Raw genomic sequence first — 65333 nt, 5'->3', positions numbered from 1 at the left:
GAACCAGAACAGTCCTAGTTTATTATGGTATGAAATAATCAGAATAATATGTGTAATAATTCATGTAGAATAACAAAATATGTTGCAGCTCTAGCAATCATTTTGCTCATAATTATTAAAAGGTCAGCCACCTTGTTAGATTTTTGTATAGTATGTGTATGTTGGCTGCACATGGCTGTAAAATGCACAAGCATTGTACATTTTACAGTCTGCGAATCTGGTAACAAGAAAGGGAAAAATCATTTTGATCTTTTGTGAAGGAAAAAGACTAGTTTGTTTTCTTCTCTCCTTGCTTCTCCCTCTTTGGGAACAGATGCAGTCTTTCAAATATTTTACTGTAGGTTTTAAGGATAGAAGTGAGATATTGCCATTACAACACAGGAAGCCAAAGCTCCTGTAGCCTCAGAGAGGGAAACAGAAAACACAGCTTTCTAGCTCACTGCAATTTCCTTGTGCTTATTTAGGGGGCCCAAACCTGGCAGTGTTTAATGTTCTGAACTAAAAATAGAAGTGCAGAGAAGAGGGGAAAAAAAAAAAAAGAATGGGCAGGGAAGCACTTTCTGAGATTACTTGCTTTCAAGGGCAAATATTTTATTTACTTCTTGTGTTCCAGCTAAGAGCTTCTTCAGCTCTCTCAGTCTTGCTCCTACAAAGGTAAGCTGTCCTGCTGCTCTGCCTGCCCATTCACTGCTATATGCAAAGAGAATGGCCCAGAGCACACAGCTGCAGCCAGGAGCTTGGGTGACAGAGCGCCATCACCTCAGTAAACCTATTTCTGGCAGCACCCCATAACTCTGGCACTTCTAGCTGTTTGCTGTTCATATAACAAGATGATTTTTTTTCCCTTGAGTTTTGCTCTGCAAAGTGTTTTGTTTGTTTGTTTTTTTAGTTGTGAAGATGTCACTCCTGGAGATTTAATGATCCAGGATCTGATTTGTGTCCAGAGGAGTCCCACATGCCCTCATCTCCTTCTGACGTGTCATTCATGTCTCCACATAGAGCACATTTCTTCCTGTCTTACCTTTGTCACAGTCAGCAATTAACTTAGACAGTATCTACGTGAGAACTTCTTCCTTCATTAACTTTGTATTAGTGTTACTACTAGCTATGTGTCAGTGGCCTTAGAAAACTCATGGATGCTGAGAGTTGTGCCAGGAAGGTGCCTGCCTGCCTGAGGGTGACAGGAAGAGGCAAAGAGAGTTGCATGGAGGTCACATTCTTACTGAGCTTGCCATTGTTAGATTACCAGCTAATACGTATAAACAGGCTGCAGTGCTGCCCGTCCTGCCTGAACAGGTGAATTCATCATACCTTCATATTGAAACTGTGACAGGGACTCTTGGCATCACTGGGACTGTGTGATGTGAGGTCCCCACCCAGGAGCCAGTGTGAGCAGCTGCTGCAGCTGTGGTTTTGACTGTGGCACAGCCTTGTGATGCTTTGCAGGCCACACCCTGTCCTGGCAGGTGCTGCCTTGCCAGACCACACATTTATTTGGTCCCTTTTTCATGTGGTCTCCTTTAGCCAAAGCAGCCAAAAGCTAATATCTAGCATGAAAACATGCAGCTTTATTGAATGCCTATACAACCTCTTAAAAACCCTTCTTCTGAAAAGACATCGCAGCTGTGTCCTACAACCTCCTCCACTTTTAGGAGGGCTGGGCCTCCAAAATCATCTGCAGAAGGAACCATACATCACCCAGGTGAGTCAGCCTGGGTCAGCATAGCATCTGAATTACTGTGTCTCCAGAGGCAGCAGCATAGCTCCAAGGAAGTCCTGTTGTGAAAGGGTGGAAGTGATGGAGATGAACCTAGTGAGTCACATGCTGTGCTGGGGTTTGGGAGCACTCCTACCACTGGCCCCGATAATAGGCAAGAAAGAAGGAAGTGATTAGTAATTATTGTAATTATGAAATAAATTAAGGTAATTAGCCTCCTCACCTGTTGGTGTTGACCTAAACTGGAACTGTGAGATTCCAGCCCCACTGGTATCATGTCAGCTTGAAACTGCTCCCCGCATTAGCTTCTCTTAGAACTGTCTTTTGTGACACTGTCCACCTGAATAGAGGCAGAGCTCCCCAAGTAGCAGGCCTTTGAAGTGAAAGTTTATTTAAACTTCCTCTACCACAGGTATCTTGCACCTGATGGTGATAGCCAGATTTGTTGTGACAGGGCAGAGATGCCAGTTTGTTACCCATTAAAAGCCTTACGTAGTGATTATCTTAGAAAAAAACCTTTTATTTCTCTCTTTGTGGCTTTTCTATTAAGATCAGTGTGATATCAAGATTGCATCTTGGAGGAGTGAAGCCATATGATTTCTATGGCCTACTGCCAGCTGGGGCTGTGTCAAGGTACCAGGGGTGGGTGATACCACTGCCAGTGGGCCTGCTCCTGGTGTGGGGTGGTTGGGAATAGGGGCCCCAGAGAGAAGTAGAGTTCTCTGCCTCACAGAGACAAGCAGAGTAGCAGAGAAAAGGATGTTAAGAGGATGGAGTAAACAAAAAAATAGGAAGGCAGAAGGAAGAGGAGGTGAGGGAAAAATAGATGATACATCCTGTGTCTGCATGAAGCAAAGTAGAGCATGCCATCTTGTAACAACACTATGTAAGGCTGTACATATGAGTAGGAAACATGAGGAAGCAGCTTCTGAACTCAGTTCGCATGTGTTACATGTTGCTTAGGCAAAGACTGCCTGTGGTGAGTGAGCTCAGCTGCCAGGTTCACCCTGATTTGGGCCCTTCAAAACTGACTGCAGCCCCAGAGAGTACACTTGGGGTAAGAAGTGAATAAAAATAGCCAAGTGCTCCAGCTCTGGTGGGAAGTTTTAGCGACAGTATTGATTGTTGCACTGAAATATTGTCCATTCTTTATCCCTGGGGGAAAAAGAAAAAATTTCCTTAGGGGAAAAAAAAAAAGAGCAGTTGGGGTGTGATGTTCTTTTACAGAGGCCTACTGGTAAGTTTTGTAACCTACGTTATTAAAGTTGCAAGTAAGCATCATGGGAAGTTGACAAGATGCTAGAGACAGTATAATGAACAGAACTGTTGTGCTGTTACTACTTCCAGTGACTCATAAAATACTGATAGCAGCCCAGAATGCCTGGTGACCAAGAGAAGGCTGCTTCGCCCACGAGGAATGTGCTAATGAAAGAACACAATTGGACTTCATACTCTGAGAAATTCACTAGAAGGGGAAGAGTTCCTCTTTCTCTATTTGCATTGAATTCATGAATAAAACAGGTAGGAGACCAGGAGGAGTCCCATCAGGAGCAAGAAGGGAGGGAGAGAGGTGTGGGTTGGGCTCAGGGCTCTGTCTGGGCTGGGAGCTGGGGTTGGTGGGCTCATGGAGCTGGGCAGGGAGGCTCCTCGGGTTGCTCTGCATCAGGCTATTATTAGTTGAGTCATTTCACATGGCCTAGGTAGGCCCCAAAAGCTCCAGATGATGACTAGGTAATCAGTGGGCATCAGGCACGCCCTGAGCTGCATTTTAATTTTACTCTTTTGTTGCATCAATAGTGCAGCCATCTCTTTTGCTGGAATAATGTGCACACTTCTGTGTTTAAGCTTGCCTGGTGCTCATAGTGAGTCCACTCAGTGCTAGTACGCTCTGGATGTGATGAAGGCTTGGGAGCCCCAGCTGTGAGCAGAGCTTTCTTGGAGCAAAAGCATCCTGAAAAGGGACCTGGAAAAGGGAGCTGGTAGTGGACATCACCTGGCTCCTGGCTGGCTGTGGAACAGATGAGCAGTCCTCCCAGAGTCATCAGGCTGCCCAACTGAGCTTGTGAGCTGGGCAGGGGGTAGCTGTGCTCACCCAGCTGCCACTGCAGCTCACTGGGAGCTACTTCCAGGCTTGGCTCCTCTTGAACAAAGCCAACAAAATACTGTAAGGATGGAAACTGAAAGATGTGGGAAGGATTTTTAAGATAATGTTTTGAGTTTTGTTCTAAGTTAATATATTTGTAGCATGTAGTTAATGGTCAGTGCACTGCAGGCATTCTGTTGTGCTCAGATTGAGCTATGTGTGTGTTACAAATGGGAAATAAAGATCTGTTTGCTTGTGAATTCAATCAACAGAAAAACTCAAATATATGAAACTTAGAATGTCATATATACAGTCATGTCAAAGCACTATTTTTTTTTTCTGCTTTCCTAATGTAGCATAATTTGTTATGGCCCAATTATATTCCTGAAGCTGCTACAAGTCAACTTAACCCAAGTTATACCCTGTGTTTCCGGCCAGTAAATGGTCTTTTCTTTATTCCTTTGGCAATTGCCAAAATTTTAACTGTCCCTGGAGCAGTTTAATACAAATCCTTGGGGTTTGCTTTGTTTTAAAAAACAGTAGCTCAAGTTAGAATGAAAGCAATGATGTCATAGATGCCATAAATAAACAAATAAACTTACCTATCTCCAGTTTAAGAGTGTTTTCTTTTTAAGTTGTTTCTCCATGATGGCAGGCAACACTGCATTTGTAGCGACATTGGTGTTTATAGATGTTACTATGGTAACTGTAGCCGTAGCCACAGTCTGGTACACTTAGTGTTCTGATACACTTACTGCTCTGGTTATCTGGCAAGAAGGTAAAATGCAAAAAGCAGAGACGTGGTGTAAGGCAAACATGCTCTTGCGGCTTCAAGGAGGAATTGTTGGAATACCGAGTTTTGTCTTTATGTTAAATAGCATGCAACTGCATGCAATGTGACAGTGCGTTTTGCAAACGACCCTCATAAACGCTCCATAAAATGTTTTCTTTCAGTGGAAGTAAAAACTTATCGGGCTTTTAAGAACTGTGAAGAGAGTAGAGGGAGAAAACTAAGGTGGTTCACCTGGGGAATGATCTTGTGAACACTTGGCTGCGCTGCTGCAGACATAAAGGCCCTAACATGTATTGGCCAGCAGTGCTAAAATAGTAAATGCGTGTTGCAAATTGAAACGGGTAATTTACTTGTATATGGGTGTGCAAATGATAGTGGGTTACATAAATACCATTAGCAGTGGAACGGCTCCAGCAGCTCCCGTCAAGCGCAGCGTCCGACAATGGCCCCCGGCCGGTGAGAGCCAGCTATTGTTTCAGAGGATCTGCTCGGTCGTCTCGTCTGCAGAGCGGTGTAAAGCTGAAAGTGAAACTCCGCGGTGACAGTTTCGTTTTCCAGTCCGGGGGCAAAGTGGAAACGTCGCCGACGGAAAGAAACGAGAGCGGAGAGGGTGAAAGAACTGCTCTTAAATGGTCGTTACCGCACAGCGGCTGTTTACCATTCTAAAACGCGACTCGACCGCTTCCCTTAACAACAAAGAATATTCAGGTTGAACAGAAGCGATTTCATTTTATTTATTTATTTATTTAATTAATTCTTAACGCTCTGGGAAGGCGGGGAGCTGCGTTTCCCGTCGCCTCCGAGGGCAGCGGCTCCTCCTCCACCTTCTCCGCCGTCTTAACGCGGCGCGGATGGCAGCAGCCATCTTACGGGTCGCTGTCACAGCTGCCGGGATGGACCGCCTACATCGGGGCAGGGGATGGAACGGTGCAGGTGCACCAGTCCGGAGATGTTTTATTTGCAAGCACACGTTACGCACTGGGATCCCCCTTCCTCTCGGTATCGCAGGCTGAGGTTGGCGCATCAAAGGGCTGCGGATCGCGCACCGGAGCCCGGCCTCAATCCCGACCTTTTAAGCCGCGGTGCCCCGCCGTGGAAGTGCCGCTTGCGGTTTCTCACGGCTCAGCCGCGATTTTTACATACGTGTGACACAGCGTAACTTCCTCGGGAACTCAGTGCGCCGAGCGCAGTTACTGTTGCGGGGTCATTCGCCTAATCGTTGCTTTCAGTTAAAAGGTAGTAAGCGTAGGACGGCCCGCTGTCAACACTTGGTCCCGGGCCGAACGGAGACGATGCAAGGAATGGAGCACAGGGTCTTCGAGTGCCGCCCCTTCCCCGGGAGCCCAAACTCAGCGCACTGCGGCCGCCGCCCAACCCCGCGCAGCCCGGCGCTTCGCGGCTGCGAGAGGCGGGCGCCGGCTCCCCCCGCCCGGCGGGACAGGAGCCGCCCGCGGAGCGCCGGGGCCCTCCTCCCGCCCCCCCTCCCCCTCAGCCCCCCCCCCCCGGGGAGCAGCCGGCGGCGGCGGCGGCGGCGGCGCAGCGAAGGGGAGGGTCTAGGGCCGGGCGCACCGCGCCGGCCGGCCGGACGGGCGGCTGCCGCCGCGCCGCGGGCATGGCGGAGGCGGGCGGCGGGGCCGCGGTGGGGCCGGCGGGAGGCGGAGGGCCGCAGCAGGGCTCCCCGGCCGCCGGAGGGGTGGCGGCCGCCGCTAGCGGGGGCTCGGCCCGTAGCTCCGCCGAGAGCCCCGGGGGGCCCGGCTCGGCGCGCACGGCGGGGAAGAAGGCGCAGCTGCGCGCGGCTCCGCGGGCCAAGAAGCTGGAGAAGCTGGGTGTCTACTCCGCCTGCAAGGTACCCGGCCGCGAGCGCCCACCCGCCCACGGAGGGTGGGGATTGACGGAGGGAGGGGAGGAGGGAAAGGCAGTGCCGGGCCGGGTCGGGCCGGGCGGGAGGCGGCGCGGCTGCAGCCCGGCTCTCCCCGCGGAAGCGGTGGGTCCCGCTGCCCCCGGAGCTTCCCGGCCGGCACCGGCCTCCGCGCCTCGGGAGCGGCGCCGGCGTGCGGCCTCCGCCCACGGGAAAGTTGCGGCCCCGCCGTCACGTAGCGCCCCGCGTCTCCGCCGCGCCCTGCCCCGGTTTCCCGCTTCTGTTCTGCTTCCTCGGTGCCTCACCGCGCCCGACCCTACACCTGCGGCACGCTTCTTGGCGGGGAGGGGCCGCCACACGCCTGCTCGCTGCCGCTGGGGGAGCGCGGCCGGCGCTGTGCTGCCCCCGGGGGTCGATGAGAGCGGTGGCGGCATCGCTGTGTGTGCGGTACGGAGCCGCGCCGGGGCTGTCAGCGCGATTTCTGGATGCGCAGCGAGCTGTCACGCCCGGGTTGGCAGCACTGATGCGAAACCTTCCCGTAACGCTCTCGGCGCTGAAAATAATTGGGCTGTTTAGTGGGAAAAAGAAATGTGTTTCTATTCTTGCTGTTCCCTTGCTTTGGGACCTCCAAGAAGGCAAGTGTGAAATGGAAACCCCAAACTGATGTGAGGGAGCATCCCTGTGCAGGTCCGCAGCCCTGTGTGGTGATGCAAAGAGCTTTGCTGTCTGCTGGAGCCATGTCGCAGTGCTGTCATGTGGGGGCAAGCTCAGGAAGCCACACTCCTCAGTGTCTCTTTGCTTTGGCCTCGTTGAGTCCGTGGCATGCTGCGAGGTTGCACCATGTCAGTCGGTTAAAACCAGCCAGCCCTGAAAACCTGCAGCCCTCATGGTAGGTGGGGACATGAACTGAAGCTTTCCTGATGCAATGAAGCAGTGTCTCTGTGTTCTTCTTCCTCAGTGCCTCAGCAGCCCCTGAGCACTGGGAGTGAGGTGGGTGCCACTGAGAGGGCAAGGCCTGCTGCCAGGCCTGCCCTGCAGGAGTGTCCGTTGTCAGCCCAGGGGTCCTGCAGGGAGGCTTGGGTGGTGCTGCCTTTGGCTGGGGTACCCTGAGCTTCATCCTCACCCCCTGCCAACAGTCAGCCACAGTACAGTACTCAGTGTGACTCCATGCGCAGATTCTAATGCAAACCTGACCTCTGCTACCTGACTTTCCTTTAGGAATGTACTGGCAGATAGCATTCCTCAAGATCTCAGAATGTCAGCAATGAGACATCCTTGTAAACTCATCCACTGCGTTCTCCTGTAGGGCAGGGAGAAGATAAAACTGGGTGGAAGGATGTGTTGTGTTTCTTTCTGAACACCTGGCTTCAAACCACTTGGGCCTACGATAGGCTGTAGCAGCATAGAGGGGAACACTGATCTTTTTCTTACTCTGGGTTGCAACTCCTGTTCCACTTGTTCTGTGTGTGTGGGAGCTCAAGCAGACCATCTCTGAATGAGGTTTCTGTGGGTAGCAGCCATGTTGATCTGCAGATCTGTGTAGTGCTGTACATGTTGGAGGGCAGAAAATGTGTGACGATTTCCTTAGTGTTGACAACCTTTTCCTATGTAAAATTCACCACACAATGCTGCTACTTCAGCACACAGAATGTATTAGAAACTTAATTAGAAACACCCCAGAGATGCAGGGAGTGGCAGAGCTGTAAGTTTGCTGGGGCTGAGCAGCAGCGTGAGAAGATGGACAGGTCAGTGGCTGTGAGAATGCCTGCAGTGAGGGAGGAAAGGTGCCATTGTGGAGAGGAGGCTGCAAGCAGAAATGGGAGGGAAGGCACTGCTGAGCAGTGAAAACTGAGCTTAGGGAGCTGCTGTCCTGTCCTAGGACTGGAGATATGTTTGCTTGTTTTTGTTTGAATGGTTTGTTTTTGTTTTCCTGCTAAGGAATAGAGGCAGGCGAGTGGTCACCATGGAGCTGCACCGCTTGACTTTTCTCCTTTGAAATAAAAAGCTCTGGGGCAGAAGGGCAGGAACAGACTCTTCTGTGTAAAACAGCCTTTTAAATGCCCAAGTTTGTGTGGGGAGAATGTGCATTCTGAACAATAAGAGATATGTAAGGAGTTGGCAGAGTTTCCCTGACTTTTAGAAGTACACAGTAGAGCTGTATTTGTGCAGCATTTGGCATTTGGCAGTCACTCTGACTGTGTCCCTATGAATGATCGCATACATCATTCTGGTTTTGCCCTGTGTGAAATTCTGTATTGGACACACGAGTTTGCAGTGCTTTTCATAAAAGCAGCACTGTGTTGCTTATGCACATAAATATACTTAATGAAGATGGAGGAGGAAGTCTTATTTTTTCCACACTACTGGTTTGTGAAAACACAATTTTCTTTCCAGACCCATAGGGAATTTTTCTTAAAAATATATTGAAATAGTACCTATTTTGGTAAAATAGATTTTCTGTAACATTGGTTATTTCTCAGTGTATGTTGCGGTAATGTCTAGATGCTTATAATGTAATTAGAGCTCCGTCACTTAAGGCGTTTGCACAAACAGTGGGGAATAACACCTTCATAAAGGCCCTGTGCTTTAAATAACTAAAACAGCATGAGTAGAGCTAGAGGAGATTTGGCCAAGGCTCTGTGAGAGGCGAGTGGCAGAGCCCAAAGTGTGATCTGGGTCTCCGTGCTGCAGAGCAGCTGCTGGCCCTTGGCATGGGCACTTCTCCCCACTTGTGATCCTGCACAGATGTCTGTGGTGTTTTCCTGCTCCCACACATTAAAAACTGCTCATAGGGTCATGGTTGCCATAACGTTGTGTATTTTTTCCTGACTTTGATAAGGCTGATCAAGATGAGGCAGGCTGGACTGAGTTATTAACTCAGCTTTGCACAGTGAGAGTACAGTTCCTTGAAGCTCCACTGAAAATGTATAAAAGTTATTTTCTGGAGAAATTAAGGAGGGTGTACAGAACACCTCAACCTTCCTTATGGAGATTAGTATGTTTTGTGACTATTACATGCTGAATTAAAGAGTTTTCATTTAAATCAAATAAGAGATCTACCAATAACCTCACAAGATGGGAAATGGATCCCGGTTTATAATAGAAGCCTTTATACAGTAGTCTTCTTCAATCCTGTAGGTGTGAGAAACCAGAACAAAATACAACATAAAATACCTGGATTGATCTACAGGGGAAGAATGCTTTGGAATGATTATTGAACTGATTGATTACTTTGTATTGTTAAAGGCAAATGTGTTGGATGCCTTCCTGATACACAGGAGTAGATCTGTGAGCAGCATCTGACTGCCTGGTTGCTGAGTATTGTACACAGGAGTAGGAAAAATAGGCATTTAAATTTCCTCCAGGTTTTTGTTGTGGTTTGTGTGGTGTTCTTTGTTACAGCAACAATTTGAGATAATTGTTATAGGAGGCAGCTTGTTACAGTAGGTTATTCTGCTCAGCTTTTGTACTGGGAGGAAAAGTAATTTTTCTGGAGCAGTTGTATATGCTGGAAACAAGAGCCACGGTGCTGTGTATCTGCAGCGTGCTGAGTGAGCTCAGCTTTTCTGTTACTGGGCAGGGCAGGCTGTGTGGTTTGGAGCTGAAGAGAGCCCCGAGCAACAGCTGCTGTGAAACTCAGTTTTAAGGCTGTTGAAATCTTCCATTCTGTAGTTAAATTAGCTCGAAACTTGCCTTCCTATGCCCATTTCACCTCTCAAAAAAGGGAGGAATGTTTTAGGCAATAAGATACTGTAACAGGGCTCACTTAGTCATGATAATTATTTAGTAACACCTTCTTAACAGGGTCTGGGGAGTGCAACACTAACTTCCAAAGGAAGCTGCTTCTTTAAATCATGTTACCACTGTACCTTTCAAGACCCATTTTTGACCCAACACGGGTGTATTTGGTATTTTTAAGGAAATGATAGCTTCAGTTTGTCCAGAGCTGCTGTTTGCATGGCCTTGAGCTATTGGACCATTCAGTTTTCCCCAGTGTAGCACTGTATCTAATATGGAAGGTGTCCAAAAATTATTGAAACTATACCACTGTTCAGTGCAAAATGTACATGACTTCTGCACTGGTTTTGTGGGGAGCAGGAGCGTGTGGTAGTTGTGTTTGGTTACACTGAACTCAGTTTTATTTAAAAATGTCAATTTAGGTGTGGTGGTGATCCTAGGGCCTGGCAGGATGGCACAGCTTACTTTGCAGGCCTCAGTAAGCAGAAGTGCCCATCTTTCAGCAATGCCTTTATCAGAGCTCCACAGATGTCCCAGAAAACAAGACCCAAGGACTGGATGTGTAGCTTAAATGCTTCTTTTGCTTCCTCCCCCCAGCTCTTTTGATCTTAAATTAAGTTTTTGTGGAGGTGAAGTCATACTTTATTTTCAAATGAAAAGCAGATGAGTGATGTTAAAAAAAAAAAAAAGTAAGAAAGAAACAAAAAAGCTGAAGATAGTCAGGGAAAGGACTGAATTAACAAAATACAGTAGAAGACTTGAAACAACTCCACAATTGAAGTCACTGAGGAATGCACATCAAGTATTCAGTGCAAAATACTTGCACTGTCAACATCTACAATGAAAGCTTAGTTTTAAAGAGGACCCTTTTGGGCTGCATTCCCCCTTGGTTAGCAGAACTTTTATGCTGATTCTGGTGTTTTATAGAGAGAATGAAGACAAAAACAAAAAAAAAAAAAAAAACACCCTAAGAATTGTTAGAGAAAGATCTCTGGAATAATTCAAACAATACAAATTAACATCTGCTTCAAAATATCTGGCAAGGAAATGCTACCAAGGGCTGAAAAAGATCTGCCACCGAACACACTGTTTTTATTCTACTGTGCGTGGGTTGATACTTATTTTTGGCAGCTTAACTGAGCTGTTATCGCAATTCATACATCTGTTTGTTTGCATCTTTGCTGTTAATTATTGTGTGACACTAAAGTTTGTGTAGTTACTCACTGTTTATAGATTTGTAGGCTTTATCATAAACATTGTGTGGTGAGCTTCTGCAAAATGCTGCTTCCACTTGGAAAGGAATTTCTCAAAATGCTTGTGCCTAGGTTTGTGGGGTCTATTTGTGTGTACCGTTTTTCACTGTGGTGTGATTTAAGGCAATTAATGATGAGCATTGTGTTATGTCAGCACTTTACAGAGCTGAATATTTGTCCACACAGCTGTATGGAAAGGATCAAATCTTGCTCCCCTAAACTAACATTTGGTCTTTTTTTGTTTGTTTGTTTGAGAACTTACAATTCTCTCTCGAATTTTCTTTGGCAGTATTCTCATTTTCTGACTGTCTTCTCAGTTTCGCTCCTTGTTTTAACTGCAAAAACTCTCCTGGCAACATTATCTCGTTCATGAAGCAAATGTGGATTTGGCTTTAGTTTTGCCTCACTTGTAGTGCTAAATGAAAATGTATCTTCAGATCATCTCACGTGCATCTCCAGTCCTCACAACAGGGCAGTCCTTGGTTCTCAGATGCCACTCAATCACTGACCTCTGTTTCTAGTCATCAAACATTAATAGGTCCTGTAAGTTTGGATAACAAACAAAAATAAAACTCTCTCATTGCCTGAAAAACGGCAAGAGATGCCTTCTACCACAAAATAACAGCAGCCCATTTTCACTTCCTTGCCAATCCTATTACTCACAGAAAAATAATGTGAAATTCGCTGTAAATCATTCCAGGTTACATTTGCTGAAGCTTAAAAGTAATTTTAATTTTCCCCAGATTTCTCCTTGTTTCATGTTGAAATCTTCCTGATGCAATATTTCAAACATGTCATCTGCATACATGCAGTATGCTGGGAGAGCCTCTGGGTCCAGGCAGTGCAGCAAGTGCCCTTTCTAAGGGGAGTATGAGGAATTGGCTTTGCTGGGCACTTGCAGGTGTGCTTCTGAGTCATCCTGGTGCTGAAAGCACAGCTCTCCCTCCCCTTCTTCCATGTCTGAATGCTGTCAGTGCCTGGGGCCAGGAGTCTGGTTGGATAAACACTTATGCAGTAGGAATGGTAAAAATATCACGTGGTGCTCAGCAGAACACAGGCAGCAGTTGTCCCAGTGCTCAGGTTGCTAAATATTGAAATTGGAGTGGACGTGCATTTTACCATCGATCTACAAAGCTGTCAGTTTTAGATGCTGTCAAGCTGCGGTCTTTTCTGCTTCTTTTGGATACTCCTTAGGTGAGGTGAGATTTGGAAACATAATAGGAAAATGAAATAGGTTCCTAAAATAGACTCTATTAAATGTATTCAGAATCGTTTTGAAAAATGTCATGTTAGTGCTGAATGTATTAACACCACCATTTTTCCTTCTAAGGTTGATTCAGTCATAAATATCATGCAGCAATTGGCACGCTTTCCTCACGGAGCTCTTGGCACTGCAAATTCATGAGGAATTCATCTCATTACGGCCCAGTGCACAGATATCTCTGAACAGAAGAGAAACATTTTTTTCTTCTGATTAAATCTTCAAATGGAAATATGAATGCTGTTAGAAGAACCTTACCATCAAAATAACTTAAGAACTTTTGGATGTATGGAAAAAAAACCCCTCCTGTAAAGCTGCTCTTCAGATAACTGACACTGCTTTGGACTTAGCAGACTGATTTGAAATGTGATTACCCAAGCCCCCACCATCCCCCTTTGTGGCCATCTCTGTTAGCTGCAAGCCCTTGGTGTTGTGTCAGTCAGTGACTGGAACTACATAGGTTGCTCTGAAAGTAATGCTTCCTATTTATTTCCTTAGAAACTACAGCAGGTACAAAGCCGACAATAGCACTATTTAATAGAACAAATTCTCACCTACCAAACACTTTTTCAACATAGTCACCACCATTAGCTGTGTGGTTTTGTCAGCAATGAACAAGCGCCTGCATGCTGCGCTTGTAAAAAATCTTTATGTCCATTCAGAACGTGGCTTGTCTTTCGTGTTGATGTTGCTGCTGCTGAAATGCACCACCCACTGCCTCACTGTGTCCACATCCACTCTTTGATCTACACAAATTTTCAGCAAGCGTCAGTGAAGGTCAGTGGGTAGATTTTTTTCTGCACGGAGGAATTCAGTTCCACACCTTTGAAATTCCATTTCAGACATCATTTTGACTGCCCTAAGCTGCCGTCTGTCACATGGTAACAAAATGTAATGGAATATTAGAGGGGAAGGTTCAATCTCTACTGCCATGCCGACAACATCTGCCTCTGACATGCACCAATAAAATAAAATTGGAGGCATTACTTACAGAGCAGCCCTCAAAGATTTTCCTGATGTCAGGGTCAGGGTAGCCGTCTTTGACATTCCCTGCTGTTGATGATGTGACCAAGCCTTGCCCTGGACAGCTTTTTTTGACTAGCAGTTACTGTTTGCTTATTTCAATGTTTGGTTAACCCTGCTTGGCTTGTTATGTGCTTATTTTTAGTTGCATGATTTCTTGCTGCCAGTCTAGCTGATAAGGTAGTGATAAACATATTGCCTGCTGGATAGCCTGTATGTGTCTAAATCATTAAACTGTCATGGTGGTTCTGTATGCTGTGATATGATCTGTTTCTGTTGATATACTGGTAAATGTTTGAATGCTTCTTTTATACAGAGCCTAGAATGAGGGCTTTCTATAAAGCAGCTGGCCAGAGTTTGTGTATTTATACAGCTTGGATACCATGATAAACCATGATAATCTCTATATTTGGAGTACGATTCCATTTCTGATTATATTTAGAATATAAAACCTAGCAGTGTGTTTTATTAAAAATAAACGACTTGTAATTAATAATATTGTTTCCTATTGCTTCAGAAATAGTTTCGCCAAGTTCTCATTTTATTGTTGTTGGTTTGTTGTTGTGGTTTTTTAACTCTTGTTTATTGATATTCCCTTACTTCGATTTCAGGCTGAGGAATCATGTAAATGCAATGGCTGGAAGAACCCCAACCCGCCTCCTACTCCCCCTCGGGCAGACCTGCAGCAGGCAGTTGTGAGCCTCACTGAACCATGCCGCAGCTGCAGCCACACACTGGGTAAGATTTTGTCTTTCGCCTGGAATCCATGTGTTTATACCCAGAAGTCTGCACTCTTGCAAGATGAAATTCAAGATGTCGTGCCAAGACCTAGAAATTGTTGGACATAAGTGTCAGTTAACTTAGATTAAAACACATGAGAAGTATCCCAAATTAATTTCAAAGAAATAGGACTAAATTACAACGCCTAACAACCCAGGCACTGTAAGCTGTTAAAATGTAAAAGCACCATTAAGATACCCATAGACGTTTCAGTACTTCATATAACATACACATTAACCTCATGTTGTTGGTTGGGATTTTTTCTGTTTATATTTTGTAAGGACCTGCACTAAATCTTCTGCTAAATATTTTTTTTTCCTGCAATTGAAAATAGCTAGTTATTGCACCAACAAGCAAAGAAAGAGGAGACATTACTGTAATTTTTTTATTTAAAAATGGTGCTTGTCCCAACTAAAAGCAAATATTTAATAAAAATTAAGCTATCACAAAATTCAGAATGATTTATACAGAAGCAGTTGCTTTTACTTTTTTTTTTTTTTTTTGACCTCACCATAATTTAGGACACTGTAATGAGGAAAAGGAAAACCTTCACAGTGGGCTTTTTATTCATTTATTTTTTTAAATAGCATAGAACTCCATAGGGATCACCTTTATTTTATTTATTTATTTATTTATTTATTTAAATGAGGAGAGTGAAGGACAGGGAGGGTATGACTTATTTCTTTTCTACTTCCTTCTCACACCATCATTATGTTCAACCTGTTTCTGGGCTTTTCAGTTCCTTTCTGAGTATCACAAATCCCTGTTTTTTCTTGCCAAAAAGATTTACAAATGCATGTTTATCACAGAATGTTTGGTCACTTTACACATGTTAGTTTAAACCTTTCATCATGCTGCTTCTGTTTCTCTGTGCCGCCTCTGGTTGTGCAGCTAGGGTAGTTTGTGTTACCTGTTCCTTTCATTCCTGGCCTTTGGAGAAAGATGCTTTTCATTAAAAAAAAAATCTTATGAGATGCTGTGTCTATCAGTTCTCCACTTTTTTCTGGAATTTGTGGATGCTAATTTTTTATTTTTTTATTTTATTTTTTTAAGAAAAGCTCTGCTTTTGAAGTTGAAGCCTGATTTTGGTCTATTAGAAATCTTTTTTTTTTTCTTTTCTGTCAACTGTGACTAATGAAGATGATGTTTCATTTGAAGTAACTAAAATAAGTTGCTGTCTGTTTCCTCAGGCTACTGAAAAGGTTGTGTTTTTGTTTTTATTTTTATTTTTGCAAATATAACAGCAGCTGAGGTACAAGTAGAGCAATACAAATGAATGGGACTATTTAACTCCAGTTTGGAGTAACACAGCATTTGATGGATGTCTCTGTGTTAAAGCTTTTATTTTAATAATAAGCTCACTATTGGCTGCAGAAATTCAGGAGTGGGATATTGAGCATCCGAAGAAAGGTTTCTTCACTATGTTATCAATTTCTCATGCAGTGCTTGTCTAGGATGGAACTTTTACAGGATGAGAATAGACAGCTGGGAATATTAAACTGTCATATCTGACTTAAAATCAGAAATGAAATAGTTTTATTCTGCCTAGATTGCTGAATATTTTTCCTTAAAGAAAGCCTGTGAGGGCCACCTCACTTATTTTCTCAGAACTTAAGATGCTCTGTTATAAATGTTCATTAAAGTGGAAATGAATGCTGGCATCTTTTTAATGTTCTGAACAGAGATGTCTTTCTTACTTGAAGCTGCAAGAATTTGTTGAATTTAAATGCTTTGGCAACTGTCATACTGAACTACAGCTTTCCTTGGAGGCCACTAAATACAATCATTTTCAAGTTACGGTGAAAAATTTTTACCAGCCTTAATCACATTGTCATATGATGATAATAACTGTCTTAGTAAGAGATGTACTGATAAGTGTTGCTAAAAGACACAAGGATTTGGATACTCAACTTTTAAATGGTTTTACTTTCCTTTTAAAAGATATTTCCTCATCCTTTTGCAGAAAAGTATATGCATACAGTGTGCTTTGGCCTGGGGTCAGCTGAAATTATTGTTGTTTGTAATGCAAATGTTTCTCATTGCCTTCTCACTTCCTGAGGCCAATTGCTTAAAACAGCTCTACATCAGTATATGTCCCACTTCACACCTACCAACCTCAAGCTGTTTGAAAATTACAAATGCGGAACTTGTTACTTAGAAATTATGAGATGTTAGAAGTTGTTTGGTTTTTCTTTTTCTTTTTTGGTAAACTTCTGAGCGAATGAATGTGTACAGTCTGCAGAAGCTTTGTTTGTATAGTGTGCAGAAAACATTATTTAAATTTACATGATTGGAACGTGCGAAAATTTAGCTGATAATGTCCTGTTTAAAATAAAACCCTATTTATGGAGCCAATTTTTTAATCTTCACAAAGTCACATGCTGCTTGTATCAGCACCTGTTTTACCTAGTTTTTGTGTTTAATCAAGAAATTTTGTCTCAAAAGCATGGTTCATCTCATATATAAAAAAAAAAAAGAATACTTATTTATATATTACAACATATTAATACAGGCAGACAGGACTTATGTTGTCTGTGATTTCAGTCAGCCATATTCCTTATGCTGTGGGAATTACCTCCCAGCTCTGATGTGACTTACATTTCACTAGGCTCTGGTAAGAGGCTCTTTTTAAATAAGGTTATTGCAGGATCTTTACCTCTGCAAGTATGGCCTTGTCGGCTTAGTTTGAAATATCTTGGGAAGTTCTTTTGATATGAATTCTCTCAACTGGCTTTTTGCATGTTTGGATTTTATTTTGCTTAGCTGCTCATGTTTCCCACCTGGAGAACGTGTCTGAAGAAGAAATGAATAGGCTACTGGGGATTGTACTGGATGTGGAGTATCTGTTCACCTGTGTCCATAAAGAAGAAGATGCAGACACCAAACAAGTCTATTTCTACCTGTTCAAAGTAAGCTGAACTTGTGCAGGATCTTGTCAGTTTTTCCACTCTCACATGTAAGCTAATTTCATTGCTGAAAATGCCCCTCATGCATGTACTGACTTTATCCAGTGAGAGATTTTCTTTTCTCCGGCATCATACTTGAGCAGCTAACCCTGGGCTATAATTTCCAGTGCTTGCAATGTATCTTATCTTATTCCAAAAGTCATCCAGATGATTCAGGAGTTGACCCTGAGTCCCATCTACAAACTGCTTTCACCCACAATTCTTTTTGCCTTCACTCACACACTGGGAAAAGTCAGTTGACATAAGTGCTAACTAAGCTGCCTACACGTACTAAGAAGCCTTTTGTATGTGTTTCAAAGAAGATATGAAGCAATTCACAGTGAAGTTAAGGAGCTATAAATTTATAAGACTAAGAAAACAGATCCATAGCTATGAGATGTTCAATACTGTTTGCAGTGTGTTGTGTTCCAGTGACTTTCATTGACCATAAGTACATTTAATAATTTTCTTAAATTTTTGTATTTTAATAGCTTTTGAGGAAGTGCATTTTACAGATGGGAAAACCTGTTATTGAAGGATCTTTGGAAAGTCCTCCATTTGAGAAACCTAGCATTGAACAGGTAAACAAAAAACTTTTTTTTATTTTTTATTTTTGACATAACCACTGTTTTTCAAAATACAACATTTCAGGCAGTTTACAGCTGTTTCTGCATATTTATTAGAACAAGGGCTGAATCTGTAGGAGACTTCTGCAGCTTTTTCTACTTTATCATTGGTATAGTCACATTATTTCACTTCTCTCATCATTCATCTTATGCTTTACTGAAACTGACAGGTTTTTTGTAGGTTTAGAGAATGAAACTTAAAATACTACTTTTTTGTGTGGCAGTTCTAGTCTTTCTCTGTCTTGTGTGCTGAAGAATACTGACAAAGTTTTGAAATCCAGTATTAAAATGACTTTTGTCTTCAGTAAATCAATGTAAATGTTACAATCCAGTTCAGTGAGATCATAGCCTTCTCTTTCAAAGGGCACACAACAAAAAACAGCCCCAAACAAAGAATAGCTGAGGCTTTTATAATTCTCAATGGATAAAGAGCATATGACAAATTCAGATTTTGGTTTAGCAAGTTCCTGAGAATGCATTTTTGGCATACAAGCGGGCCTATTAACTCCAGGGACACTGTGCAGGGGCTTACATACCTCACCCAGTCCAGGAGCTAAATTTGTTCCCACTAGTGGATGAATAGCTGCTCTATTGTTAAACAAGACATTTTAAATGTGAAGGCTATTTTATATAGTAAATCTATCCTTACAACTGTTGCTTTTTATAATTTAGTATAATAAACATGCTTTATTGCTGAATTTCTGGAAAGACTTCACGTTAGGTTTTTCTTCAGTTTTAGTATAAGCAAGCAATAAGGGAATGGAATAACCATACATTCCTGGTCCTTACAATATCTAATAAAAATATGCTACTAAGAAGGCTTTGTGTAAGATAGTGTTGTTGTTTTTCTTAATACACTTCATTCTGCTTAAGAAGATAAAGCACAGAGTTGAAAGGATAATTCTTCTTACAGCTTATTTTTCCCTCAAAATTGACCAATAATTTCACAGTTTTGTTTTAGTGGTTCAGCAACTCCATCACACAAAGCAGCAGTGATATAATTGATTTTCAATATAGATGTATTTTAGCAATTACAATCATGCATTTTAACTGTTCTCAATAATTTATAGAAGCACAGAATCACCAAGGTTGGATAAGACCTCCAGGATCATCAAGTCCAACCATCCACCTTATTATTGCCAATTTTTCTGACTAAACCATATCCCTCAGTACAACATCTTCCCTTTTCTTGAACACCTGCAGGATTTCCACCACCTCCCTGGGCAGCCCGTTCCAAAGCCTGGCCACTCATTTCAGAGAAGAAATTTTTCCTAATGTCTAACCTGAATCTCCCCTGGCACAACTTAAGGCCATTCTCTCTAGTCCTATCACTAGTTACATGGGAGAAGAGGCTGACCCCCAGTTTCTTTTTTTTTTCTTTATTTAATATACACAGGCATACAAAGTGCACTAAAGTGTTGTACTTGTGAAGTACTGGTACTTCTTGAAAAAATAATATGCTGCAAAGGCAAAAAATTAAATAGAAGATCACAACACGTGTTGTACTATTTTAGACGATGAAGAATACATACTTGGTTTGCAGACAAAATGCATACATCATGCAGCATGGTTAGCAGCAAAAGTGTACAAGTATGAACGTAGAGAAGAAAGCCCTGTGTATCTTCCTCTGTTCGCTGATATTTATGTTTTTTAATTTGAAGAGTAGCAAAAATTAAAGAGTCTTCCTTCTTTCCTGCTAACTCAGGTCCTAGAGAGGAAAAGAATAGAAACACTTGAGTGCACCTGATTCTCTGAACAGGAGAGTCAGCTTGTGGCATGTGACTCAGCACCGAGTTCTTGGTCTTTGGTACTTATTCTCTTTCCCATATCTTTTTCCTTGTCCAGGGTAAATAGACATAAAGTGATAAGTGTTCAAGGACGCGCCTACAAAAATTCTGGGTAAATAATTACACATTTTTCTTCTCTTTCAAGGGTGTGAATAATTTTGTGCAGTACAAATTTAGCCACTTACCCTCAAAGGAAAGGCAGACAATAGTGGAACTGGCTAAAATGTTTCTGAACCGCATTAACTACTGGCACCTGGAGACACCTTCTCAGCGAAGACTAAGATCACCCAATGATGATATTGCAGGTTATAAAGTGAATTATACCAGGTAATGGCACTTTTGCATGTTATAGGTCTTGCTTACATATACACAGAGAACCTGTACCTCATAGGTGCACCATGAGAATCCCTGTTGTTACTGAGGTTATTAGAAACCCGATGACTTTAATGAAATCTTGTCAGAGTTGCACACACATCATCGTGTTTTGAGAGGAGTGCTTTATCAGACAAAGAAAGGGATTAGAAGTTTGCAAACAGCTAAATGTAACGACTCTTTTGCAACTCTTGTGTTTGCAAGGATGTTGTCACGCTGGTTAAGATAAGAGGCTTGTATAAGGTCCTTGTTTCATGTACTAAAAATTAAGGCATGTTCCTTAAAAATGTGTATTAAACTTTACAGAGCATCTGGTTTGAAACCAAGCCATGGAAGATTTGAAAAATTAAAATAATTTCCTAAATATTTGATTGTCAAATTGTGAAGAGGTAATCAGGTTACTTAAAATTGTAGTTCCTGTATGACCTCCATCAGAAAGCAGAAGAATGGCTTAGTCACTGGGGGAAGAAGAGCTAGTGTAAGAAGTCCCATCAAGTTTTGTCCATGCACTGCAGCATGAAGTAGCCATCCATGCTGTAGTAGGGTGTCATGGGTGGTTTGATGAGTCCGTAGTCTACCCAGATATGGCCCAGATCACATCTGTACCACTGGGAGATGTGGCCCTGTACAGACTCTGTCACCTCAAACAGCTGCCTGGCATAGAGGAAGACATAGTGATAGGGCTCTTCAGATTGTGTATGACATCTCTGTTTTTATTAAAGATATCACGGCCAGAGTTAACTGGGGTCTGTGTTTGTAGGAATCAGTAGCCAGCACTGAATCTGGTTGATTGCTTGTGTTGTTAATTTTTATAGCTTAGTTTCTCAGACCTTCCTGTCCACAGTCCCCAAGGCTTCCTCAGACATGAAGGCCTCTTTCCATCTGATTCCAACTTCACATTACCAACTTCTCCTTTCCTCTGGGCTTATGCCCTGCTCTGTCATTAGAGGCACTGCAATGGGTGAACTGAAGAACACCTGTACTCCTGGTGGTACTTCAAAGGTGCACCATGTGAATTCTCACAGTCTCCAAGTTTACTTGAAAACATAATGATTTTTTGTAACTCTATCAGAGTTCTACATGTGTTCTTGTGCTGTAAGAGGAGAGCTTTATCAGCCATGAACATGAAGTAGATGTGTGTGAGCAACTATATCAAACAACAAATTTGCAACTCTTATGTTTGCTAAGTTGCCCTGTCTGATTAAGATATGAGAGTCTGGAGAAGAGTTTTGAGGGAGGCTGTTCTTTGGATCTGAATAAGATAAGCAGCACAGAAACCAGAATTGCCTCTTTACAGCCAGATATCCAGTTCTTGACTTTTAAATTTTTGTTATTGGAGTTTTTGTGATGGCTGTAATCTAATTCTGTTAAAGCTATAGATAACCACTGGCTCTACTCACTTATACTCCAGTGTTGAAACACTGGAGCCCTGTTGGCCTACATAGTCCATATTCTCCTGATTTACCTCTTTGGTACTACAGTGCCTTTTCCAAGAACAGTGACATGACACGCTACACTTTAATATTTGCTTCTTAATACAAGACTCCTTAGGTAGTGAATTACTGGTAAATGAGAGCATTGAATCATGGCTAATGTGAAAAAGCTAACTGGGGGTAGACAAGGATTGGGGTCTAGTTGGATTGTGGTGGAACTAGTTACAAGTGTCACCTTTTTTATATGTATATGGGGAAATGCAGAAGTTAAATGGGGGAGAATAAACCAAGCTAAGGAGAATGTGTTTGGATTCACAGGCAGAAGGTGCAAGAGGCTGCATGAATGATTTGAGAGAATTCTTGATGTCAACATGAATTTTATGTGATATATGAGTGTTATCTATCACAAGAGCATTTTGTGGAAACTGTAGTACAGAGTGAAAGAATATATGGAGATTTAAGAGGGCTTGGCTGTCTGTTCTCTAAAAAGACCCCAGACAATGTAAATGCTGTTTAACTTTGTCCAGATTTAATGTGGAACTGATTTATACAGTTATATAGCTCTCAGTTGTACTATAAATGATGTAGGTAATGTTTTTATTGCTTTCAATTATTAATTTATATGTTAGGTGGTGATAATTTATCTGACTTCTTTCATCCTTACAGGTGGCTTTGTTATTGCAATGTCCCTCAGTTCTGTGATAGTCTACCTCGATATGAAACCACACAGGTTTTTGGTAGGACATTGCTTCGCTCTGTTTTTACTGTAATGAGAAGGCAACTACTGGAGCAGGCCAGGCAAGAAAAAGACAAGCTTCCTCAAGAGAAACGAACACTAATCCTCACCCATTTCCCAAAGTAAGGCATCACAATGTAATTATTAAGGCTAACCACTTGTATGTGACTTTGACATGTAAATGTCAAAGCCTGTGAAAAAGAGGACTGAAAGGTATCTGATTAATGTTTATAAATATCTAAGGGGAAGTGAGAGGCAAATGGATAAGGCCAGGCTCTTCTCAGTTGTCTGCAATAGGACAAAGAACAATGGCCTAAAATTAACATAAAAAGTCCCATACAAAGATTCAGAAGAACTTTGCTATAGTATGGGTGACAGAGCACCGGAACAGGTAGCATGGAGGGGTTTGGAGTCTCCTTCTCTGGTGATATTCAAGACCTGTCTGGATGCCTACCTGTGCAACCTATTGTAGGGAACTTGCTTTAGCAGGAGAGTTGGACTTGATGGTCTCTTGATGTCCCTTCCAACCCCTGTAATTATGTGAAATGGAAAAGTGTGATTAATTTTCTTAGCCGCATTGTAAGAATGCAGGGTTGTTGTATTTTTGGAAACCCAGCTCTCCAAAACCATATGTTTACATCTGATTTTGTGATGGAGAAGTAAAAAAAGGAAGCAGGAGGGAGCCCAGCCTCAGCACAGGACTCCTGCTCCGTGCTCTCACCTGCAGTGCCTTGGCAAATCTCACTGCATAACACCAGCAGTCAGAGACAAGTGCTTCAGACAAGGCAGCCTGTAAAAGATTTAAAGCTCAGCAAACAGTGCTTTATTTCTCTTATTTCCCCAACTGCAGTAAACAGTTAATGTTGCCCAAATTACTTTTCCAGGCTGTGGAAATGTAGGGATACCTGTAGCTTCTCCCTGTGCAAATCTTCTCAAATTGGGCACCTTCTGCTTATAATCAAAGACAAATTGTTGTAGGTATAATCTCCCTACTGAATTAAGATACTTATTGTCTACTCCAGTTTGTGATAGTGTGCATGTGAGTTTATTTAAAGGAATTGACCAAGTGTTGTATTTTACAGGATAATTAAATACTTTTTACTTAAAAAAACGCTTATTCTGAAAAAGTACTTGTTTTGAATTCTCCTTTTAAGTTAATAATTCATCTGTTTTTGTGCCTAGGTTTCTGTCAATGCTGGAAGAAGAAGTGTACAGCCCAAATTCTCCTATTTGGGATCAGGATTTCATGGTGTCTACTTCCCGAACTGGCCAACTGGGAATCCAGACAGGTAAGCTGGGTTTAGTGACTAGTTAAGGAGTACCTGGATGTAAAGTACAATACACCTCCACAAGTGATGAATTCTAAGAAATGAGAATTAGATACATAGTTTTATCAATATCTGGCTACACCAGAATCAATCTGCTTCTTGTAAGAACAGGTTTGAGTCTACCATGTTTCTTCCTACAAAGACCCCATCCTGATGATTGTATCCAGCCAGTCAAAGGTGCTTGTGGAGCAGACTGGCTGCTGGGGCATGTCTCCTGAGTATGCAAGTGATGCAAGTGAAGTCATTATAAGTGAGAACAATGGGTGGATAAATCACTGCGAGATTTTCTGGACAGTAATCCTCTCGCTTGAGGACCCATGCCAGTCCACTGGCTACCTAACAGCATTTTACCATATGTTTAGGGTGCAAACATGTGCATGATTTTTTTGGTGTTTCTATAGCTTTTCCTTACTTTGTTTCCTGTTCATATGCCTCATCATCTACTCTCCAGCTTTATTAACTTCTCTCCTAGGTAACTCAGAGGTCTTTAAGTCTCCCTTGAAATTGTAGTACAGTGGTGATAGTTTTCTTTCACTCTCCCTCTACATTCTGCTCAACAGCATTTAAAATCTGCTTTTGTAGTTTATAGGTTGACTTGATTTTTAATTATTTTAGGGAGTGAAGGCTAGAGTTATTTAACTCAGTATTTTGCAACAATTGGATTATCAGTTGATTGAACTGTTATGTCAGGACTTCATCTGGTAATTAGTTTCTGAGATTTGTAGGGAAAATTTCACTGTGACAGAAACAGACATTTTTTTTCTCAGAAATTCCTGAGATAAATATACTTTACTTTAGGCACAAATTTATTATAACTTTGAGTCAACTTGCTCTCAGACTTTATTCTTTCATGTACATTTCTGAAGTGCTTCCTTTTAATTTGCAGCTCTTAAGCACTGGATTCTTGGCACGAAAATGGCACAAAAGAGCTGTTGCTGGTGATGACACCAGGGTAAAGGAATGCAAAGAGAAAGACTGCAGGTGTCCAGTCTGTGAGCTGGCACCTCATTTCCCCTCCTCCCTCCCATTTTGGTCTTCCTGCCAAAAAGCCCAGCGCAGATGAAAGCTGGATGATTTTACATGTCGTGTTTGTTTTTTTGCTTGTTGTTAGAGAGAGCTTAGACTGTGACTTTCTGAAAGAGTAGTTTAAACCTCTTAACTGGGGTAACAAGTTCACCCTTCCTTGAGTTTGATTTGTCCAACCAGCCTCTAAGCACTGTTAAAGTGGGCAGAGGAAGCTGAACGATGTATTTTTACTTTTCAATGGACCCCTACAAAAAGTCTTTTCATGAGGCTAAATTCCAGTAACCTTGGCAGGTATACAAAGGAAGCTCATTTTCTTAATATGTGCTCAGCACTGCAGAATAACAAAGCCAGATTTTTGCAGTGAAGTGAAACTAATGCTGTCATCCAGCAGTAATACAGTTCCTCATTAAGTTTTTGCTCTATTATCTAAAGCTCTATTATCTCTGCTTGCCCACCAATTGCTCTGTTGCATATTGTTAATGTTACTTTGTAGGTGGGTGGCTGTGAAGGTGGGTCCATGGTCATGACAGTTGTTTGATCAGCGCTGTAATGAATTTTGTATCATGTTTTTTATTTGTGTGCCTTTCATACCATTGCAGTTATCAATCCTCCTCCTGTTGCAAGATCTGTTTCATATTGTGCAAGCCCGTCATCTCTGGAGCAACCCAACAGTGGAAATATGAGTCCTGCTTGCAGAGTTTCTTCTGTCCTTGACCCAAACTTAGGTAACAAAGATGAAGACTCACTTTCTTGCTTCTGTCAGTGTTAAGAGTAGTTATAGTATACGATGACTATTACCTTCACTTTGCAATAAGATGTTTTTATTAAAAGACATGCACAGGTGTACATCTCCGCTGTGGTAATATTTAACTGGCAGATGTGGCAACTGTCTTTGGAAAAAAATGCATCAGTTTGTTTAAATTCTATTTATATAGTAAAAGCTGTGTATGTGACAGAGGAGGAAAACCACTTTACTTGGAGTGCGTGTACCATAAATGATGAAGAATGGTTTCATTTCAATAGAAAATGCAGACTAGAAGGGGCCATTGCTTTTTATTTCTTTTTAAGCATTCAAGGTACTGAAATTGCATACATATGAGCAATAAAGTAAAGAACAAACACACGCTAAGTTAAACATAACACAGAAGCAAGGTCAGATTATAAAAAGATATTTTGAGGAAAATAAAAAGATGTTGAATGAGTAAATTCTCCTCATAAACATTTTTTTCAAACACCTCAGAATATCATGAGACTGTCAATAGAGTTTGTAGGACAAGGAGACTGTCACAAGCTCATTCACCTTGAGAAAGTAAGTCCTCAGGGAAGCTGAAGAAGCTAAGTGAATTGCTAGTGTTCTCTGCAGAGGAACTTAAGGAGTGTCCTGAACCTCAGCCTTCTTTTTGAAGAAAAAGCTGGGAGGTGACCTTAAAAGCATTGAAGAGTAGAAGATTTTCTGATTGAAGATCATTAAAATGTGTAAAAAAAAAAAAGAAAAAATGATATTTTCTGAATATGTAAAAAGAAATATGGAATTGGCTAACTAATTAAGTTGTACAGCTGGGCTATCACTTGATTTGCCTTCACCACTATGGAATTGAAACATCACAGATATAAAACTGGCTTTTAAAGGGATTGTAAGTGAATTTAGAAAACTATTAAATTGTAAGATTCCCATTTCAGATGGTTAAAAGAGTCAATAATAAACTGATGAAGAATTGTAGAAATTTGGTATTTGCTTTGTAAAACACACGAATGTCCATGAGAGAATTGGTGAGCATCTGGAATGAGTTTTGAATGATCTGGTGTACCTGGATTTCCAGAGAGCTTGTGACAAATTACTTCAAAAGAAAAAGCTGATTTGAGAAAAGAAATGAATCCATTAAGAAATAAAAAGGAAAGTTCATTCACATATGAATAACTTCAAAAAGTAGGAAATAATAGGAATAAACAATTTCCACAATGATGGATGGTTTACTATAAAATTATGTTGCTAATGAAGCAATTATACAGCTTGAAAGTCTGAAAAGAGGAGTGAACAAATTTATATTCATATACTTAGAGTAACATATCTGTGGCAAAATAGTCTGTACAGTATATGTAAAATATTGGGCCTATAAATATTGAACTATAGGGTGATTTAAAACAAAATGAAGTGAAAACAAATGAACAAAAATGTACCCCACTGATAAGTGCTGTTCACAGTCAAAATTCTGTATCCTGGCTCTGAGAAGGAGAAGTAGCTGATCTTTAGGAAAAAAAAAATAATGTATGAAAAAGTTAATTATGGAGTGAAATTCCTGTCTGTATGCTTTCTTAGTATTTGGCTGTCTGCAGTTTGGATAAATCCTGAGCTAGCAGCTGGACTTATCAGTATAGTACCTACTAGTCTTTGGTAGATGCTTTCTTCATGAATTTGTTTAATTAGTTTTTGTTGCTATATTACATGTTGGTCCACAGTTAGTAGTGTGGTTAATAATTAATGCAGTGCATTATGGATTTTCTAAGTCAAATATGTATGACGTGTCAGACTGCACTTGTTTGGTATACTGCAAGAGTGAAAAAAAGTCTATAATGGATACTTAATTCCAGTGAAACACAACGTGAGATTTCATGTTATCCAAAAATATGTATTGAACACCTACCCTCCAAATCCACAGTACAGAATTTCACTGCAGATATTGCTGAGGTAAACAGAGAAGTGAGTAATTTCACTATGAGATTGTAGAGGAACAGAACAAGGAAAGGTATATTTACCCTGATACTATAGGAATAAAAAAAATATACAAAAATTCCCATACTTCGTGTACATGCTGAAGAATATGGCAGAAGTGCTAGAGTACAGGACTGCTTAACAAAAACATATTTGAGAAATAAGATGGGATAAAATACAGAAGTAGCAAATAAAAACAAAAAGAAATGTTGAGAAAGGAAGGGAGGGAGGGAGAGGAGAAGTGCTAATTGGTCTTTCTAATGTGCATCAGTCTGATCTAACGCCTGAGCTGTAAGAAGAGAAAGACCAGGTGACAGTCAAGGGACAAAGGTTCATGGGAATAACAATCATCATCATGGCTTTCCAAGACAGAAGGGAAGGAACTTTCTCAGGATCCAACACTTATTTTTTCATAGTTACATTAACTCTTTGCATCTGATCAAAGTTAAAATAATGCTATTTTTTTTTCCTGTTAGGCTATGCATGTTATACATGTGTTTAATTCTAAGTATCATCAGTAGCTTGTTATATATTGCATCTACTCTTGAGCTGGCAGTGGAAGAATAACACTTTATTAAAATAGAGCAGTCTTATGGAAAGGCAAAGATTTTTAATATTGTGTGTGTAGCAATGCGTATTAGTGAGCAAAAAGTCAGTTTTCATAGCATTTTTGTGACTGCAAGATAAATTTGCCATATAATTACATCAACTAAGGCATATTTTGCACTGTGTACTTCTGTATCAACGTAATTTCATTGACAATTTGGCTTCAGTTTAAGAACTTTGAGAAAACTGTTGGTAACGTAATTATTTTTTTAATCATTCAATTTAAATGCATTGGATAAATCATGGTTTCTTTATTTATTATACTGGTATGTGTATTTGTTGGATAGTACTGCACTTTTCAGATATAATACCACTTAATCTTGCTATTTCCTTTGATTTCTTCAACTTTTAATTTTGTACTGTTTGTGAACAGCTATGTCTGACCCTGTTGTCCTGTTGCTTTTGGAAGGGCAGCATGTCCCACAGTCTACGTGCCTTTGTCATCATGAGGGAAAAAAAAAGTGAAGGTCAAAGGGCTTAAATGCGGACTTGCAGCTATTATCTAACCTCATGCTCTGTGTTGAGGATGGATAGTATCCTGCACTGTAAGGCTGAGCTTTGTTAGCTTTGCTGTTTTCTGAGGTTAACTTCTGTTCTGAGTCCCTGAAGCTGCCTTACTCCAGCATTCATGATTAATGAAATGGAATCTGAAGTAACTTACTGTCACTGTCTCAATAATATATTCCTTATTGCAATCTTCATTCTTTACCTCATTTACAATTTTTTAACAGCTGGTGCCACTCAGGTTTTCTGTAGATTTGTACTAGCAGAGTTCTTGGTATATTAGTATTTAAGATTCAGTTTTCTATCTATAAAACAAAACAAAACAAAAAAACCCTTCAAATCCAGCTTCTTATTAGAAAGTGATTAATTAGGGGAGTGATTAACCTTCTGCTTATATCTGAGAATATCTAAACTGATTCACAGTCATGCTTTGCTTCCTCTAAGCTGGTTTAATGAGTATAGTGATTAAACTGTTTGTGACAATTTGGTCATTTCTAATTTGTCCTGGTTTTGTTTTATAGGGGAAAAGAGAAAAAATAACGAACCATATTCTCTGGAGGATTCAAAAAGACCACGGGTTGTAGGAGATATTCCTATTGAGCTGATCAATGAAGTAATGTCAACAATTACAGATCCTGCAGCAATGCTTGGGCCAGAGGTGAGGAAAGTATAGACCTGACCTGTCTGTAAATGACCAGTTTTTAATGAATGTTCCACATTAATCGAGTAAGAGAAGTGTCCACAAAACATACCATACTATCAAGTAAGAAAAGATACAGACTTTGAAAGGGTATTTTTAGGTAAGCAAACAGTACTGGTGAAATACATCATTAACTTGAAGAATAGCTCTAAAACGTTTTAATGCTTTGTGTACTGTTTGCAAAGAAATTGGGAAACTGATAGTGAAGAAGTAGCTTTGAGGTTATTTTGTATTGTACATTTTTAGCAGGATGATTCCAGACTATACTTTTTATTGTTAATCATAGATGCATCATGTCAGACAAGGCAAAATATGTTCAGATCCTGCAGAAGGATGAAAGACCCACATTTAAATCTTTTATCTAGTATGGAAGAGTTGATGTTAACACTTAGTTGCTCCTTCTTCCACAGTTGCTCTTTTTTTTTTTTTCTGCTACAGGAGAAAAACAAACAGAATTGCAGAATTGCACACATTTTTTTGGCTGGCTTTTCCTCCTTCTGTTCTCTTTGCCAGGCTATGTTTTGCAAGCTTCTCTTGCGTGCCAAGGTTTAGCTAGAGAGTGCTGAAGAATTGGAACCACCTACGTTTCTTGCTCAAGACATACTGTGGCTGATGGCTTTGCGTATTTACAGTCTGGATGTTGGGGTTGGCAGTGACTGGAAACTCAACAGCCAAACCTTTCTCTAAAAAGTAAACAGTATGTGCTTGCAGGAATCTTTTGGCATTGTAAAAGGATCTTGAAAAAAGTTAAATCATCTGAAGGAATTTCATCTCTGCGCAAATATACATACGCAGTTGCTAGATATATAATGACAAAATCAGTGGGAATTAAAGTTTTTTTTTTCTTTTATGATAGTGATCTAGGTAGTGGAAAGCACTCTAAAATGAAAAGATAGAAGTGTGCCTCCAAAGCCATTAAAATCTCTGGTTTGCAGTGTGTGTAGGCAAATCCATAGCTGTTTCTGTCCAAGCTAGAGAAAATGTGAAGACGTGGTGGGATAAACTTAAACAGGATGAGTGCTGTCCCCTGTCATGTTTTGGAACTTGCTGAGAGTAACCATCATTGTTGCTACCTAATCTTGAAAAGAAGCTTCAGTATGGCTTTGTATACCATAACATAGACTTTTTTATCTGTTTATTTGATTTTGTCATTTCTGCTAAAAAAAAAAAGAGTAATCATCAACAACTCAGTTTTTGTATAAAGGATGCCTTGGGAAAACAGCAGGGTTTGTTTGTTTCTTATGGTTGTTCCATCAGAGGATGTGCAATACACACAATGTGATCGTGTTCCTCTTTCATACAGACCAACTTCCTCTCAGCACATTCAGCCCGGGACGAGGCAGCAAGGCTGGAGGAGCGCAGGGGGGTGATTGAATTCCACGTGGTGGGGAACTCCCTGAACCAGAAGCCAAACAAGAAGATCATGATGTGGCTGGTTGGTTTGCAGAATGTGTTCTCCCATCAGCTCCCTCGAATGCCAAAGGAGTACATCACACGTTTGGTCTTTGATCCGTGAGTATGTCTGGAGAGGAGTTTCATGAGTGTGATGGTGAGAGCATGGTGCTTGTTGCAGGCAGTGATTTAAGAATGGGCCAGGCCAGGTATTGCCCCTGCTACACCTTTCGCACCTCTTCAAGGCACTGTAACTCTTGGCCAGTCCTCCTGCAACTAAATGCTATTTTGGTGGCTGAATTAATGAATGTTGAATTAATGAAGCTCCTACATATGTTATTATTATGAATGTTAGAACCAAAAATTAGAAAATAGTTATGGTGTTCACTAGTGGTCTCTGGGCCCATATCAACTTGCAGACTGCTCCATCCTCTGTTTCTGGAGTTTATAAACCAAGTAGAGATTGAAGGCTTTTCAATGAGAGGAACTTGTGGAATTTATGAAAAGCAGCATTTAAGTCAACATGAGGAGAAAGCTTTGAATCACTCCTCAAACAAGTATGTTGCTTTTGCCTTTATCACTGCAAGTTTCCTACCTTGCTTTGGATATAGATCTATACCACAGACACTTACAAAGAGGTACATTGGCTGTAGCAGCATCCACAGGTTACGTGTGGTCCTTCACCCATTCTGTTGAATTGTTCTTAAGCAGGAAAAAGGAGGTTTTTCTCTAGATTCATGGTTATTATGGGTCTGCCCATTCTTTTGCTATTGATTTCAACCTTTTACAGTTTCAGGGGTATCAGTCTTCTTTTTGATCACTACACTGAGGCTATTTGTAGCCCTGACATTTTCTTTACCTTTTACTTCTTACAGAATCGGCTTCCAACCAATGTGTTTTCCCCAGATTTCTGCCTGTGAACAATCCATGCTCAGTGAGGACCTAGGGGCCCCCTGTGCTGACTGCAGCTCTTTACAGTGTAGTGTGCCTGTAGGCTCATTGCTATGTGTTAGTAGAGACCTCAAAAGAAACTGCTTGAACAGATCTATCCAGCTGCCCAGCCTGATTAGTGGTAGAACCTACCTCCACCACTAGTGATTTTAGCCACTGTCTTTGTGCCTGATATTATGGCCGCAGCAGTTATGAAAGCATTTGTGGAACTATTTCCTCTGCTTTTAGCCTTGCTAGCACTTCCCTCCACATTACTCTCTCAGTGCCAACAAGCTCTGCTGCTGCATGCTCTGTGCAGTCTCTGAAGCTTGGGCAGCCCAGTGATGGGACTGGTGACGGGACTTCAGTCTCCAAGGATAGGAGACCAACCCTGGGACTTTTTCTTGGGCTCTTCAGAGGGTATCAACAAGGTTCATGTGAGAACCAACACCAGTGTGAACTCTTTTGCTTTTCTTGCATGAGGATGAGTGCTGCTTGATTAGGAACACTGTGATCTAAGCAGAGGCTACTGGTTGAGGAAGTTGAGGTTCCCAAGTAAATTATGACATAGTAGTCTTGGGCCAGTGGCCTCCTCCTACGTTTCTCTAGACCCTTCTTTATTAAGAAAGACTCATCTAGTATGTTGTTGGGAGCTGCTGGTTGTTAAAGTTCTTTTTGGCATAGATATAGCTGGAGAGCAAACATGCTTTAGGGAGAGATATGGATATTGCTACAGCAAGAATATTGCTCCCTTATATGCTGGTGTTGACCCAAAGGAAGCATAGCAAGTAGCCTGGGTGGCTGAGAAACCCAGTATCTGCTACGATGTCCAGGGACACTATTTGAAGACCTACACTGAGTAGTGAAATGCACACAAACCTCATCCAGTAGGAGATACTGGAGTCTAACTGTTCTCTTCCCAAGACTTTTCAGCTGTTAATATAATCTTTTCTGTTCTTCTTTCCAAAGCAGCCATCCTTACTAAATCTTGTTTCAACAACTCAAACAGAAGGAAACAAAATTAAAAACACAGGCTACTGCATTGCTGCTGTCTTTCCACAAATAAAAAGCACTAAAATAAAGATTAAAAAAAAATAGAAAAAGAATATGTACAGTATATAAATTCTACTTCAGCAGTTGCACATAAAGCACAACTCCTTTCAGATTGACCCTTCTTGGAAGAGGCTCATTTTTGGCACCAACTTTCCTTCACACCGAAGATGTCTTCTCTGAATTTACAGTATTGTTTATACAATTGATATGATACTGTGGTACTGAATAAGCTAGAGAACAGCTGCAGTGTAAATCTTTCCAGACCTTGAGGTTGACGCTAAAATTCTTGATCCTTGATGTGAAAGTTCAGATTGCACCTTGCTTTTTCTTTCCTGGCAACAGAAATGGATATTCTGGTCTTCGTTCCACTAGGAATTAGATTGGAAATATTAAATATCATTTGTTGCTTGATCAACTGTGTTGGAAACTGATAGCATAGCTATTCAGAGTACATGCAAGGAAACAGGAATCCCTTAGAAAGGACTTGCTGTCCTGTAACTCCATTACTTTCTAATTTAGTCAGGCTAAAATCATACTGAGAACTATGCAGTGGCATAACTGTCATTTATATAAATCAACAGAAGCAATATAACTGTTATTAATTGGCATTACTCAAATATGTAGGAGCACTTGGCAAGGCAAGGACGTGCTGCATAAGGATGAATTTTATGGTAAATTCAAAGCACCGTGTTAATACAGAAACTCTTCAGTAGATACAAACAGATACCTTAACAGAGACACATACAATAGCAGTGGCACCGTGGAAAGAAGTGAATCAAGTTTCTGAAAAAAGGAAAGTAATGGCACATTGTGTACTGTGTGCATGAATTAAAATGAATGTTATTTTTGTCTGCACAGGAAACACAAGACTCTAGCATTAATAAAAGATGGTCGTGTTATTGGTGGTATCTGCTTCCGAATGTTCCCTTCCCAAGGATTTACAGAGATCGTTTTCTGTGCTGTGACTTCCAATGAGCAAGTCAAGGTAAAATTAATTCTCCACTAGAGTTTTTTAAATGCATGTGGGTTCCATTTGCCACTACATATACTCCTAATTTTGTTAGTAGCATTGATTATATTGAGATACTAAACAGAAATGGAATTTGAAAGATACAGTGGTTCTGAATATATTATAGAAAACCTAAATAATTATGAAGTTTTAAAATCATCAGAATAACAGTAGGACTATCTGCTAAGAAAAAAAAAAAATCACATTCCTCAACACAGAAATAACGGTACTTTTTCTCCCATTCTTTTATTATTCACCCCTTACTTTAGCAACTGCCTCTCATTGTGCCATAACACCTCACAGTTGTCTGAAATAAGTATGGCTTGCATGCATGTATAATTTCTGTTCAATCACTTTGTGATGTTACACAACTTCAATCAAAACTAAATATATCGAATAAACCAGGTATAGCTTTACAAGTCAAAATAAGCATACACTATTTTGCATACTTAATTTTGAGTCCCTTTTACAAAATGTTCTCAGTGTTGATCTGTAATGTTAGAAGAATGTAAAGCACTATCAATATACAGGAGTTTCTGCTCCCCTTCCCTAAGATTACAGGTGAATCTAACAGTGAGTGTTTGGTTCAGGATTTTGCCTTTAGATGGTGCTGTAGCTGTATGTTTTTCAGTTGAAATTGTTAGAGCTGAGATGTGAATTAATTTAGAGTTTCTAGGAGCTGAACAAGCAGAAATTGTGTGAAAGCCTGTGACAATTTTTAGTACTTGAATTATACTTGAATTTATGAGACTCTGGTTAACGTTTCCATGGACACAGCAGTATATAAAAGTACTCAAAGTGTTTTATACGAACAGTAACAGAGCTTGCTGTAGGTATGTTTATTCTGTGCTAAATTCATAAAAAGGTGTTTTAATTAAACTCAACCATCCAAATGCACTACAGGAGTTAGGCTGCTAGCCTAAGATGTGTTGTGGTTCTCAAGGGTTAACCATTCTGAATATAATGGAGCAAAAAATCTGACACCTCAGAGTGCCTACCTAGGTTGCAAATGCACACATACAGAACAATTTCTTCTGTTACTCTTTGGGTGCCACAATGTTTGTGGAGTTCAGTTAACTTTCTTAATTTTGCAAAGATGATCCCTAACAGCAGAGAAGGGAAAAAAAGCAAATGTTCACACAGGGATGTCACTGCAAACTCTTGGGAAAATAAACACATTTTAATTCAGTTTGAGGCTGGAGTAAGAAATGTGGATACTGCTTTGTGTGTGATCTTTAAAAGTTAATTTGGATTTGAGATAGATAGATGCCATATTATAAAATTGTTTTAAATTATATTGATTATATATTATCTAATATAATATATTATATAATATAATACATATAATATAATATATTATATTATATACTTTGTTTCTCTTTAGAATTGGATTTTGCAAGCATTTGTGAGAACAGATAAATCCTGGGAAGGTTGTAGAAATAGTAAATCAACTAAAAATATTTCAGCTAATTGTCATCATAATTTCTGGAATTTCTTAGAGACAAAAAGATGATATTTACTGTTAGAGTAAATGGGATTTGGGGTCTAAATTCTGCTTTGGGATTATTGGAATGAACTGCAGTGTTTCAAATTGTAAGTAAAATGTCTCACACACTGTTTCTTGTACCCTGTTGATGAGATGGGAAGTGAAAAGCTTGGACGGCTTGTGTACTTACCCTTTGTACTTAAGGAAAACATTTTTCATTAAAAGTTTTGAGTCTTTTTTTGCAATTAGAAAGTATCTTCATTATTTTGAGCACTTCTGAGTTCTAAGAAAAGCTATGCCACTTAACATGGTATCAGTTGTAATATTGCTTTGTAATTAATGCTGCACACGATATCTGCTGCTGTAACAAGTGACTGTTCTGCTCTAAGAGCTTCCTCAAAATCAGAAGTGATTTTTTTTTACATACAAAACGTCTTCATTTTGAATATGAGGTCTAAATAACAAACGCCCCAAACAATATCAGGAAAGAAAAGGTCAATGCACTAATTTTGTGCCTAGAGTGGTACATTTTTCAAGAATGTATTTCACTACTTTTTTGCTACTTTTGCGTCCCTTTGTTTTGTTTTGAATTTCAACAATTACCTAACTTGCTTTTATCTGTCTGTTTCCATGTTTGGGGCTATTAAATTTTCAGTCATAAGTATGTAATGTCTAATGTACATTTCCTAGTTACATAAATAAAATTTTCCCCAGCTTTCAAGAACATTATTAAAAATCATTCTGCGTACATTTGTAAAAGTATCTAATTATTCTCCACGATGTTAAAATTTGAACATATGGAGGAACAACGTATTATTATGGGATTTCCTATCTTTAACATCTTTTTATCTCGTAGCAGAACTTGGAAATGTGAATAAATGGAAGAAATTTTGTTTACTTTAAGGTTGAGTGAAAACAAAAACTATCCCTTTGTGCAATCAGCAGGCAGAGCTATTTATTTTTTAATTATTATCGTGGTAATAGCTATTTCAATATTCCCTTTTATGCCCTATAATCAAAGATGAAATCTTTGAGGCAGAGGCTGTTTCTGCTGCAGGTACACAGAACTCAGTTAAAGAGGGACCAGAACAGTTTCCTCTAGAACAAGTTTGTGAGGCTGACACTCTGTCTTGGAAATTTTGAGTGATGCGACAAAGAAAGGATGCCTTATTATTACAACATATGTAATTTTGTTTATAGATGATAACTTAAGAAAAATTGTTTGCATGTTGAATTTCACCTTCAAAGACAATGCCTTTTGAGACACACTTTGGGGCTCTCCTAGATTAGAAGTGAATTAAGCATTGGAAACTGCAATATTTTGTGTTCCTTGCTGAGTCACAAAGATATCTTTACAAGGCTTTACTATTAGATCTTGAGTATGCCTCACTAAGTTACTAATGACAAAATCTTTCAAACAGGATCTAGAAGAAACATTGCATTTTGTAAACCAGTTTGTAATAACTCTTGGTCCATAGTTGCTAATATTTTCAGTCCCAAAAGGCTTCAGAAATGTCTTTTTGCTCCTACATTTCACGCAGGGTTATGGAACTCACCTAATGAACCACCTGAAGGAGTACCACATCAAACACAACATTCTCAACTTTCTCACATATGCAGATGAATATGCTATTGGCTACTTCAAAAAACAAGTAAGTCACTCTAAGAAATTACTTGGTGCAAGAAGTTTATTTCCAGAAGTGATCGAACTGAACAAACAGACATAGTAGAGTAGATAGGCATAGTGTGAAACTGCAACTAGACTTAAGGAGATTTATTTTTACTTTTTATACTGTGAGGGAAGTGAAATGGAAAATGTTGCCCAAAGAGGCTGTAGACCTTCTCTGTCCTTGGGAGTCTTCAAGAATAGACAGAGCCCTGAACAACCTGATCTGATGACCTCCACGAGTCCCTTCCACTCCCAGCTATTCTATGATTAAATGTACAACACTGGATTTGTTCTTTGCACATTCAGAATTAATAAAAGGTAAGATTATGATACTATCAGATCTATGCAGGCAAACTTTTTTTCACCTCTGAAATGTCCTTTCCCAAATTTGAAGTTGCTTAGTATCCAGGTAAGTCTGAAGCCTTTGTATGTGAACAGTGAGGAAGAAATCCTGGTTGGCTTCCTGTTTTTTACTGGGGCTTTATAGTAACATAGGAATGACATGGAACCCAAGTGAGATTCTTACACTGTTTTTTATTGTGTTTATTTTTCACTTTATTTTTCTAACTATATGAAGACTGCTCTATACATATACGTGTATGTGTTATTAGAATTTGATTCTAAATTATCATAGCTTTTTCATTTTAAAATGCATAAAAAGAAAGTAGTGTAATGTCAACTTCAGTTTATTTCTTTTTCAGGGTTTTTCCAAAGATATTAAAGTACCAAAAGCAAAATACGTTGGCTACATCAAGGATTATGAGGGTGCCACATTAATGGGATGTGAATTAAATCCAAGGATTCCCTACACAGAATTTTCAGTCATCATTAAAAAGCAAAAGGAGGTAAAGGGTGAAATGAAACACTGAATATTGTCATCTGTTTAGATGGTCAGAAGCCATCTAGGAACACTGTTTGGAAGCCGTTCAATTAATGTCAAGTTCTCTCACATTCTCTTTGATGCTTTAAACATTGAAGTGTATATTTTTCATTTAAATAATATTTTTAAGTCTCAGTGCCATACTTTTGCAGTTTAAGCATTATAAAGTACTGATATTTTGAGCTGTATTTAATAACTAAATTGATTTATTAAGATTTTAATGTTCTAATGTACAAATCTAGAGTGAGTTTTGTTAAATTCTAGGTTGTCCCTTTTAGAAGTTAATGTGAGGAGTCTTCTATTTAGTCCATCGTAGTTTTCAATATAATAACAATTTATAAGCAAAATAATTAAGACACTTGCAGTTGTGTTTAAATACCTTTTTGGACATTAAAAGAAATGGAAATAACAAGGCTAACTTTATTCTTCCAAGGGTAGTCAAATCTCATCACTTCTGATTTTGTTAAAATGCTGGTTTGTGGAACAATCATTGTCCTTCCAGTAGAACCATTTGGCTCATGTTGGCAAAAAGAAAGAATTTGAGGGCTACACATTTAGTATGCTTATCCCTTCTCTCTGTTGACCCTGGAATAGGACCCAAGGGAATAGCATGCTGCTGTGTCAGGGGAAAATTACACTAGATATCAAGAAAAGGTTCTTCAGCAGAGGGTGGTCAGGCACTGGAACAAGCTCCCCAGGGCAGTGGTCACAGCCCTAGGCTGCTAGAATTCAAGAGGTGTTTGGGCAACACTCTCAGACATAGGATTTGATTTTTAGGTAGTGCTGTGTAGAAGTCCTTTTCAACTCAAAAAAAATTGCTTAATGTACCGGGAAGGTTTTGATAACTAAAGGCCAGATAGCACAAATTGTCATTTTTACCTCTTGTATCTGCCTGTTTGGGTTATGCTTCAGATTCCAGTGTTCTTTTGGTCCCATCTTCTTCTCATGGATGAGATGTTGGGGTGAGCACATAACAGACTTCTCTCCTGTAGTTTGTTACAGTGGCTTCTCTTAGGGATGCCTAATAGTACAGTTATATACTATTATAGGCTCAATCCATCTGGGCTGAGGAAGCCTTTTTTTGTCATTTACTAGTAGAATGTAGGTTCTGAAGAGAGGCATCAACTTTGACATCCTATAGGTAAAGTCTTCGGTAAGAACATCTCTGACTAATATCTGAGCAAATCCTGAATCTAAAATATTGCAATATGAAAACAAGAGTCTCTTGAAATTTCTGACCGGGGTGTGTAGAAATAGTCCAGAAGGACCAGGAGTTAGGGGCAATTCCCCAACAACTTCCAGGAGATTTTCCTCCTCTACATCTGCTGCCACCTGCCCAGGAGCTTTGCAGGCTGTGATCAGCGACCTATGACTCCTTTTCTCCAGATCTGTACCTAAGACAGAGAGACTTGCTAGACTCATCTACAGCAGTAGAGCTTGGCCAGGTATCTTGCCTCTGTCACCAACTTGTATTTGTAAGGAGCATAAGATCAGGACGTGAGGGTTTTTTATGCTCATCATGGTTTTGCATTAATCCTCTTTGTTACTTTGGAGTACATAAATTCTTTTTGTTTTCTCTGCTGCTTTATTACAGATCATTAAAAAGCTCATAGAAAGGAAACAAGCTCAGATTCGAAAAGTTTATCCTGGCCTTTCTTGCTTCAAAGATGGAGTACGACAGATTCCTATAGAAAGCATCCCTGGAATTAGTATGTATCAACCTCTTTTAATGTAGAACAGAAGCAGAACAGCCCAAGAAATGTCCAAGATTATAAATACTAATACAATCACAGATTTATTTTTTTACTAATATGCAATTGATTTTTCCCCTGTTAATTTGATTCCAATGAAGATTATTTCCTTTCCATTACAACTGGTGTCTTCAGTACTTCCTCAAGGCATTCCAGGCTGATGCTCTTTTGTGTACACATTTAATTTGATTTACATCAGATCCATCTTTGATTTACATCACAGTATAGTCTGCAATTTTCGTGTCATCACTGATGCAGTGCACTCTTGAATAAGGTTGAATTCTGTGCTAAACGTGGACTTATGTGGACTTAGAACAGGACAAAACAGATTCAGAACATTGATTTTTCATTTCTCCTTTTTCCTTTTCTTCACACTGTTTTTTTTCTGTAGTTGTTCAATTTGATTTCCTAAGGAAATAGAATAAACTTTTCCATCCTTTTTAGAGGTTATGGTAAAATATGTATTGAATTACTTTCACAAATGGGTGTATCACAAAATAATATTTTAGTATCTTTTCAGCAGTCTGAAGGAAGGGCCATGCAGAAAATGGAGTGGGGCTCTAAGTTAGATTATTGTGTTACTAGCCCATTTAACTATGACACTGCTGAAATTGCTTATATTTTTAGAGCTGCCATAACTCAGTTAATGTTTTAACCTACTGTAGTTCTCATGTAATCTCTCATGCTGTTGGTGTACAGGAGAGACTGGCTGGAAACCAAGTGGAAAAGAAAGAGGGTAAGTGCTGCACAGAGAAAAAATAAGTGGATTTGAGCTTCCTTTGAGAAAAGTCTTTCAGTAATGTCATTTGAGATTTCCTTCCATTCAATGGAAAATCGATAAACAATCTGCCAGGATGTGTTCTTAAGAGTTTTGTTTTATATTTTATTTTGCTTGAATTCTTGGAATTGCCGTTAGTAAGATGTGCTTTTCTGGAATGAAGATCTGAGGTTCAAACTAATCTTTTTGTATTTTCTTTCAAGTAAAGAGCCCAAGGATCCAGACCAACTTTACAGCACACTAAAAACCATCCTGCAGCAGGTGAAGGTGAGTGCTAGTTCTAGCTTACCTTCTATAAAGATTTTTAAATAATCTCTAATATAGTGTTTCCATATTAGATACCTTACTTTTTTCTTTACCAAAGAGCCATCAAAGCGCTTGGCCCTTCATGGAACCTGTGAAGAGAACAGAAGCTCCTGGATATTATGAAGTTATAAGGTTTCCCATGGGTAATGCCATTAACATTTTTTAAGTATAGTGTTTAAAAATCTTTATAGCTAGAGGCATAACAGTCAAACTGTAATCTGATTATGTTAAAAGATACATTATTTACAGCTGGATAACTTGCAGCTCTGAAGTGCTAAGAGCATGAAGCTGTCATCTGAAATTTGACTAGTCTGTGATCTGTCTGAAGTATTTGTGATGTATACCTGTGAAATCTCAGTATGCCCTTAGAGGCTCACTGTGAAGCTCTTCAAAGACACAGTCATCCCGATCCCTCTGGGAGTTATCTGGTTTGTGGGAGCTGTATGAATATGTTCATGTGAGCTAACTGGTCATTGCAGTTCCTACTGCTGTGCCAAAAAGTCTCATGGAAAACTTTCAAGAACACCTGTTTGAATTGCTTTGAAAACTAGATTTAAACATTCCCATAGAAAAGACTTCATTGAAAGTTCAAGAGCTTTCACTTTAACCCTTAACAAAGGGCTTGCTTGCTTCAATTTAAGCTTAGGAAAATACTTTATCCAGCTGCAATATGAATCACCTCTCAAAACTTCTATCTTTGTGTTTTAGACATGCCAGAGCTGTCTATATATACATTTTTCCCTATGCAGCTATTAGTTATGTGGGATTACTTGCAAAGGAAAGTATGCAAAAACTGATAGCATTTTTCTTTGCTTTTGGCTGCTGTCTTGTAACTGCTGTAATGATTCAGCGCTGTTCTAAATAGATGCTTGTTTTGATCACTATTGCAGCAGATTTAAAAGTGAATCCTGGTATTCCTTTATTGTTTATGCAATGCTCACCTCCATCTTTCTGACCTCTCAATCTTTTAATGTTATTGGAGGATGAAATACAGTTCACTGCAGGCTACTATCAATCTTTTTAGTGGAGCAGTGTTCATGTTGCTTAGTATAGATTCGTGGCCTGTTTGTACCAATCCTGTGTACTTATTAAAATAGCAGTCAACTTCCTCAGGCCCTGACACAAATGTATTTTCTATCAATGAAGAAAAGAAACGTTGAGCACCATCCCTTGGCAGAGTTTTGTTTCTCTGTTTTTCTGATGCCTGTTCTCTCTTTTGTTCTTACAGAAATAAGGATTTTAAGTTGACATACGTTTCATGGTATCATCATAACTCTACTTACATGCTCCTCAGGTTTCCTCCACCAAAGCTCGCAACAGCTTTGCCTCACAGAGCGTTTAGAGGAGAGTTAGGGACACTTCACACCCACAGGAAAGTCAAGACAAGTATTAGAACAGACAAGAACGAGCCTTTAATCTTTTAAAGAATTAAACTCTGCACAACATTGTTCTTACAGTAAAAGATTGCTTAGATCCAGGGGCTCACTTGGGTTTGTTAAAGCTGAAAAATGGAATAGGCCTTAGACTAATGCAATGAGCAATAAGGCAGACTGTAGCTGTACCATTTCATGTCAAGTGGTGCATCAACATGAAGGGATCTTGCATCAAATACCATTCAAATCAAACATTATTAATCTATTTTTTTCCTGTACAGATCTCAAAACAATGAGTGAGCGACTCAAGAATAGGTACTACGTGTCTAAGAAATTATTCATGGCAGACTTGCAGCGAGTCTTTACAAATTGCAGAGAGTACAACCCCCCTGAGAGTGAATACTACAAATGTGCCAATATACTGGAGAAATTCTTCTACACAAAAATTAAAGAAGCCGGATTGATTGACAAGTGACACTGTCTTTATATTCTTTTTTAACAACCAAACCAATCAGCGTGCCTAATTTATGGGCAGGGGAAGCCATTCTATATCTGAGCTGTGGGACTATAAGGTTTTGAAAAACTTCTGTTTAACAATTAGCACTTTTAAAAACCCTTTCAGTTCTGCAAACGTGTATTATAATGAAGTTAGAAAAATTATTTTATTAAAATGCTTTATATTGTATTTAATTACTGATTTTTTTATGTTCCCAGTACCGTACGTTCATCATAACCTTCCCAGCCTCGGAAGAAACACAAAATACAGGAAGTTGCACTTGTTTGGGAATATGAAGAAAATTCCCAGGCAACGAATGTTATAGCTTACCTAATGCAGTAACTATTGGAAAAGCTTTATAATTTTTCCCCCATTAAAAAGAAAACAGTGAGGGAGAATAAGGGGAGGGAGGGGACGTCTGAAACGCTGGTTTCATTGTAGAATCTTTTTATAATGTATTATTTTTTAAAAGGAACACTCAGCTGGTTGAGAGGCTGAGAGAACAGCCACTTCCAAAAAAGAGCTGCCTAGCAACATTTGATAGATGCAAGTTTTTTCTATTTTTTTTTTATAAACACTTAACCTGCAAATTGTAATCTCATAACCACTATTAAAAAAAATTAAAAGTCTGACTAAATATGTAACATCATAATGACTTATGCAGGACATAAGTACTCAAAATATCTTAAAGGCTCTAATTATACTAGATTGAATTTTAATTGGCTTAATGACATTAAGGTTTTGATGCACTTCACAATCTACCCCATTTACTACTCTTCACTCATAAATTCTTCAGGTTGTTCAGCAGAGACAAGAGTAGCATACACGAAAGTCAGTGTACGACAGCTTCCATCTTGCATACTTGCTTCTGTGGTAAACTGGATTTTCTACCAAGCTTTATTTGTAAATACTTATTAACTGTGATTATTTAGACCCAGGAGCATATTAATATTTTACAACTCATGCATATCTTCAAATTGAGCACATATGTAATATATATATTTTGCTGCCTACACTACATTTAAGAGGTACTTCTAACTTCCTAATTGAGATAGTACAGGCCAAAAAGTCATCACTTGACATTTTCTAATTAGAGTTTGTAACTATAATGCTTTTGTGAAAAACAAATTTAACTCATTCTTAGTGTTTTATATTTACAGATGATACACTGGTAATGTTCAGTAGGTATAAGGCTGAAAAAAAAAAATAACAACCAACCCTATGCTGCATCAAGGAATATATTCCTGCAATTATTACCTGTGCAATGTTAAAGCAGTTCAGCAAGTGGATGTCAGGAGTTATCTGGTGGTAAATGTGATATACAAAAGGTATTCAAAATGTTAACGCTAGAATTGCCACAGTGTTTCACATGAGATTAGTCTGACCTACATTTGGATCTATAACTAAGGTACAGATAACTTGTTTTGTTTTTTTTACTAGCCAGTACCAGATGCTATGACCCCGGTTTTGTAGATTGGGCTTACAGGTGCACCTGTAAGCTTAGTATCCTGTGAAATTTTGTTATTTTCAGAGTAGATTTTCTTATTGTATTTCAATCAGATTGTCTCTTCTATATTGAAACATTTGTTTTCTAATTTAAGAATTAATATTTTCATAGATAACTGTGCAATAAAGTTACAGTAGAATATGTGGTTTTGCAAATGCTTTAACAGCTGATGAATTTTACATTTGTAAAATTAATATATTGTATTGGTACAGAATAGTTTTAAATTATATATGTACAAAACCTTACTTGGTCTCTTCTTTTTCCTGCATTACAAATGTACACACTGAAGCAGTTCCACAGCTGAGTACCATGAATCTGCAGTCAATGTATTGTCCATGTGTGCATGAAAGAAACTCATCCAAAAGTTCATCGGGAGCTTTCACTGACTACAGCATACGGAGCTGAGCTGAGAAAGTAGGGAGATGTGAAGGCTCCAGGTATTCCACCTCTTCCCAGCTTCCCAGTAGCTGAGCTGCAGTGCTGTTATTGCAGTCTCTTTAACAACTCAACGACACCTTGAGAACCCAAGTCAGTCTCAAAGCATGTCATTTGATTTTTTTTTCCCCACTAGAGCCCTTTATAATCAACATAAAGGCACTGAGAAGTAAACAGTCACATACAAGTGTATGACCCATAAGGTAGTAAGTAACATTCAAAAGAAATTTAGTGTTTAGGAAAACTTCTTTTAGGAAGAACTTCCAGTTAAGAGAGGTGAGCTAGATTCAGAGTACTTCCTATGGCTGATTCCTGAAACTTACTTAAATATTTGTCTTCACTTTGTTCTTTTTCCATGCCTGATAAACAGCTATTGCAGATGGTTGAAAGAAAATTGAATTCAAGTACACGTAAAGTTAAATCCTTCTGCTGAAGTTCATATAGGGCTGAAGAGTTTCAGAACAAAGATAATAATGTCCACGGCCATAATTCCTGGATATCAGTGGGAGAAGGTGTGGCTCCAACATTCATGAGCTGTTTATTGCTGAATACACTCAAACTTCAAGGAGATGCAGCTTTTTATTGGAACTGCTGAGACAATCATGTGAAAACGTTACCAGTAAATCAACACTACATTCATCACAGAAAAGGAGAGCTCCAATAACTACTGAAGCAGGACAGGCAAGATAGGCAATCTTGCAAAACAAGTGAAGAGCCTGTATTTTTGCACTTTCCCATTATTTATGTTGATTGCAGCTTTCCTTTCTATCGATGTATCCATTAACACTTCTAAATGTCCCTGAAGAAATGCTATTTGAAGTCCAATACAACCTTGAAATTTTGCTGCATAGCTTCCTTCCAGCAGCTTCTTTCTAGCTTCCTGCCTATAGTTGTACCCAATAGTACGTTTTCCTCTTGCAAAGGTTCTTACACAGCGTGAGCAGAATTATGAAGTATCTAACAGTGAAGCCAAGTTACTCTGGCTTACAGTTTACTTCCAGTCCCCAAAACAGAAAGCCCTTTGCAACGTTCGTGGATAACTAGGTAATTTGTGTGTAGTAATAATCAACTAGATCTGATACTTTTGAGAGCTCTCACAGCATAACTGAATTAGAATTGATAATCTTACTTCCAAGAGTACTCAATATGAGTAGCAGGAAGGGAACGCACTGGCTTCCAGTGTGTCTATAGTGCACTGCTACCCTTCCAGCAGCTATGGAAACCCTGTAAAAAGGACTCCAATCAATTGCGAGTTCTTACCAACACTTTTATTATAGGCCTCAATATGAAACTGTTACATAAATAAGATCTGTACAAACATGGATAACATTTGATCTCAAGTACCTGAAGTACCTTGTGCCAACCACAGTCAGATGAAGCAGTATTGAAGTCAGAAAATTTTGCTCATCTTTTTCATCAGATATTTCCAATGTATTTACAAATTCATGAAGTAGGATGTCTCCCAAAAGAGTTTAAGTGGAATCACTTTTGTTATAAATGTAATCCCATGTCTTCCACATCCTTAAGAATAAGTCAGTTGATTAAAACCAAAACCCACTTCGTTTTATATCCCATTCGACACCTAAAGAAAGTTTGCTGGCTGAAGGACTTCCTTTCTTCATAGTTTTGTTACCAGCACAGATCTCAACAACGACTGACAAATTTCTCGTTCTATTTTGAACGAGATTTCTTCCTAGAGGAACTGCGTTTAGCATCTTTCTTCTTCTTGAAAATTGGAGAATTCAGAAAACACACATCTGTAAATGGATCTCCTCTTCTAAGTTTCCTGTTTAAAAAAAGCAAAAAAACCGAAAGCTTATTCGAGTTCTGTTCCCACCCTTACTGAAAACATTAACTTCCCATTAGGAAGTTTTTCCCATTAAGTTCAATTTCACATCAACTATCTCACACTATTGCCACCAGACCCCTCTTTGAATATTTTGCTAAGAACTTAACAGTATTTAAGTACTCCCTCAAATCATTTCCTTGATGGATTATCATTAACTTCATATCAAACTGAAAAAATAAAGACACCCACCCTGCGATACTTGGTTCCTTATAGTTCACAGTAAGCGTACAGCTTCTTGGTTTGCGTTTTGGAGATGGTGGTCTTTCACCTGCAGGGCCAGCAGGAGCATTCTCATTGCTTAGGAATGATGAAGCAACATTAGTAACATCACAGAGGCAACTTTGAGCAATTGCATTAGAAGGTTGCTCTGCAAAAAAAAAAAAAAAAAAGAAAGAAAATCAGTCATCTTTCATCAAAAGTTGATTAAGACAACTCAAATGAACACACCTTAGTAGACAGTGTCAGTGAATGGACTAGACACGAAGAAACTCAGCTACAGCTATCATCTCTATCCATTTCTCTCAAAGCATGCTTCTAATCTCCCTTTTTCAGACTCTGCTTTAGTACACCTTGAAATACAACTAAAATGCAATGACACTACATTCATTCATTGTTGAGCAATTTCTTAAAGAAAACTTATTTCTAACTTCAATTTCTGCTGTGAGGAAAAAGGTGGACAAAAAATGAATCTAATTATTGTTATTATTCTGCTTCTATTAAAAAAAAAAACCTAACTCAAAAAACTTAAACCCCTGAAACAATGAGAAATCTCAGTGAAACACTGAGACAATTACAGAGCATATTCCAAACTTACCAGCAGATTTTTCACTTGACTTATTGCTTTCTGTCTCCTTTGCAGTCTCTTCTTCATGGAGTTTCAGCTCACGCTGTGCCAGACATCTTTTTGACCTCGGCCTCACTGGTGATGTATCCATCTTGTCCTCCAAACTTCTCCTTTTTGATGATTTATAAGGTATATAAAGGCTGTCATCTGAATCTCCTTCGGTATCACTCCACTCAGTGCTATTAGAATCAGATGACTCTTTGTTGTCATCCTCATCAGTATCTTTGCCATTCACCTTATTTTGTCGGAAAGGTGTAACATGGACACTCTCTTCAAAATTAAAATCATAAGCATCACTGGAACCACTCATGGAGTTGAACTTTTCATTCAAAGTCTCTTTATCTTGTCTTTTCTTTGAACTTGGTCTGGAAGTATCTTTAGTCCCTCCCACTTTCACCTTCTGACTGTTCTCTCTCTTCACTGGAGAGTCTTCTCTGCTTTTACGTGCACACTGTTTAAGATCCAAACTATTGCCTGAACTGACCTTTGCAGTTGCAGAATCCATCTGCCTTAACACCAGCTCTGAACCTACTTTGTCCACCTGAGAAATACCTGAATGTATGTTTTCTGTGGTAAACACATCTAGATTTTTCTCAAGCCTGACGACTTCATCCTGTTTAAAAGGCTCTTTATCTGCATCAGGTGCTTCAAAATGGTCCAAGACATCAGTGCAAAGTTCATCTATTTTTGTCATCTTCAAACACCAGCGCCTGGTAGACCCATTCTTTGTTAACACATTACCAAATCCATTTTCTCCACTTGAAGTATTTCTCAGCACTGATGCAATGTTGTACACATGAAAACCAGATGTTTGCCCTTGTAATTGAAGAGGAAAAAAAAAATCGCATTAAAGCCAAATAGTAACAATAAAAAGAGGTTTTATTCAAGTTCTTAATCTGTCAAAAAGTATGACTATTAGAATTTTCTCAACTGATTTGTATATCCCAATACAGAGCGATCAAGATATTATGTTTAATACAACCACCGGACAGAAAGCAGTCAAGAATACTACATCAAATAGTACAGGAAAATTCTGGAGAGGTTACCCACAGGTCTTCCGTTTTTCCAATTATTTTGCACTTCTAACAGTTGTTGTCTTTTTAATTGCACAACTGAAAATTAATTTACTCTCATCAACTGTTTGGTAGGCAAATGAAACTACGTTGCAGGTACATAGAAGAAAAAACATTTTCAAGTTGATCCCCTATTCTGTTACACACCTTCATTCAAAAAACTTACCAGCTAGCCAGTATTGTAAAGCTCAGAAAGTAATAGATGAAAACTACTTCCAATTACATCGAAAGCAGCAATTCTGTTTTAAGCATGTATTCACGTATGTTTTTCCTGCTTTTGAACAGAGCAATGCCAAATACTTCAATTTGTTTACCTTTGTCTGGAATTATTTTGGGTGAGGAAATGCCGTAGTCAGGTTCCTGACAGATCTTGAATATGGAATAACCCAACTCACTTTTCTCATAGTCAGCTTCCAAACTACACCGACGTACTCGATCATCTCCACCAGCAGGCTGCAGAAGCTTACTAGACAAAATACCGAAGGTAATATTTACTGAATAGCAATGTATTTTATAACAACAAGCTCGATCTACTACATAGAATTTCTTCCCCTTTCTCACAAAATTAAGTTTACTGTAATGGAGTTTTCAAATATAAATATGTATTAACGAAAGATACTTACACTGAACTTCTCTTTCCTGTGTCACTGGATATATTTTCAAGCACTGAAGTAAGCACTCTCTGATTCTGTAGAAAAAATAAACCAGACTCAACAGCTGAAATAAGCTTGGTCCACAGAAAGATTTTAGCAAGTAGCCCAGTTGTACATAGAATAGCCAAAAGGACCCTTGGTAGCTTCTATTTACTGACATAAAACACTGCAGGATTTCACTCATTTCTGTCAAGACAACATCAATCCCTAGGCCAATCATACATAGCTGACTGGTTAAGGAACTGTGAGGTTGATACAGGGAAGATGAAGCTATAGAGAATCAGGGTGCACCTCTCATCCTACGGCAGAGCCTCAGTCCTGCTGGTCACCCACTCAGAGGTACCACTGACTTCCAAGCTGAGCCTCAAATCTCATAAACGGAAGCAGCGTAGGTGCACATAAAGGAGTAAGGGGAAGAGTTAACAAAATCCCTTACCCCAGAGAGGAAAAGGTACTTACTGCACCTCTGGAACACAAATCCTGTGCTGGGCCAAGGAGATCAACTGACTCCAATAAATTCTGATTAACTTTAGAAATTATCTCATTCAAGGCTGACAATCTGGTCTGATGGACAAGAGAAGGAAATCACTGCTGCTGTTACACTTGGCTATTGGCTGCTAACATAGTATCTTCCCACCAGTATCTTGAGAACAATAAATTCTGCGTATACTATACAAAATACCTGCATCGGGTGCTTTTACAAAGAAAGTTCTAGGCAGTAAGTTCATTTTCTGTGAAATGTTTATATTCACAGAGGTATTACATCATTATTTGCACCGATTCTCACAGAATCATAGGAGTTGGAAGGGACCTCTTGGGATCATCTACTGTAAAGATGTGATTAAAATACCTCAATGAGTCCTTGTGCTTGCCTCAGCGCAATGCTTCTCTGCAAGTCGAACATGTGAAACTTCAGCTCTTGATACTCTTTCTTTAGCTGCAGGATAACCACCTCAGCATCCCTCAGTTTGAGCCTTTCTTCCTGCAAAGCCTGGGCCAGAGCCTTGTTGTTGGCCTGGAGGCTTTTCATCTTCAAAGCGTTGGTGGCTGCAACAAAACAGCGCGCGTTTCAACTCGGCCTAACAAACACGTAAACAAACCCGTACAAAAACGGCGCATCAAACCGCTCAAGTATCTTACCCGGTTTTTTGCCCTTCACGGTTGAGATCTGGCACATTTTAGTCAGCGTCACCCACTTCTGATTCCTCTTCTCCTTCATCCGCTCCTTTATATCGCTCAGACTGTCCCTGAAGGGCTTTTTCAGGCGCACAGCCATCTTCGATCTTTGCGAACGGCAAAGAGCTCAACCCAGCTGTCCCCACCCAAGCGCAGGGCCGCGTGCCCCCAAGCGCAGAGCTCACCCCAATCCGCGGACGCCTGCTTACTCGGGGGTACCACTCGAGTAACGGCAGGGCCCCGCGCACAGCGCGCGGTTGGCACCGCTCCCTGTACGTTCAAAACGCGGCGCGCGGCCGCGCATTGGAGAGAGCGGCGCACGGCGTCACAGGCTGCGACCGCACGCATCCGGGCGGCGAGGCTCCACCCCTCCCCCACCCCCGCCCCGCTCGGGGTGGTGCTGAGGGCGGCGCGCGCGGGGCGGCCGTTGGGGGTGTGGAGGGGTTGGCGGTGTGCGGGGTCGGCCGTTTACAGGCTTCCTGCTGATTGCAGCGCAGAATAAAGTCCATATGGGGTGGGAAGAATGCACGTACAGGATGAGGTGCTTCACCTCCTTCAAGTCAGGTGGATGCTTTCTACCTGGAAATGATGACACCGTGTGACCAGTGTATGCTGCATTGACCATGAGCTGCGATTCAACTCTATAATAGCAGAAAACAATGCAGCAGCCAAGTCGAGGCTTACTAATAGTGGTAACTGGTATTCTTGTATTGGAGAAATGAGCATTTCTTTGCTACTGCATCTTCATTAGCTCTTGCTTGCCTGGTTTTACTCGTGGCAGCTTGGATGCGGTGTGGAAGCTGACTTTTAACTGCAAAAACTCTTGTGATTGTGTCAGAAACCATAGTCACGCCACGTCCATGCAGGCTGTGTGCAGCCCAGCCCAGCCCGCCCTGCAGCCACGGCCTGCCCCACACCATCATGGCGACAGCTCTGCCCCACAGAGCAACTCAGCCTGGCCCTGCTCACAACAACCAAACATTGCTGTGTGATCGATACTGCCTGGGATGTCTGTCTACCAGACTTTTATAAACCCACTCTAACCAGAGAGAAATATCCACCACTTCACAGTGATGCTTTATTCATGTCACTGCTTTTTTGGCAGCATGTACATTTGTGAACAGTTATTGTCAGGGATGAAGCATAGGAAGAGTAAAATTTCACCAGAAATCTCTTATGAACTCCACGAGAACTCACTAAGAATTGCAACCGCTGCCATCAAATTAGACTGATGCATTCGTTTCACAACAAGCTGAAATATCCCTCTAGTCTTTTTGTTGCTCCCCTGTTTTTTTTTATGTTTTAATATTAGATATATGTTAAATAATGCAGCCCAGGCAAATGAAAAGGTTGGAAACTCGTGTCATAGTCCCATGATGCACATGCATATCCTTCCCTTCTTCTTGGAAGATATGATTTTTTTTCCTATAGCTCATAATAGACTCATCTATGTTGCTTTTACAGTAACACAGATAAATATTATCCACCTTAGATTCTTAGCTCATCAATAGCTACTGAGTTTGCATTTCCTTTCAAGGAAGAAGTTGCTCTGCAAATACACTTCATTATGCTGTGTGAAGATCCCTTTTTGAGATATGAGATTATGTCAGAAACAATCATGTTAGCATGAAAAGATACGAGCAAATTAAGCACATTAGGCCCTCTTTTTGAGTTTATGGGTTCACACAAGGCTAAAACAACAGTTGCAGCTGCTCTATATCTTTTTGCTCCTGTCTGCTTGCTTTGTTTACCAAACACCAAACCTTTCTTCCAGCCCCCAGGTAAACCTCTCAATACCAAACAAAAACACTCCCAGGCTCAGTGAAATAAAATCTATCAGATACTGAAAATCACTTTCTCAGTAGAAATACTGTTTTCCTGATAATGTTCAATTAACCTCTCATCTACTTCCTACAGGCCTCTCAATTCTATAGGCAATTATTAGGCATGTCTGCTCAACAGTGGCTAACAACCTCATCTGACTCTTGCAAGCAGGTCTCTTTAAACATTAGATTAAATTATCTAATAGAATTCAGCTTCTGTTTTATTATTGTTTTTTTGTTTTTCAGCAAAGCACCAACTATTCTAACCAAAAATAATGCATTTTTGCTACAAACTTTATTTCACTTAAAGCTAAAATGTTTTGCATTTTCCCAACTAGCAATCAGTGGTTTCCAGCAATGCTGGTAAGGCTTTATAACCATTAGTCACTCATCTGCTTAGCACAAATACACTGATTGTGATTAAATGAACCATGCTTTGAAAAAGAATGCTTTCCTCATTGCTATCCACATGCTCCTCTTGATTACTTACTCTTTTTTTCCCCTTTGAGTATGCCTGTACCAAGATTAAAGAGCTCTCGTTACATTTTTTTTCTTTCTATTTTACTTAATGTTACTTACAGATTTGTACAGATCTTTCAGAAACACTCAGAGATGTTTCTTCAGAGTACCTTTTTTTTTAATTCTTATTTTTTAAATGTCCAAGTTATATATCCTGATAACCTGATTTGAACTGTTAGCAGTGTATCCTTATTTTTGTATTATTCTCTAGATGTGTCTTTTTCTATCAGGTTATTTGCATGTTAGACCCTCCATGTTATTTTGTAGTGTTTATAATATCATATTGCTAGTAGTGAATTTTTCTGAGTCAACTGATCCTTTGCTGTAAGCAATTTCACATTTTCCTCTATGAAGACTGATGCTATGATTGATGTCAGAGGTGCTGTAGTCTAGTTTATTTCTAATGGATATGCTTAAATGGCAAAACATCTGCTAGCATTACTAGAGTTGGTGTAGCACTGAAAAATATATCTCATCTCAGGTTTACTGACTTACGTTAAAAGGAAAGAGTTGTCTCATATTTACAGCAAATTAAAGGAATCAGAGCTGTGACTGTGGGAGCATTTTTGTTGCATCTTGCTAGAGCTTACTCCTGAGTGTGACATTACATCCTGTTGTCCTGACACATGCTGTTCTAATCAGTTCTGAGTAGGATGTTTACAAATCATCAGCTTGGAAGTGTCATATCAGAAGTTTAAAAGTATTTGGTATGTGAGAGCTCGGGGGGACTGTAAGATTCTGTGATGCTCCCACTGCTTCCCAAAACAAATAAAAAGCAATAAGTCTATTTTTTAAGAAGCTGGCACAGACATATCTAAGCAAAAAGTTATTGTTATAACTTGATGAAGGTTGGATGAAAATCCTCTAGAAACAGTGAGCTGAAAAGATTTTGACAGCCAGCCACTTGGTATTTATGTTTCAGCTAGGATAGAAAAATTGTGTCATCTAGGTGCAACTGTTTTTTATGTGAGCCCTACTTTCAGAGAGATTTCTCAAATTAGGCCCATAAGCTGCTAAAATTCAAACAAATTCTATTTTAATGTATGTTGCTAGTAGTGTATTCCCAATTCTGTCCAGGTTATCCATTGCCATGTTTTAAGGATATATATTTTTTTTCTTTCTTTCTCTAAAATTCTTTTTTTTTTTTTCTGCTTTCAATTAAAGCGATGTACAGTGAGAGGAAAACAAGCCTGGGTTAATTGAAGTGTGAGACAACATGTGTTTCATTAAGCTAAAATTAATAAGCAATAAATCATCACAGCTGCAATAATTTTATCAGTGTCTTTTTGATATACATATATCTTCTAAAATGTTTTTAATTACTCAACACTTTGATGTAAAAAGGGAGGTGAAAGTTTAATAAGTATCCGTTTGTGAAAGAGATTCCAGAGAGGAAAATACATGCAGCGATTATTACATGGGTCAGATACAGCTGTTCTTATCACTACAGACATAATTTGTTGTAAATGCTGTCATATGTACTGGTCTGAACTGCCACATAAACTTTTCTTTCAGAAAGAATCTCAGAAGGAAGTCTCCATCCTGTGGCACTACTACAAAGGATGTAAGTACCAGTCTGAAATCTTGAAACCATACAGATACAGTGGCTGAAGGAGTCATGAGTCACTAAGTGCTTATAAATGTTAAAATAAATGTTTAAAATTTTCTCAGCACTTCCACTGAGTATATGTCTTAATTTCACTGTGCTGCCTGTCTGTTGACTAGAACCCTGGCTTTCTCTAGCATGCAATTATTATAGTGCATATAATAAGAAGCAACCCCTTCTTACCACAAGGTCTCTACTCCTGAAACTGATACTTAGCTCTGCTTGACGTTAATGAATCAAGACTTAACAGTAGTTCTGGCTCTCAGGAACTAAACTTTTGGGGAAAAAGGTGTTGGTTTTTTTGTTTGTTTTTGTTATTATTTGTAATGTATGTTGAATGGAAAATTGACTTACTAAACTTGTTTTCTTTATAGTGTTTGGGTGTATATGCAGCTTTCCATTAGTTATTACTCATATTTTTTTCCTGAGAAACAAATAAATAGCTTAGAGAGGATAGTAGAATAGCAACACAAAGAGGCACAGGTGAAAATCTGTTCTCTTGTCTGTGTAGTGGATTTTGATAATGATGATGACACTGTCTGACGTAATGGAAAGAAACTCCTTCATGGATACAACAGAATGTCTTAGTGGAGCTTTTTTAATGCTAATACACCTGCCATAATCTGAGAGGTGAATACTGACTTTAGGATGATATGTTCAGAAGGCCTTGAAGCAGTGTAGCAGAGTGCCTGCTCTTCCATATCTCCACACCGTGTACTGTGACATCCATGTAGGGGCTCCTGATGTATACAGATGGACCTGAAATTAGAACTGATGATCCCTTTTCTTTTATGTTTTTCTTTAAATATGACTACTCAATCTGCACATATTAACTACAAGTATTTGTTTGAAGCCTTTGAAGCAATAGGTTCAGAACAATCCTTCCTAGGTCCTAAAGCTGCTGGTAAAACACAGTGAGGGACAGAAACAGTGAGTGACATCACTGCAGCTCAGTGTCATCAGGCAGGGAAAAACTGTCTAGACAACCAGCTCTACTTCTAGATCAGAATATTTATGTAAGGAGGATTTTTACAAAGTGTGGAAAAGCAATTTTCCTTCCTGCTGGGGTTGTGTTGCTGCAGTCAGCTCTCAGACGTTTGGGTCATGGGTGAATGATTTTCAAAGAGCAAATAATTGTTCATAGGTAGAAGACATAGATATAGATCAATGCTTTGTTCTCTCACAATAGGTCCTACACAAGCACTTTTTAATGACTTCAATCCACCTAAGAGAACAATAGAGGAAAGATCAAACAAGCATCAAATTGTAGTCTATTCAGGTCACTGTGCCCATATTAACATAAGCAGATTTTTAAAATTAATTTTATTTCATTTCTTATTACTCAAACAGCTTTGTGTGGAATGATGTGGTAATATAAAACACAAAGTAGAGGTGAAAAATGAATGGTTATTGCTATTAAAAAAAAAAAAAGCAATAAATCCTAATCTTCATTTGGAGCTTCTTGTGAAAATGCATCCAAACCACTCCTAAGGCTGTTGTTTCTTTGTAAAGAATAAGGGTCTTGAAAGACTACTGCTCATGTGGATTGACATGAGCAATGTTAAAATGGCATTATAAGGTTTTTTCTTAAAATGGCTTATTAGGGTTGCGATTTATTTTCTTCTTCAGCTTAGCCTGCCACTAACATTTGGACATTTATTTGAAAGTTAAAGCAATTCTGTCACCAGAGAAAGCTGTAAGTGGCTTGACAGTGCTAAAGAGATATGGAAAGGCAACTGAACTGCAGCTGATGGGGACTTCAAACGTGGCAAGTTTTTTGACTGACAGAAAAGATGAACACTGGCAGAATTTTCCAAGCTCTGTTATCATGAGCTTCTCTCCCCTTCTGCCTCTCTTTATCTCTCTACCTTTTATCATTCTATTATCTTACTTTGCAACTGTATTTATAGAATCCAGTGTAACAGCTTATCATTCCTTGCAACGTCATCTGCTTGTTTTTTTATTATTATTATTATTTTAATTTTTATTGGTTTTTCAATACACTCTTCCTTAATTTTCTTGGACAAATCAGAATAGTAAGATATCAGTATTGTTATCTTATGCTTACATGCAGATATAGTAGGAATAGTAAGAACTACAGATTACATTAAGAAAGGAAGCACAGAAGCAATACACTGAAAAACAGCATTTTTAATGGATTTTCCATGGTTCTTTTGGTTTATTTTAGCATTTGATTTAGTTTATTTAGTATTTTAAAATTTAGGAACATTTGGAAAATAAGGTATTGTGACCAAATTTGATTCAATCTTAATATTAAAGTTAACAGGAATAGAACATAACAGTTTTCATTATAAAATCATTATGAAATGCTTAAATATTACTAAAAAGAGTGATTGAGCTATTCTATCCCATATTCTTATATAATTAGTATGCTCCCAGATAGATTTTTACTGTAAGTGAACCTGCAATTTCTGCTATAAACAGTCTGGGAATGGATCTATTAGAAAACTTCTAAAATGCTCTAATACAAAGCAATGTTAAAGAAATTTCACAACAGAAATTAGAATGAGATAAGAAATAAGCACAAATCTGTTTACACAGAGTTCCTCTGATGAGAATTTTCTGTGCCTATGATGGAGAGAAAATGGAAATGTGGAGACTGGGTCAGCTCAATATCCTGTCACCTCTTTGCTTTCCTCCCTTGTCATTTTTGATCTGGAAGGCAAAGGTGCAGAGTGCTACAGGAGAGTCTGTCTAGGATCTTATCATCTAGTTGTAGACAAAGCTATTTCTTTCTGGCTTTCCTAGATTCATTCATTTGTATACTGTACTCCATCACATAAGGAAAATCAGAAAAGGAAATACAAAGCCAGATGCATGCACTTTTTGTTAACTCAGGCTAGCTGAGAAATTATAGCTAAACTGGACCCTTTCTTTGTAAAACAGGTGTAAAAATACAAAAGTTCTAGAAATAGGGCTAGAATACAAGGATTGCTTTTCCCAATATTTGATGCTTAAGTCTACAACTGATGCTGAGTCTATAATTACAAAGAAATAAACTCTGAGAATACCAAGGACAGTTTTTCCCTGATCTTCATCAAGCAGAGTAAATTTCAGCCTTTCTTTTTAGTTTTTATTTATATTCACTGACAGGTTAAGACAAGGTGATAAAGAATTTGAGCAAAAATGTAGCTTGGGAAAGAAGTAGTTCATACACAAAGGTGATTTTGACTGCTAGTCCTCATCACGGTTGTCTGTCCACAGTCCTTGCCTTTTCTCAGAATAATACAAGGATCTAGGACACTAACAGCTTTTATTGGTCTGCAAGGTTGTCTATTCCCTCCTGTGACAAGATTCAGAGTACAGCTTTGATGTGGAAATGCCTCAGACTTTCATCTTATAATGAGCTCCCCCAAAAGACAAAAAAAGTTCTAATCCAAAAAGAAGTCACGTATAGTTTAAATTAAAAGTCGTGTTTCTACTTAAGAAAACATAAGGCAGGTTGAGATGACACAACATGGATCTCCTTGAGAAAGTCCAGCAGGGAGCTACAAAGATGATAAAGGGTGTGGAACAACTCCCTTATGAGGAAAGCCTGAGAGACCTGGGGCTGTTCAGCCTTGAAAAAAGAAGACTCAGAGGAGATGTGATCCACATCTATAAATATCTAAGGAGTGGGAGCCAAAGGGACAAGGCTGGACTCTTCTCTGCAGTGTGTGGCAACAGGACGAGGGGAAATGGCCACAAACTGAAGCATAGGAAGTTCTTCAAAAACGTGCGTTCGAACTTCTTCTCAGTGCAGTGACGGAGCAGTGGCACAGCTGCACAGAGAGGTGGTGGATTCTCCTTCTCTGGAGACGTTCCAGACCCGCCTGGACGCCTACCTGTGCAACCTGGGCTAGGGAGCTGCTTGGGCAGGGGGTTGGACTCGAGGATCTCTAGAGGTCCCTTGTAATCCATACAATTCTGTGAACAGTAATAAGACCTGTTCACCATTGTCCTCATCCACCATGACTTTGCAGACAGTTCCGGGATTTGTACTGCTTCATGCCATAATTTCAGTGTAGTCCTGTTTGGGAAGTCCTTTCCAATCCTTCTGGACACAGGTCATTTGCTTTTTGTTATGAATATCTTGTCTGTTCTTTCCCTTGATCCTTCTAACTTTCTCTCCCTTAACCATGCTGACTAATCTCCAGTTGTCTTCTGGGACAATCTCTAGACATCTCAAGTGAATATAATGTGCAACTGAGAACATACAAATAAATACTATCTGAGTTACCATATATCCATATACTCTGCTATAGATAGGGACGATGACAGAGAGAACTATAATACCAAATACATTGATTTTATTTCCAGTATTTTGTGTATCTCATCTGTGTGTATGCATGGGCTTATGATAGTTTCTAGTAGCTGCAGACTCATTTCATCTCTGATAAAAATTAGTGTAAGTAAAACTCTGAAATAGCAAAAGACAACTTGTTTAGTCTTTACACAGTCTTTCTCTGCTCTATACCTCCAAAAAAAACCCACACCCAAACATTAAACAAACGACCAAACAAAAAAAACCCAAATCTCAGTGTTTTAACATCGATAAAGGAAAAGTAAAATGTAGCAAATACCTCATAGTAGTTTCAGGTTTCAGCAGATTTGCTTTTTCATGCTTCTATGAGCTTGCAAAATCTAATCTCTGGATCTCTGGGTGGGTACATGTAGCTGATGCAGATGGTGTCCAAAGCAATCTCAGCTTGACCACGTCTCTGCATGGTTTGTCCCTGGCCCTCAGTCTCCTTACTGTGAAACGCTTTAAAAATACTCTTTTTTAAACATTTTACAATACTAAAATAGTATACAAACTACCTATTAAAACAGTCTTCCTAAAACTGTGATTTTTTGCAAGCTTTTGAGCCTTCCAAAGTATGTTCTTTCAGACCTTTGCATTGAAGTCTGCATATTAAGCTTGTTTACTTCCTCATTTTTCAGCAGACATTCTCATTATCTGTCCACACAGCATCCAGAAGTCTGTGGAATGAATCTGAGGGAGTTAATTTGCTCTCCTGCCTTGCTTCTACCCCACTACAATTGTTCTCATAGATGAAACTGTTGCATTTGCTAATAGTATAGACCATCAAGACCCAAATTTCAACACATCCAGCATAAATGAGGCAAATGACTTCTTTCTAGTGTTCCAGTGTTTTCATTTAACATCCAGACTATATCAAAATAAGCTGTTTATAAATTGCATTTATTACTGGAGTCAAAACTCTTCAACAGAATTCCAGTGTTATCAGATTAGTTTAGTATTTAGTACTCTTGTGTTATTTTAGGTCTAGCTGTAGCCTAGCAATCACAGCAGTTGTCACTTGGTGGAGCCAAATTACTCTACAAACTGAATGTGTTTTACGAATAGCTTGTGTTAAAGGTCTCAAAGGCAGGACTTAGAAATAGTGAATTGGAGAAAGATAATCAGAAATTGCAGGATTTCAATAAAGCCTTAGAGGAATTAGAAGTTTTACAGCCTTGCTTTTAATTACTCCAGCACAGGAGAAATAAAATACTTGCTAGTGGAAGTAGACAATCTCCTTTTGTTGTAATAAAATGGAAATGTATTGTAGGTGGTTGACAATGTATGTGTAAACCTGAAAAGATCAAATGATAGCTGTCATTCTCTTCTTGGTACAATTTAAAGAAATTCAGGTTGTTTATTCTTGTTCATTTTTGCAGTTTACAAACTGTTTTCTTTCACTGCTAATATTTTTAATTTCTGCCATTTTAATATCTGCCTTTGAAATGTTCTTCATAACTTCTGGAAGGGCACACAACTTACTTATAGTGTAGAGCACAGAGCACTCTAAAAGAAAAAAAAAAGGAAAGAAAAAAAAGGAAAGCTACAAACAAAACACCTTAGGAACTCTTTCTTTAAAATTCCATGTATTTCTTTTATTATTTTTTTTATTTTTATTTTTTTATTTTTTCCTTTTCTCTCTGTATGTAAGAGACAGTATTTAGAGAATTGTCAGTAGTAGAAGCTCTCACTTATTCTGCATTTTATGTGTTGTGCACACCACTGCAAAGTCAGAGAGAGATGGTATTCCCTTCTGTCTTGAAATACAGACATCAAGTAAGGGTATGTGTATTTCTCATTACTTGGTGTTTCTTTGCATTGAATTGCTTTGAGACAGCGGGATGAGGATAGAAATTTTTGAGTAGGTGCACAGAGTAGCTTCTGAATGAAGTCTTAGCATATACACTTTAGACTCGTTTATTTGGAATGGACTCCATCAATTGGGCTCCACCCTCATATTTTTCTTCATAATATAGAGGTGGTAGAAAACGTTCTCTGTTGCTTGGTGACTCAGTATGGCAGAAGAAGCTGTTTATCCCAGTCAGGCAGCTGTTGACAGAAATATCTGGTAAAAAGTAATAGGAGAGAAGCCACAACAGCAGGGGAGTGGAGCTAAGGGTTTGCCAGGTAGAGGGGTTTGTGCTTGGAAAATCGTGTAGAAGCCTAAATGCCCAGCAACATAATAGAATCTGAGTTCCACAAAAAGGAATGTATGGCTTGCCTCACAGCTCTCATGTCCATTGCTAAGTGCATCTCATTCCATGACACACTGTCAGTTGAGATAAAACCTGCAAACCTGGCAGAGTCTACTCATAATTGTTCCTCTTCCATTATATTAAAAAGTGAGAAAGAACAGGAAATTCTGACGGTGCAGTGTCTTAACTTTTACATATGAAAGTATAATAAGAACATCACTCAGAACTAAAAAGATTTCCTAAACAATTACATTTCCTCAATTATTTCTGTGTAGAATCCATTCCTTCTAAGTGAATAGAAACTTAAATCATGAAAACAAACTGTATTTGTAGAGTGTCTTGATTTGTTACTGTGGACATTGCAAAGATTTGTATCTTGAGTAGAATTATTAACTTACATTTTTATTTCCCTGCAAGAGAAAAAAAAAGAATATATTACATCTGTACGTAAAGAACAGATTACAGTTTATGGAAAGACAGGAAGAAAATTATTGGTGAAGAAGAACAAAAATCAATAGAAGAAATAAGACCATCTGAATGGCCTCTCTTAATGCTGCTACTCTCTTAACAGTGTAGGGGCAAAATGAAAATGAAACGTTGGTTCTTTATACACTGAATAGCTGGGAGGAGGCTCTGTGATGGCCATTTTTGGATGATCATCCAGTACAGCTATTGTTCAGCAAAATGATGAGAAGTGTTAATTATTGCATTGTGTTTCTAGTGAATGAGAGCTGTGAAGCCTTTTTTTTTTTAATTATTTTTTTGTGAATGATTTTATTGTTTTTCTAATATCTCCATTGGCAGTCAAGCAGTTTGCACTGGGTTACATCCCTTTTCCTCAAGGTAAACCGTATTTTAATTACTTCAGGTCATAGAGAATGTTTGACCTGACATAAACAGGGGAAACAAATTTTTAGCCTCTTCCTTTTTATAATTTTCTTATTTTCCTTAGCTTTCTCTCTGTGACAACCCTATCCTACCCTAACAACAGAGAGACTCTTCAAAGGAGGTTGGCATCATCACTGAAACAACCCTTACTGTTTCCTCCCTCCCTTCCTCCCTTCCTTTTCAAGTTGGAAACTTATGAATAAAATCCATGATTTTATGTATTTTATAACTGTTATGCCTAGTTTCTTCCCTTCTGTATAAGCTACTTTATTTTATGTCCTCTTATTTCTATTCAATTTACTGCTCATCTCTTTTTCTACTGTTATCCCTGTGGTTTTGTATCATCAGGAAATTTCACTCCTTACTGAATGCATCTTCATCCAGGTTACAGTCAATCAGTCAGTAAATCCCTACTCTCTGAAAACATAGTGAGCACCAGCTGTAGCTCAATTAAGCTCAATACTTGAGTAGTTCACAAGAGAACCAACAATTGTATACACACATTAATCAAATAAATCCATTTTAATCTGTTGATGTTTTCCAAATTTTCAGTTAATATCTTGGGCAATAAAAAGTGGGCTAGATATATATGGTGGAAGTACCAGATAATTTAAGCATTTAATGGTGTTCTTATGGTGTTCTTACTGCCATGCACACTGAACCAGGAAGGCTGTGGGAACCCAAAGAACACATTCTTTATATACTTAACTATCAACAAGCAGTTCTGCTAAGTAATACAATCAGTTCAATTGTTCAGAAAATGTTTGATGTGTTTCTGTTTTGAAAATATGGAAAAAGAATTTCACTTTTGATTTTTTTTTCCCCAGGTTAGGGAATGGACCAGCATACAAAAAGAAGGTCATTTCTGTAGATAAGCTTAAATCAGCTATAAACCACTATAGATCAAGTTATGTATACACTACTGGGACTAAAACCCCACAGAATGTTTGCATTTCTTAATTCTACACATATAAAAAAGAACTCCCAAGGAACACTAAGGTCTTAATCCATTCTTAGCACAACTTGTATGTAACATTATATTCTTACATGCACTAATTTCCCGTTAAAGACACAATGAAGTGCTTCTTCATGGGACTATGCTGAATGGGCATTGGACCTCTACTATAAAGCACTTTGGTTTACAAAAAAAGTCTGGAGAATGCAGCCTTTGACAGGGTATAACTGTGGGACTTGAAAGTTCCTCTGATTGAATAAAGCAGAGCATCAGCATGATTCCAGTGTGACTTTGTATGATACACAGGTCATTTAAATTATGCAAGATGTTCATTCTAGCAAGCTCAATGGGAGTTCTGGGGAGGAAGAAGTATTTATCTGCTGGCTGTCACAGAATAGTTTAAATTCTTGCCACCTCAGTCTGGATCTTTTTTTTTTTTTTAGTTTTGTTTTATTTTGTTCCTAATGAGTAATTCTAAGCTAATTTGGAAACAGGTAGGCTAAGGAACAAAAACAACTTAGAACTTCTATTGAAATTTGTACCCTACCTTTTTCATATCTGAGTTTTGGAAGGTGTCAAGCTAGCCAACATGATTTGAAGTTGGTGAAAAGAGGGAAAACATTTCATAATTTTCTGACTTTCTAGTGTCATATTAATTAAATCTGTTCCTAGCAGATTTCAAATAAGGTCAGATTGGTCATCCATGTTTCTGTGTAGAAACTGTTTCAAAAGAAGCATTACTGACACTGACTGGGAATTACTGAAATTTACTTTTGTCATGAAGTGACCAGTGGTCAAACTGAAGTACACTGAACTTAGTTTGGGATAGCTTTCATTGCCCCATGCCATAGGAACAAAGATGGACAAATAGATCTGTTTTCAAACCAGAATAACTGAAGTGTATGGACTCTGCTAGAATTAAGTTCTAGCTGAAGTAAAATGTTTGAATGTTTGCCGGTAGCATATATTTGCATCTCTGCTTTAGTGGCAGAGAATAAAATCAACTCCAAGACAGCATGATTATCATGATACATTAGAAGAAAGCTTAGCCTTACATCCCTTGTTTATACCAGGTTATGCAACAAGTTGAATTCAATCAGAGGATGCCACGGAAAGCATATTTTCTTTGTGAAAACCTTTGAGAAACTTCAGCCACACCAAGCAGTGAAAATTGCTTGAAATCTAGAATAAAACTGGATGAGAATTTTTTTTTTTTCATTGTTATAGTTGAAATGGATTGTTCTTTTCAGTGATGCGGAACATTTTGATGATAGGGTGGTGTAGACACAGTCGAGAAAATGTTTGCTCGTTACAGACCTTCAGCAATGATCCTTCTTCTGGCTGGCAACAATGACATGCACAGATCCCTTCCCACATCCTTTGCAGTAATTGAGTTAGAGTGCTTGAAATGAAATCATGTGCTGTTTCACCAGCTGTTTCAGCTAGCACCCGCACATTGTCAGTTTCAAATAGGAAAGGCCCAAACCTGTGAAGATATTAGAAACAGCTTTTTGTAATTATGGCACCTCTCCATCTTTGTTTCATGACCTGAACGTATTCGTTTTAAGAGACAGAAATCCGTTCCATAGCTTACTTAAGTCAGTGGAATTTTTTATACTGGGTTTAATATCTATGGATCAAGTTCTAGCAGATGTTTGAAAATAGAGCCTCAGTACTTTATGGAACGTTATTCATTTAGTGATGAAAATACTGGGTGTATAAATGGTAAATAACAGGAATTTTTCCAGTGCCATTTTAAAATCTTTGCCTCATGGATACTTTGCTGCATGCTCTTCCTAGCTCCAAAATAATGCTTACAAAGCATTGTAGCATCCCATATATGTGCTGTAGGTTTTGAAATCACCACTGTACTCTTTTGGGCCGTCCTGTATTTATACTTGCATTTGTCAGACAAAGGGAGTTCTGAACACTGATTAAGGCATGATTTATGATCTGAAAAGCTTGAGCATCCTTTGGTGTAAGGGAAAACTTTTATAATATCCGTCTTCAAAAGCTGTATCCCCAGTCTTGAAACTTTAATAGATATATTATTCATCTTTATTCAATTTAAATCTAAATAGAAACACAGAAAACAATGCCATAGGCTCCAGGGTGGCACTGCTTTGGGGTGGCAGTGAAATTACATGTGGATATTTAGAAGTGTTCAATAAAGCATACATTACAACAAGGATTGGAAGGCAGGAACAACTCAGATGCCTACAAATAACTGAATGTTTCCCTAGGGCATAAACATTAATGACTTTAATTAGATTATAATTGCTCATGGAAGCATAGCTTGCACAAGATAAAAATACCTGACATTACATTTGCTACTAGGCAACTGCATCAGAAGCAAAAGAAGGTTTAATGTTAAATACAAGTTATTTACTAAATGTAAGGTATGTGAGTGCAAAGTGCAGTTTGCTCTCAGGACATACCCATATATTTGTAAGATGGCAGTGCTGCTTCGTAATTTCTAGACCTGACACTTTATTGCGGTATTGGATTTGGGGGGTTGAATTAACTGGAAGGATAATGGAAGTAAATGCACTATTAATTGAACGTGCTCATGACCCTGCACTTTTCTTCTGTTTTCATCTTTATGCTTATGAAAGGTTACCTCAGCAAGTATATTTAGAATGCCCTATCCTTGTGTTGAGTGGGACTCTCCAGTCCTCAGTACAGAGGGTCTAGATATTAACACAATATTTTTAGCTTCACAAATTAAAAGCCAGATTTAGATTCACTAATTGCATTTCAACAAAAACAGTTCTATTTTCATTCCAGGAAGTTTGATATATGGGGTTGTCAGGCACGGGTGCTACATGGCTGCATGATGAGTATATCCTTAAGAATGTTAGAAATCACTGTTGGGGGCTGTATGCTGCTGCCTGATGTACCACTGCAGCAGAATGCAGCCTGTTCTGGAAGCTTGCTTGTTGCCAGAATATGAATGTCATATTGGGTAAGTATGAGGTGAGATAAGGAAAGTGAATCTATTCTCAGAGAACAGGCCATCTAGCTAATTAACTGGATAAAATAATCCCTAAGTGAGGAACTTTAACCCTTAGTAAGAGGGTTTCATCTTGCTGAAACATTGCC

At 39.1% G+C, this 65333-nt stretch overlaps 2 protein-coding genes across 9 annotated transcripts; one reads left to right on the top strand and one right to left on the bottom strand.

Moving 5' to 3' along the window:
- Positions 1–6156: 6156 nt before the first annotated feature.
- Positions 6157–44403, top strand: KAT2B (lysine acetyltransferase 2B). 8 transcript variants are annotated; one of them, XM_065752526.1, is made up of 18 exons: positions 6157–6439; positions 14338–14464; positions 17270–17415; positions 17943–18032; positions 20010–20191; positions 22336–22527; positions 23588–23694; positions 25359–25484; positions 29101–29237; positions 30583–30791; positions 33513–33639; positions 36691–36801; positions 37520–37663; positions 39293–39407; positions 40149–40185; positions 40431–40494; positions 40592–40676; positions 44202–44403. In XM_065752526.1, the coding sequence occupies exons 1-18, from the start codon at positions 6206–6208 to the stop codon at positions 44312–44314; spliced, it is 2346 nt and encodes a 781-aa protein (XP_065608598.1). In that variant the 5' UTR covers positions 6157–6205; the 3' UTR covers positions 44315–44403. The 8 variants fall into 8 exon arrangements, with proteins under 8 accessions (XP_065608598.1, XP_065608597.1, XP_065608599.1 ...); XM_065752525.1 differs by having other exon boundaries at positions 44199–44403; XM_065752527.1 differs by lacking the exon at positions 44202–44403 and adding an exon at positions 41242–41958.
- Positions 44404–46945: 2542 nt separating this feature from the next.
- On the bottom strand, positions 46946–50046 carry SGO1 (shugoshin 1). Its single transcript, XM_065752533.1, has 6 exons — positions 49904–50046; positions 49614–49810; positions 49223–49327; positions 48734–48798; positions 48425–48576; positions 46946–47853 (listed from the first exon to the last, which is right to left on the bottom strand). The coding sequence occupies exons 1-6, from the start codon at positions 50037–50039 to the stop codon at positions 46964–46966; spliced, it is 1545 nt and encodes a 514-aa protein (XP_065608605.1). The 5' UTR covers positions 50040–50046; the 3' UTR covers positions 46946–46963.
- Between the last annotated feature and the right edge of the window lie 15287 nt (positions 50047–65333).

Source organism: Cyrtonyx montezumae, unplaced genomic scaffold (assembly GCF_038088225.1).
Source record: "Cyrtonyx montezumae isolate F1298 unplaced genomic scaffold, pur_monq_1.0 scaffold_8, whole genome shotgun sequence".
Classification (NCBI taxonomy): domain Eukaryota; kingdom Metazoa; phylum Chordata; class Aves; order Galliformes; family Odontophoridae; genus Cyrtonyx; species Cyrtonyx montezumae.
This window is presented reverse-complemented; position numbering and strand designations above follow the sequence as displayed.

Bases quoted from the DNA above. Each gene is read 5' to 3' on its own strand.
- SGO1 (XM_065752533.1), bottom strand. From the start codon at position 50,039: ATGGCTGTGCGCCTGAAAAAGCCCTTCAGGGACAGTCTGAGCGATATA. The intron at 49,328-49,613 runs GTATTTTAATCA...CTTGTCCATCAG, and splicing joins AAGCACAAGGACTCATTGAG to ACCAGATTGTCAGCCTTGAA. The intron at 47,854-48,424 runs GTAAACAAATTG...TTCAATTACAAG, and splicing joins CAAAATAATTCCAGACAAAG to GGCAAACATCTGGTTTTCAT.
- KAT2B (XM_065752524.1), top strand. From the start codon at position 6,206: ATGGCGGAGGCGGGCGGCGGGGCCGCGGTGGGGCCGGCGGGAGGCGGA. The intron at 22,528-23,587 runs GTAAGGCATCAC...TTTTGTGCCTAG, and splicing joins ATCCTCACCCATTTCCCAAA to GTTTCTGTCAATGCTGGAAG. The intron at 25,485-29,100 runs GTAACAAAGATG...TTTGTTTTATAG, and splicing joins TGTCCTTGACCCAAACTTAG to GGGAAAAGAGAAAAAATAAC.